Source organism: Microplitis mediator, chromosome 6 (genome assembly GCF_029852145.1).
Source record: "Microplitis mediator isolate UGA2020A chromosome 6, iyMicMedi2.1, whole genome shotgun sequence".
NCBI lineage: Eukaryota > Metazoa > Arthropoda > Insecta > Hymenoptera > Braconidae > Microplitis > Microplitis mediator.
In genome coordinates, this window is record NC_079974.1 from 6,037,396 (window position 1) to 6,109,484 (window position 72,089).

A 72,089-nucleotide genomic window follows, 5' to 3' on the forward strand; every position below is an offset into this window, starting at 1 on the left:
CAACTAACATCGAGAGATTGGTAGCAGCCCGAAGCAAATCATCACTTAAAAATTCCAAGGACTGCTAAAATTAAAATTGGAGGTAAATTATAATTAATTCAGGCCGCTGATTAATTTTATTAATCTGGCAAATTAATTATAATATATTACTTAATATCTTTCCGTTGATCTCGCGTAAAGAAACGGATAGTTCAGGCTCTCTAGCCGTTCAATCTTGCGTTCTCGAAAGTTCCATCGCGTCTCACTTTGTCATCATTAAGTGTTCGAACTCTATAGTAATTATTCAAGGCTTCACGGCCAGAATAAAATAAAGTTATCGCGTAAATAATCCGGTCATTAAAACTATTAATTTATTAATTTATTCCAGGCTCTCCAGCCGTAATAAATTAATTTATTAATTTATTCTAAGATTAATACAGGCTGGAATTTATTCCGTCAGCCGCATTAATTTTAAGATTCATAAATTTAATCGATTTACTCTATTAACGTCAATAAAATCGGGAACCACGTGACGCCAATTCACCGGTCGAAAATTCTAGTCAACCCGAAATCAAATTCTAGTCATTATGTGATTATTAAATTAATTTTAAGTTAATTAAAATATCTAAAAATTACATAAAAGATACTAGAGTTTGGATAAATTAGATTGTGAGTAAAAAGTTGATAACGGATTATTTTGAGAGTAAAATAGATTTATTGTGAAAATTATCAGTGATACATTTAGAAATTGAAAATAATAAATGAATAAAAATTGTGGCAAATTAATTATAAAAATTTCATAAAGGAAAATTAATTAGTGAAAATTTAAAAGTGGAAAAAATTAATTAATTTATAAATTACATTAAACAAAAATTAATTAATTGATTAAAAAGACAGTAAATTATAGGAAAAAAAAATTTATATTGCGTATTGAAAATTATGAATTGTTGAAAAATTTGAGTGAGAAAATTACTGAGAAAAGTAAAGTTGAGTAAAGTAAATTTAATGTTAAGGAAAATCTGTGATTTGGTCCGGTGGACAGTTTAGTAATAATTATACATCCAGGGGATGATTTTAAAGTAAATTTTAGTTATACATCCAGGGGATGATATTATAATAATTTTAGTTAATGTCCAGGGGACGGTGTTTTAACGTGGGTGTGTGTGTGTGTAGGAAAAACGTCCAGGGGACGATATTAGTTTGTCATAAGGAAAACCGTCCAGGGGACGAGATTATTAGTTTGTCATAAGGAAAACCGTCCAGGGGACGAGATAATTAGTTTGTCATAAGGAAATTAGTTTGTCATAAGAATATAGTTTGTCATAAGATAATTAATTGTTATAAAAGGGTTAAATAAATCATAAGCAAGGTGCTTAAAATTATTAAAATTAAAATTAAAGTTTTAACCAAATTTATTTCAGCCTGTTCACTATTCCTCTCCTCTCTTACAAAATATAAAATTTACAAACGACCCTGAGTTTCTAATTAAAATACAATTAACATCCGGTTCTGGAAGGCCGAGTCCATCTTCCAGTGGCGCCCTAATATTCGACTATAATACTTAGGTGCGAACAGACTTGGCAAGCTAAACACTCTGTCATACAATATATAGTTTATTGAAATACAATGTTTGCTGTTAAGTTGTCAATATAAGACTGACTGACTTTTGTCACTCATCTATAAAACAAGAGACGAAGGCATTTGTTTTCTAGCTATTCAAATATTTTAAAGATCAGTTTCACATTCGTTACAATATATATATATATATATATATATATATATATAAATATTGCCTTTGCTAGTTATGCGTCTGGCGAGTGTCCCCACCACGCTCTGCGCTCTACCACCACTTCGTGCTGCGGGGCGCAATAGTTGCACCATACTACTCATAACTGATGCCGCGAAATGCCCTGAATGCATATTGGTCTTTTGGGTTGGCCGTGGGCCTGTACGTAGAGGAGCCTCAGTCGACGTGGTGGCTTACCAACGCCAGGGATTAAATACACAATAACCATATAGTTTCTTTTTAAGGTGTAAGCAATGGAGGATCATGTGAGGCAGCTGTCACCGGATCATGCCAACTTCTTCGGAGAGATGGTTTACCAACTGCAACCAACCTTCGACCTGGCGATCCAGCAGGAAAGCGAGGAATATACGGAGCTAGTCATGATGCAACAGGGGATTACAGTCTATATGCCATATCCACGCGCCGAGACAATCATCTCCATCTATGCGCAAGCCAAGAAGACTTACCATGAGGGCCGCCACACGTATCAACGGGTAATGAGAATCTACAACGTATGGAAAACCAAGGAGACGCAGTTCGCTGAGATGCTCAGGGATATCCAATTCACATCAATAGACATGGACGCCTACACGACGATCTGTGCCGCTACTCAGGAGATGGTAAACGAGCTGGGTCATGACTTCAGTATACGAAAGTACATGTCCAGCCGAATCATGTTGATATGGTATCTCCACCAGATCGTGGTGGTACTCTTCACTCGAAAGTCATCGCTGCCACATCGCCGATTGTATGTCAACCCAGTCTGGGCTCTACGGTGCCGCGAAATCACGGGACGTTGTTACATGGCTGATTCAACCAGGGCGGATTATATACACAGGCACACCCAAAGTTTTCTACAAGATCGACATACCATCTACCAATTGCTATCCGACCAAGATCCGAATAACCTAGTGTCCCTCTTGTTCACTTATCTAGAAGAGAGACAAGCCGCCAGCAACATTCGGGCAGACGTACGGCAGTATTTACTACGCGCCAATAGTTTTAGGTACAACTTTGCACTGGCAGATTGTATAGACATCGCGGACTGTAGCGGTGGCTCTTCCGTCCTGGCCCTTGATTCCTATGATAAACCAAATCCTCTTCTTAAGGCGACTTTTCGCCGATAAAAATCCTAAATCACATTGTGCGACGCGTGACCTCCCCCCCCCCCTGATTCCTCTGCTGTCCAAAAGTTTTTTTTTCTCCTCTTTTCATCGTTCACCTGTTGATCTTTTAAATGTTGTTCTTTTATTTACATACTGAAACCTTTTTCCTTGGCCATTTCCAATCGCCTGGAAAATGAACAAAGAAAAAGGGATCTATGGAAGACCACATAGTTAACACCAGAAATGGTAAGGTTGTGGTGGGAGTAATCGTTAAATTCTCTTTCGAGGACCCTCTGCAAGCAAATTAAGTTGTTGAGGCTCCTCCAAAGAGAAAGAAAATCTTAAAGGTACATGTGAGGTTAGTACCTCACTTTCTTTCTTCTTCCTAGATACATATTATTCTATATGCCATATTAGAGGTAATTCTTTATGAAAAAAAAAGAATATTTATTTTTATTATAACTTTTACTGTGTGTTACGGTTTCGGGACATAGTTTTAAGTTCTTTTATTATTTTAAAAAGGGGATACATATATCTACAAAAATATATATAAATATGAAAAACACAAGAAAAAAAATTTCTATTATAATAAGAACTTTACTACATATTATGATTTTAAGGTAATCGTTATAAATGTCACGATCGGAGTGAGTGAAGGCGACGGGCGAAAAGGTTATTTTATTTATTATTTAATATCGGAATACCGAATTATCTCGTTCTATAACTCAGCCAAGGAGTTCGATTGAACCGTCACGTGGTTAGTGTGAGAACTTATGAGTGATTGGTTACCGATCATTAAATTATAAGTTATAATATGAAATTATTTTATTCTGTCATCCAACCAAGGAATTGGCGTCACGTGGCTGATATAAGAATGTTTTAATTTCTTATCGTTTTATAACTTATTTGTCTATTCGTACTGAGCGGATGTACTATAGACCGTCCCGTTCAATGACCTGCGTGGCGTTAGGGTAGGTCCGGGATTTTTGAGCGAGAGGGATATTGGGTCGGTGAATATGGGCCCTCGAGAAGACTGTGTTCTTTCTCTGTCTTACTTTAGGTTTACTATGACTTAATTTACTAGCACTTGAATGCTGGAGAAAAAGGAAAGTAAATGAAAAGACGAATGTATAAAAAGAGAATCATGTGTAGTATATTGACAGGTTAAATCTTACATGTGAATATTATAATTTTAGACTTACCCAAAAGGGTTGATATACCTGCACACACACTCACTCCAAATTCACCAGTTTGAATTTGTGTACACAGGAGGTTACAATATTTATGACAGTTTTTAACTGAGATTCACAGGCTGAATCTTTTCACACGAACGCACTGCACCCTGAACCGAAAGGCCGGCTTTGCTGTCGAGTGAATTTATGATATATATAAATATATATATATTTTCTTTTAGGAATTTATTAAAGGATTAACTATTCCCGAACAAGGACTCCGATTGCCTAGGCGGTGGACGTCACGTGAGGGAGTTTAGTTTATTCTAATGCGAACTTAAAAGATTTTATCTTCGGTATCCAACCTAGGAGTCCAAATGCCTAGGTGAAGGACCTCACGAGGAAAGGTTTTAAAAATAAAATTTTAAGTCGCGAAATTAAAATCTAAAATAAAAGAATCGAAACTCGGTTATCGGTCTAGGACCTCTGATTGCCTCGGCGTAGAGCGTTACGAAAGCGAATTTTGAAGTCGACTCAGCGAGTCTTACTCGCGGACGGATCCGACAAAGTTTTTAATTACAGAAGTAAAGAAAATTGAATTCCGATTATCGATCTAGGACCCCCGGTTGCCTCGGCCGTGGAGCGTCACGAGAGCGAACGTTGGAATCTTACTCGCGGATAGATCCGACAAGGGTTTTAGTTGCGGCGGTAATGACTGAATTTGAGTATTTTTCCTGGGTTTATAGATGAAAAGGTTTGAAAGAAAAGTAGGACCGAAGATGAAATAAAGAATGGGTTAAAGAAAGAGGAAAAATTATATATAAGGGTTTGATTTTTGGGCAGCTGAGAATGACATATTTATTGCGGGAGTTCTTGGTATTTTATAGTAAACAGGATGTGAAATAGAAAAATAAGTCCGCGGTGGGCTGTTCGAAAATAACTTTTATAAAATATATGATGACATTTGCTGAGAAATATAATTAAAAATTTGAGAGAAAAGTTCTTCTATGGTGGTAAAGGTGGAAGTGAGGATCCGCGGGAAATCGTGGGATTTTAAAAACGACATCTCTTTGACAAATATATGATGACTTTTATGGTCAACATATTTTTGTACTCTAGAAAAATATAATTCAAAAAAATAAAATTGAGAGGAAAAATTTGGGTGATAGAAAAAGGGAATAAATAGGTTCTGCGGGGGACCCTGTAATTTTTAAAGACAACGTCTCTCTGACGAATTTATGACGACTCTTGCTACCAATATTTTAGACGGTTCTGAAAAATGTAATTAAAATTTGTACATTAGAAAAGAACTGTAAGGATCCGCTTAACAGCGGGACCTATTGGTAGCAGATGTTTTAACTGGAAAAGTCGTAAAAATTTGAGTCGAGCTAAAACAAGGAAATGCTTTGACATATTTATTAAGACTTTTACGATGACGAGGGACTCACGGTCGCGGAAGACCCAGAGAAATTCTCGCGTGGGACATCTGGAAAACATTGAATCAGCAGGTTCTTCGTAAGGGACCGGTCATAGCGGTGCAGCTGTTCTATTTGCTTGTCTCTTTTAATTTTGTAACTTGACCGTTCATACTTGTACACTTGTCTGTGGAAATTCAGAGCAAACCCAGAATATGTCAGTACCCATATACGGGCAGCATATATATATATATATATATATATATATATATATATATATATGTGTATATATATATATACATATATATGTGTATATATATATATACATATATATATATATATATATAAATATATACATAGATGTACATGTTCTTACTTACTTTCTTAGCATATAATAACATAAAAATGTATCAGGCTTACTTACCTACCTCCCCGTTACATTTAATAATATTAATAAATAATTATAACTTTTAGTGATAAAAGTTCAAGAATTAAAAAAATCTGTTTATAGATTTAGATGGCGATTATTTATTTGCTTTTCCAAACATTTTGCAAAATATTTATTTGTGTAGGATTGCTGATACTCTTTCGCTCAGCTCAAATATTGGCTCCATATCACCCTCAAATATATGAGGTCTATTGTACGCCGTAGATGAAATTTTGTTGCGCGTGTACTGTTGAATGCGCACTTCATGTATTTTTTCCAGCTCCACGTACAAGGGCTCCAACACGATTGGTAGATTACAATGTGTTAATTTTTTTACGTGATCCATCTTCTCAAGCCCTTCGATGGGTGAATAATCTTCGTAATAAAGATCCAATATAATTTCGTAAACATTTTTAAGAACCTGTTTATATAAAATCTCTGCTTAGTTTTCAAATTTCAAAATATTATTTAAAACGTTAAAATGATGCTTACTTCTCTCTCGAGGTTCAACAGCGTGAGTATAAAATACCGTAACCCAATAAACACAGGCATTTTAGGTTTTTCGCTTTATAATTTTAGTATAAATTTTACTATAAAAATTTAGCGTCCTCGTGATCTGAACACTTGAATTGTACTAAGTACCGTATTGTTAATCTGCTAAGAATACTAGCGAAGAAGCTCTGATTACATGCACCAGCAGATTTAGATCTCATTAGAAGTATGTCTTACAGCTTGTTTGTTAAATTAAAAGTAGACGTTTAAAATTAAAAAATATTCAAAATTTCAATTTTATTTCAATCTTTTTTAAATTAAATTAAATATATTTATTATTTTTAAGGTAAAATTCGGAAATATTGAATAATTTTCAGGTGTTTTGAAGTATTTAAATTATTCAATGCATCTCAGAGGTAAAAAGAATTTATCCGTGTGCCGATAAGTTAGTATTTTTTAAATGAAGGCTAATTAGCATAATACATTATCAACTGTATGACAGGCGAGTGCTAGCTGATAATAGAGGTATCGCAGCTATTGTTTTGCTGCTGCGGGAATACAACAATATTTGTAGAGTTATATATATATATATATATATATATATATATATATATATATATATATATATATATATATATATATATATTTATGTATATATAGCTACAGCGTGAAACCACTTTTAAGTATTATAATTAGAATTATAATTCAAAATAACTTACCGTAGATTATAAAATATATATATGTATATTATTCAAATACTAAAAATTTTCAATTGAAATAATTTATTTTCTAAAATAATATAAAATCATTATTTTAATTATTAATTTAAAGTTATTTACCTGCATTACTTAAATACTATAAATTTTCATTTGAAAGCGTTTTAGACATATTTTAAATATCTTATTTCCTAAAACAATATAAAGTTATTAAATATTCTAAAATAATATATTTATATAAGGTTAAGATCTGTTTATTTAAACTTATAATGATAAAATTTTACATATATGTTTTAACAATGCAAATATTTTATATAACCAATGTTATGACCGTTTGTATACATAATTTTAAATTTCTAGTAAAATTTTAACCCGTAACGTTGATAATAATGTCCTTAGTGAAAAATAATATTAATTCGAACACAACTAACTCCATATAATCAGCGGTAAACCAGAATTGGTGCGTTATGTAAAAGACAGATCACTACGCGCATGGGCAGCCTATACAGAAACAAGACTTGAAAAATGGTGGCAATTGTCGCGGGAATGTTTAATAAGATTATTACGGCGTCTTGTGATGTTTTCATCATGTCGTTTATTAGCAAGAGCGTACAAAAGAGGGCTGCTAACTACCAATACAGTCGTTTTAGGTACAGTTGTGTCGACAATTCTTTAAACTCAAAAAGCGGACGCTAATTGTTTACAAGATTTGTTGACGGACTACGGTAAGTGTACACACACCTCTTATGATAAATTTAATTTCTTAATTTACCAAGTATGTAAAAATTCTATTTTTACGATACAGTCGTGACGAGTTATTGCACTTAGACAATAGCTATAATAGCAATATCGAAACCGATGACGTGAGTTTTTAATTTTTGTGAAATATATTAATGTGGTTAAGTATTTTAATTTGTTTGAATATTTGAATTTGTTTTATATTTTTATCGCATAGGATGTTACGCAAACAGCTGCACCGTAGATTGGTTATCACCCAGGTTGCGAAACGATAAGAATAGATCATTTTACAGGGGTTCAGCGTGAGCGTAATTTGTCTACTAGCTCTGACGATTCGTACGTCTCGTTTCCAACAGATAATGAAGATTCGGACGATCCTGGTAAATTTGATTCTTAAGAGGAAGAATCACTGATGACTGAAAGATCTCAGCAATATTAGGATAACTGTATTACTGCCGAAGATGAAGAAAAAGAAGAAGCAGAAAAAGAAGAAGAAGAAGAAGAAGATAATCCGCAATTCACATTCATTTCTGATGATGACGATCACGGTGATGAGTCAAGACGTTTTATACAACGTAAACTTTTAGGTATTTCACACAACGCTAAACAGCGTACCTTTTATACAGCGTCAGCGGCTTAATAATTATAATAGAATTTGGGATACTTTGCTACCAGTTAAAAAGTAAGATAAATTTTGTAACCTGTAAGTTTTAAATATTTAAAAATTATATTTTCAGGTGTACAATCAGGAGGTATGACAACAAGATCAAAAGCAAAAAAGGAACACGCTTCTTTGCCGTCAACATCAAACAAAACACAGATGGTTACATTAACGTACAACCCCCAGGTCAAAGATTTGTAGTCGAGCGGCAAATAGTTAAAAAATATAGACAGTTTCAAGCTAAAGGTAAAGAGACTACAATCAGAATCCTTCCGCCTACTGCAGAATCTAATCATATGCAATGGGTTAAAGGTGCTTTAAGCGATATTCTCACGTATATTACAGCGTCGTGCAAGCCTTATGATCACGTAGGTTTTACTATTAATTACGAAAGACTCACAGCTGGGGCTATTTGAGCTAAATTTACAAGAGCAAACAGTATTACAGTGAATGATTTATGGCGTTTATTAAGCAACGTTGCTCAAAGTGTCGGCGGTCTGACTACTGACGATAGACTTATTATCACATCAGCTGTTGTCTCAGGTATTGAGGGTCGCGGGAAAGTAGTTTTGACTCATGAAACAATTTTTAAACGATCAATAATAACTATTAACAATAAGGATAATTTATGTTTGCCGCGGTCGTTAGTTATTGCAACGATGTATATTGGAAAAGGTGAGATTCGTTCAGGTTCTTTACAGCGTAAGTGGAAAAATATAATAGACAACAGGAGAGATACACAACAAAAAGAAGCTTTTAAATTATTACAAGCGTAAAGGTATAGCTATAGTTGTGTATGAATTTTTAACATTTGGAAGAGGAGCTCAACCACTTTTTGACGGGCGTTGTATGGTTCAAGAAACGTTTGGGTCGGTTTCTCATTTAATATATTTATTATATTATCAAGATACTAACCATTATCAACCCATAACAAATTTAGCGGGTGCTTTAGGTAGTCGTTCATTTTGCGATCAATGTAATAAAGGTTACGAGTCTAGTCGTGAGCATAGATGTTCTAAAAAATGTCAGCGTTGTAATACCTCACCTGTATGTAAATATGTAGCTAAAAAAACGTGCATTTTATGTAATCGCTGGTTTTCGAATAATGAATGTTATAGGAATCATTTAAAATTAGCTTCAGCTAATTTACGTGGAAAAAATAAGGCTCTTACGGTGTGTGATGCTTTGAAATTATGTATGGTATGTTGTAGATACATATATCATAATCTAGAACATAAGTGTAACTTAAATTACTGTCAGATATGTTGCTGCGAGAGACCACTTAATCATTATTGTTTTATGGCCCCTCTTAAACAAAAAGAGCTTCCAAAAGTTTTATTTTTGTTTTATGATTTTGGAACGCGTCAAAATAAACATTTAAAAGGTGATAAGTCTACAAAAATACACGTACCTAATTTGTGCGTTGTTCAAAAAACATGTCTCTATTGCTGGGCTAGTAAGAACGTCTCCGAAAATTGCGCTGAATGCGGCCAACGCGAATATATTTTTGAAGAAAAACCTGTCAAAAAATTTATTGATTTGGCTTTACAAAATAATTCTAAATTCTCGAAAGTAATATGCATTGCTCACAACGCTAGTAGTTTCGATGCACAATTCGTTTTAAAATGTATGATTGAGCAAAAGAAAACACGATTACCTGATCTAATATTAAACGGTACAAAAATAATTGTAATGCGCGTAGGTAAAACGGTATTTTTAGATAGTCTTAATTATTTGCATATGCCTTTGAGAGAGCTTCCAAAAGCGTTTGGATTTGCTGATGAAGCATCAAAAGGTTATTTTCCGTACTTATTCAACACTCCCTCTAATAAAAATTATATAGGCTTTATACCTAATGTAAAATATTTTTCACCCGATACTATGTTCACTAAAGAACGTGAGCAATTTATGGAATGGTATAATAAGAAAGTACAAGAAGGTTATATTTTTAATTTTCAAAACGAAATTAAATTTTATTGTCAAAATGATGTAATTGTTCTAAGAAGAGCCTGTATGTTATTTCGTGAAATGTTTATAAAATGTGGTAAAGTATGCCCCTTTTCGGAATGTACCACTATAGCATCAGCTTGCTCAAAAATTTACAGACGCAATTTTCTTAAGCTTGACACGATAGGCATTTTGCCGGCTAGTGGTACTTATCGCTGGTCATCAAATCAATCACGCAAAGCAATTCAATGGCTTATTTTCAAAGAACGAGTACATGGTTTAAGAATTACACATGCTGCACGTGGTGAAGAATATCGTTTGCCTTCAGGAATACTCGTTGACGGTTATTTTAAAAACAATAGAACCGGTAAAGAACATGTACTACAATTTCACGGTTGTTACTGGCATGGTTGCCCTAAATGTTACAGAGTAAACCGTGATAGAATACTCAATATAGGTGATAGTATGGATGTGAGGTATGACTGTACTATAGCCACGTCAGAAAAAATCCGCAGATTAGGGTATAGTCTTACTAAAGAGTGAGTGTGTGATTTCAATTTATTTTTATCTAGAAATCCTGAGGTTGCAGCTAAATTACGCGATCACCCCTTACTTTGTACCGAACCGTTAAACCCTACAGATGCTTTTTTTGGAGGTCATACAGAAAGCTTTGTTACGTTATACGATATAAAAAACCATGAAAAAATCAAATATGTAGATGTACGTTCACTGTATCCTTATATTTGTAAAACTGGTAAATTCCCGATAGGTCATCCCGAAATTTTTATAGGCGATGAATGCCTGTCTTTGATAGGTGAAGATAATAATTTAACGCTTGTGGAAGGGCTGGTAAAATGTACTGTTCTTCCACCACTAAAGCTTTACCATCCGGTATTACCATGTAGAGTTCATGATAAATTACTCTGTGCTCTATGTCGTTCTTGCGCTCAAGAATTAAGACAGGCAGACTGCAACCACACACCTACAGACAGCGCTTTAACAGGTACATGGGTGGTAGATGAGGTTAGGAAAGCCATTGAAAAAGGTTACATTATCATGAAAGTATTTGAAATTTGGCAGTATAAAATAGCGCAGTATGACCCTAAAACAGGATCTCAAGGGATATTTACGGAAGATATCAATACTTTTTTAAAAATTAAAACTGAAGCAAGCGGTTACCCAAAAGATTGTAAAACCGACGAGGAAAAAGATACATATATTGAAGATTATGAGCGTACTGAAGGTATAAAATTAGATAAAGAAAAAATTGAATTTAACGCAGGGTTACGAGCTGTAGCCAAACTTAGTGTAAATTCTCTTTGGGGAAAATTTGGTCAGCGTGAAAATTTAACGCAAACGGAAATTGTTACAACACGAGCGCGTTTAATGGAAATGTTGACTGATAGCCAAATTGAAATATGTGGTTTTTTACCAGTTAACGATAATACATTATATATAAATTTTGTTAATAGTAAGGATGCTATAAAACCTTCCCGCACAACAAATGTTGTCATCGCAGCGTACACAACGGCCCAGGCACGTCTTAAATTATACAATTACTTAGAAAACTTAGGTACTTGAGCCCTATATTGCGATACCGATTCCTGTATTTACGTATCTGTAGAAGGAAAATATGAACCACCTACAGGAAAATTTTTAGAAGAATTAGCTGATGAATTAGAAGGTTACGGGCTAGGAAGTTATATTGCATCTTTTGTAACAGGCGGCCCGAAATTTTATGCTTATACAATCCGTAAACCTGATAATACAATTGCAGAGGTATGTAAAGTAAAAGGTATAACTTTAAATTTTTCTAATAGTCTTAAAATTAATTATAATACAGTTAGAGCCCTTGTAACTGGTGAAAAAGCAGAGCCTGTTATAATAAAATTTGATGCTATACGCAGAACATGTTTTCATGCCATTGTAACGAAAACAACATTTCCGCAATATAAAAAAAGACGTCTAGAAATAAATATTCTACATTACCGTTTAAGTACAGAGTTTATTAATTGTATTTAAATTGACACTGTAATAGATTATAATAAATGTATAAATAAACATGCTTCTTTTATGTTTTATTTTCCCCCTCTTTCATATAGCAACGTAAGTAATTTTGATTTATTTATTCATTTATTTAAGTTTATTTTCATCAGTTCTCCGAGAACAGTTCACCTAAACGTTAAAACTAAATATAAATGGATATTATAATAGATATTCAGGGTTTCTTCGATAATTATGGAAATTTTTTACCTAAAGAAGTAGCACTAGTAGATTTAGAATCTTCTATACAAAGTCATTGGTTAATCAAAGCCCCATTTCCTTATAATAAATTATTATTCTCAGCGCGCCAAAAAAATAACTGGCTTACAACAAAAAACACGGCTTATAGTGGTTAGACGGTTTTATTACCATCTCAAATTTGACACTTATTGTTAAATTTTATTCTGAAAAAGCCCGGTGTGTATATGTACGTGGTGATATAAAACTGAAATATCTTGAAAAATTACTACAAAAGGAAGTTATTAATTTAGAAGAAGAAGATATTGACAACACCCCTAATAAATTTGATGATTTGAGAACGACAAACACTTTGTGCACGTTACACGGTGCGTTAAAAATTAACAACCCTGGTCAAAATTTGAGATGTGCTTTAAACAACGCTTTTTGTCTACAAAAGTGGATTTTAAAAGAACGTTCAAATTCTTGTGAATTTTTAAATTTTTACATGTCTCTTAAATAACAACTGATAATATACACAGCTGTTGGCTGCATTTTACGCGGGGTCAGCATTTAAAAAGACAAGCCGATTAAAACTACGACGAGTCTCAGTTTCAAACGGTAGTTCAAGCGTGTCATAATAATGTGTTACACAAAATTTAAAGAGTGTGATGAGATTCGTGCAGAACCGGAAGAAGAAGATCCCGGAAATGAAATTAATGTGACTGAACACGATTTGGATACCTTTAGAACATATTGGCCTCACGATCCTTTATTCAGACTTCTACCGACGCGCTCAAATGTTGAAAGTATCGTATGGTTAAGTGCTGTTACTCGTGCTGTAAGAAATGCACCAACTTTTCTTGATGTAAGTTTAATTCTACATTATTATTATCATTATTGTTATTATAAAACTAATGTGTATATATTCTAATTATTATTTCAGTTTTTTTTGGGTATGCCCCGTGACATCTTCGAGCTAGCTATGCGGTCAGCACCAGAGCTGATTCAGCAACCTCTCACGCAACGATGAAACTTGATCCACAATAACACGAGTGAAAACGCCTCTAAGATAGCTGAAGACAAAACAGAATAATGTTAAAATACATAAGATTTACTAAGTCATCTATTAAATTTGTATTCAAGTATTTTTAACTTTACGAAATATGAATTCATGTGTTTTCTTATTATGTTAACATTACACACTTTTAATAAATAAATAAATAAATAAATTACCTATAAGTTATGATTACATTGTTTCGTTTCTGTGTAAATATATAAGATATACATCGCTCGTTAAATTTAGTTCATACAATGGATCCGCGGTGGAAACACCCTTGGACGTCAATTATTTGCGGTCCCACAGGCTGTGGTAAGACAGTATTTGTAAAAAGGTTCATTAAATATTTGCCTCAGATAAGTGATACGAGTTTCTCGAGAATAATATTTTATTACGCTGAATGGCAGACTCCCTATACGGAATATTCGAATTATAAAAATATTGAGTTTCGTGAAGGCTTACCGAATCAAATACAAACGAGAACATAAATCTTTCTGGTTCTTCTTTTGGTACTGTTCCTAAAACGTCAGAATCTAGTATAGACTCGGCTACAACGACTGTACATCATACTTCATATGATGATGGTATTGATAATTCAATTATAGATAGCATCCCGAAAAAATTCAAGAATAAAGCCCGTTCGTTGTTAAAACGTCTAAAAAATTTACCTAGCTCAACGATAACGTGGGATAGCCATGGGGTGGTAACACTTCATGGCAAAAAAATAGCCGGTTCAAATATAACGGATCTTCTGAACGACGCAATGAGAAGGAGAAAATCTGTCAAAGCTATAGAAAGGCGTCGATTCGCTCAAGTGTTACAAGCCTCAAATATCCCTCGTGAATATATAGGCAACCAAAATTTCTTTAATAGTACAGTATCAACTTCTACACCTACAAGCTCACGAGTTAATATAAGTTGTAACATGAGAAAAAATTCGACATCAACCCGAGGTTTGAAATTAATTAAATAAAATAAATAGTTATCCGGTGAGCCAATCTGGTGACACCTATGAGCAAAAATTTTGACTTCGACCGTGCAAGCGATCCAACGCATGGATTGTCACGAGAGATCCGGGATAGACGCCGAACTAAATGGCCACGTTTATTTTTATTTGAACAATTCGACTCGACTAAACGAACAATTTCGCTTCCGACGTATGATCGAGTTGCATTACGACATGTAAGATCAATCCGAGTTTGATCAACGAACAATTAATCGCGACCAATAATTCCGACCGACAATAACCGATTAAGTGAACAAGTAGTGAACAAGCCGAAGCATCGGCGCGAATCTGAACAAAGTGTACGAGTGCAATATTTAATAAATAAGTGCAGTGCGTACGTAATGATAATTAATTAAATAAATAATTACGGGTAAAAATTATACGATCGTGCAATTTAACGTGTTACCGAAATAAAATATTATTTTATATTTTATTTTATTTCTTCGAGCAATTCTGAGAACTACGGATTATCCGTGTCTCATTCGCAACAGCAGTCTTGTCACCTCGCCGTGTAAGAATACTCTGACGTCACTCGTCAAGTATTTCTTTAATACTTCCGCTGTATGTGTGTCTCCGGACAATAAAATTATATTATTTTAATTTCGTAAATCGACTGTGTTTCTCCGAGCAATGAACTAATTGTGTTTTCGATCAACTACGATTTTTTTTTCGATAATATTGTTTATGTCGAGTCAAGCCGACAACGGCATTTATATTTTTTTGTAACCGATAATTTTATTTGTGAAACCGATCAAAGATTTGTTTAATTAAATACGACTGATTATTTGTTGAATTCTGATCAATTATTTATCGTAATCTTAAGTGCCTGACCTTTCCCCGATCCGCCACCCTGAGTCGACATTTTTAATAATTGTTTATTTGGTGATTGTTACATCACCTGGCGCCCAACTAATAATTTTGAGCAAGGTTGCCAAAAATCGTAAGTGTATTCGGACTTCACTCCGGTAGATCCCCGGTGGTGAAAAACCCGTCACAAAGTATACCAGTTATTCGCGAGGAACTTGCTTCTTCAGATGAGTTTATGACCAGTGATGACGAGGGGGCTAGAACAACTCAAAAGGGTAAAGGTTCTATAAAATCAAAAACTAAAAAATTATCATGGACGAAGTTCAGACCAATGAAATGTTAAAATCCATATATTATAACCCTTCACACGAGGCCAGTTTTTCGGGTGCTAGAAATCGTTTAAAATTAACCGATAAAAGTGATTCAAAGTTATCAAAAGACATGATTGTAAACTGGCTTAATAAACAAGAAACTTTTACAAAGCATCGATTAAATAGAAAATATTTTATCAGACGTACTTACAACGTAGAAGTAATTGATAATGTATGGGAAACCGATTTGGTAGACTTGAGAAGTATATCAACGTACAACGACGGGTATAAATACATTTTAATGGTAATTGACATTTTGAGTAAATTTGCGTGAGCTGAGCCACTATATAATAGAACTAGTGAGTCTGTGACACAAGGTCTTTATTAAAAAAATACTACTACGTAGTAGAAAATGATTACCACGTTTTATACAATCGGATAGCGGGAAAGAATTTCTTGGCGCATCTTTTCAAGAATTTTTGAAGAAAAACGAAATACAATTTAGAACTGTGCGAAATCCTGATGTAAAGGCAGCTGTCGTTGAACGTTTAAATAGAACGATCAAGGAGCCCAGACAGCATTAAAGTCAGAATGACTGCTTTACGACGTATTTTTGAAGGAGTCTTCAAGAAGTCTTATAATGACTTCTTAAAGGTGTCATTTTTAAGAACTCTAAATTAAGAGTTCTTGAAGACTTCATAAATAAGACGTCAGTTTTGTGACGTCTAAATGTATTCTTTTTTTAACTTTTTCGAAGTCAAAATGAAGTCAAAATTAGGAACTCCTTAAGACATCATGGTAAGTTCATTCTGAAGTCTTATTTGCGGAGTCAGAAAAAAGAACATTTTGAGAACTCTTTGAGAACTTTTAAAGATGTCTTACTGAGTTCGCTAGGTGGCGCATTCGACATCTTGAGAACTTCTGAAAGACTTCTTTAACGTGTTTTTAAGACGTCCAAATCATAAATAGGAACTCATTCAGAACTCATCAAGACGTCATTTTGCTATCTGGGAGAGAATGTGGCGGTATTTTACGTATAGACGGTCAAAAAGATATATAGATGTATTGCAGAAAATTATCAATGCTTACAATCATACACAGCATAGCGGAATAAAAATGGCCCCTGTAAATGTCAATGAAGATAATTATACTACAGCAATTGATAACCTTAAGAAACGCTATGAAAATAATAAACGTTATAGACTTATGAAAAAACGTAAACCTAAATACAGCGTTGGCGACATGGTACGTATCAGTAAGACTAAAGCAGCGTTTGTGAAAGGATACGAAAGTGGTTGGAGTAACGAGATTTTTTAAATTTCTAAAATTTCAATGTTCCGTCAACCAGTGGTTTATTTATTATATGATTTACAAAACGAGCCCATTGACAGTGTGTTTTATGAGGAAGAATTATCTTTAGTTAAATAAAAATGGCTTTAATTAGAGATAATTTTTATATTGTATTACCTAGTAAAAGTAGTATGAAATATTTTCCCAATAACACGCCTACACATTTTATAACACAGTTACCTCAAGCGCTGGAATTAACCGGAGAATGGGAAGTTGCGTTAGTAGAAATACAAACTCCTACGACAATATTACATATACCAAAAGGATCTACTGCAATTGTCATGGGTACAGCCAACATACCTCTAAATACTGAAGAAGGAAAAAGTATTATTGAAGAAAGTGTAGCTGATATTTACTATGTTCATGTGCTTTACGGGCAATATCAAAATATTAGCTCGTTAGTGCAATGTATGAATACACTTTCTGCATTATCTGAGCATATAAATTTTGTACATGACGCTGGTGGCTATATATCAGTTCATAAAATATGTGATTGCGTAGCTATACATACACTGAAGTTAAATGAAATACTTGAAAACATACTAGGATTTGGCATAGACTATTCACCTAGACCTATCTCAGAAAAGGACGAATGCAAAGGGGCAACCCCTGCATCGTTAGCTAATGCAGTGCCTGGAAAAATATTAGTGTATAGCGATATTTGTGAAGGTTATATAACAGGTGACGTCCAATCACCTCTGCTACGTGTCGTACCTGTTGATACCGATCATTACCTCTACGGTTCAACTAAAATAAAGACTTTTTCACCGGGCCGTTATATACCCTTATTAGGTAGAACCATGAACACTATCGAAATTGATATAAGAGACGAGTTTGGGAATCCTATTCCATTTGAATACGGTACGCTGACCGTGACATTACATTTCAGAAGAAGAATTTAAGTATAACAAAATGGCCGAGTTTGAAATAATACAGTACGGTGACGGAACTCGTGATTATAACGGCATAAGTCAAGTTTACATAGGCTCACCAAATCAAAGAGGCCATAGTATCGGTAGCTTCCTTGGCGGCTTGTTTAGACGTGTATTACCATTTTTAAAAAGCGGTGCAAAAGCTCTTGGCAAGGAAGCTTTTAAATCAGGTATAAATATTGCTACAGATGTTTTGGATCACAACGTACCAGTCAAAGAGGCGTTAAGTGCCAGAGCACGTGAATCAGGTAATAATTTAAAATGAAAAGGTCAGCAAAAAATCGACAGTCTTATGAGCGGTTCAGGCTACGTTCCTGGTCAGTTGGCGATTGCTAGTGGTATGAATAACACCATTGGTTTAGCAGGAAGGCATTCTAATAAGAGAATACGAATGATAAAAAAAGCAGTTCGGAAAAAAAATAAACGCAAACCAATCAAAAAGAAAAATAATAAGAAAAATAAGAAAAAGAAAAAGCTACGTACAGTGAATGATATTTTTTCTTAAAATATTATTTCCAAAATGTCGTTTTTACACGTGCACTCTTGTGAATGTGCTAAAACAGCGCTTGAATTATTCTCATTGCCTTCTACTCAAACAACAATCGAAAGCTCACAATGGGTCCATTATAAACCAATTTCATCGTTGACTGATAACTCACCTATAGAATTTGTTGTACAAGGGCAAGGTGATGAATATATTGATCTTGCTCATACTATGATAAGTTTGCGAGTAAGTATTACACGTAAAACTCCTGTCGCTGCTAGTGCTAAGCCACCTAAAGTAGGTCCTATCAACAATTTTATGCATTCAATATTTAATCAAGTAGACGTGCTGTTTAACCAGAAGCCCGTATCAACGCCCAATAATTTATATGCCTATAGAGCGTGTATAGAAACCCTCCTAAACTATGGCTTGGATGCTACAAAATCACACTGAAGTACAGTTGGATAGTGTTGTGATACTCCAGGTGAAATGGATAGTGTTGATGATGATAAGCTAGGATTGAAGAAACGTCGTGATTTATTAACATGTGAAAAATCAGCCGATTTTATAGGACATTTGCATTGCGACATGTTTAATCAAGAAAGATTTCTTATAAATGGTGTAGAAATGCGTTTACGTCTCACACGTGCTCGAGAAGCTTTTTGTCTCATGGAGGCATCGCCTAACGGTTGTAATTTCGTTATTACTGAAGCTAGTTTAATAGTAAGAAGAGCTTAAATATCACCTGGTATTCTGTTAGCACATGCACGTATGCTGGCAAAAACTACAGTGAAATATCCGTTAACACGCGCTGAAGTAAAAGCTGTATCGATACCTGCAGGTGTGCATGGTGAAACTATTGACAACGTTATTTTAGGTCAGATACCTAGACGTTTAATCATAGGGTTTGTTGATAATAAAGCCTTTAACAGCGATCGTATAATGAATCCCTTCAATTTTCAACATTTTGGTATAAACTATTTATGGCTATGTGTAGACGGCCGGCAAGTTCCGTCAAAACCATTACAACCTGATTTTTCAAATAGTAAGCTGTATGTAGATGCTTATCACACATTATTTTCGGGTACAGGAATTCATTTTTTAAATGAAGGAAATACAATAGATCGATTCGATTATCCTAATGGGTTTTGTTTATACACTTTTGACTTAACGCCTGATTTATCAGCTAATAGTAACAGCCATTGGAATCTGATTCGTCATGGTACTGTACGCATAGAGGTTAGGTTTGTTAAAGGTTTAGAATCAAGCGTAAACTTTATAGTGTATGCTGAATATGAGAGTGTATTCGAAAAAGACGCTTCCAGGCAAGTTACTATAGATTTTGCCGGCTAAGCACAATTAAATATTTAGTTGAAATGAAAAACAAAATACTTCAGTAACTGTGAAGCTGTCTTATAGTGAAGAACATTGTGGCTCTTGTAATATATATTCAAGGTTTTATTAACAACGCACGAGAATTTTTACCTAAAGAAATCGGTGTTACTTCTCTAACTAATGGTGATACGGCCCACTGGATTTTAGCTCCTGAATTTTCATTTACGCTATTGTCAGAAGAACGGCAGGTTGAAAATAATGATTTAACAAGAAATCATGGTCTTGAATGGTATGACCGTGAGGCAATGATAAAATACGTACACATACAGCTCCGCTTTTTTTGTCAATGTGCTATGAAAATTTTTACAAAAGGAAAACTGCAAAAAACATACTTAAAGGGTCTACTTTGTCGTCCTGTCATAAATATAGAAGATTTACCAAACAGCCCTCGAGTAGCAGCCTTACACCACCCACGGTTAACTTGTGCTCTACACTAGGGTGGGTTGAAAAAAAACTTTTTTTTTTCTTAGCATGGGGTAGAATTTGTACCTTATAAAAAACAAAAATTTTTCAAGAAAAAAAAAATTTTTTACTCAACATTTTGAGGTGGCCCACTCGATTTTAAAATAAATAATTAATCAACCGGGGTAGTTCCAATGAAAAATTTTTTTTTTTGCCCAAAATCGTGGAAAACATCTAATAATTATCGAATATGATTTTTTTTTATTTTATTTTCATTTTAATTCAAAAGAAAATGCTTTTCATTTATTGACTTTATACTTAAATTACAAAAATAATAGGAAAAAAATTTTTTCAACTTCTGACTTTCAATAAGCTTTCGAGGGGACACCCTACAGATTCTAGAACACCATTTTGATATTTTTTACTACCACCCGTTCTCAAGTTATTTATAAGAGAAAAATTATAACGGTGGGCCCTGGCTACTGCGTGTCCAGATAGCCAAGAACCACTGTTAAGTTATAATTCCCGGACTTTATTATTAATAAATTTAATTAGCGAATTGCGTCGATTATCGCTGGTTCTGAAACTCGGGAACTTGAAATTCTCAGGGTGAGTCGGCTCGTCCTGAGCCGGACACGCGGCTGAAAATAAACTTGACTCTTAAGGACTCTGGTGATAGTTTATAATTAATACTCAAATAATGTAAATTATGTAATTTATTTAACCAAACCCTTTATATACAAATTTTCCCCTTAGTTTTATATATATGCGTAATCATTACAATTTTATTTAAAGAATTTATCGGGCGATATGCGCGGGAATAAATATCGTGGAAAATGAGAAATATTGGCGGGAATTACCGCGTTGAAGAGAGAGGCTTTGTACATAGGTATTATAAAATAGAGATATATATAGTCGAACAAATGTCGGGACTTACTGCAGGAATCGGCCTACGCTCCATCCTCCTAGTCTCCGGGTGATCCACGTGGGGTTGACAAGAATCTGGTTCACGCAGCAATTCGCCTCCTGAGAAGTATGAACGACCCAAAACACCGCAAACTTGGTTTTATTTTTAACCACACAACACAAGTGGCACAAGATCACTGGATAAGTCGAAACGTATTGAAAGAAATAAAATAATTTTCACAAAGTGGAAAAGAGCGACTAATCAGTAAGCGCACTGGAACTCAAGTGTCGTCTTAAAATTAATTGTCTCGGGTCAGCACCTCGTGTTGACCCCTCCCAATTATGCGCAGTGACCAATTTCCGCATATCTGCTGCACTAAGACTACCGCCAAGACTCAGCCGAACTCGCAAACGAGAAAATTATATGGGAGCGAGAGAGAGAACAAAAAGAAGCGAGAGAGCCTCACTCTCACGTCTTAAAATCGCTGCTGCACGGTTACACTCCCCGTCACCAGACTTGAGATTGGGGCTCGGAAGCTGAAAAGGACTAATTAAAGAAATTTTGACAATTAAATTAGATGGTAGTGAAAAGTTTATTAATAAGTTTTGGTAAGATAAACAAATTCACTCTTCCGCAACTCGTGCGGGTTCAACAGGGTCAACGACCACTTCCTCATCTATAATCAACAGATCGGAGTCGTCCGACTGGCTGTCTGCCTCCTCTTCGTCTTCCGCTAAAGGGTCCTTCTCCGACCCTGGTTCGGGTAGAACCAATTCCTCCTCAGGTCCGACTAGGACAACCTCAGGTGCAGCTGTTGTGGGCACATAGGAAGCCAATTCCTCAGCCTCCGCTGAGGTCAACATCTCTTCCCCCATGAGGTCCCAACGGGTGCGTTTGAGCGCTTGGGTGACCTCGGGTGACGATACAGGGCGCGCCGGTGGTACGTAAAATGGCTGTATAAACCGAGTTGTTGATGGACGGCCTTCTGACTTCTCCACAGCCCGAGCCAGAGTGCAACGCTTCTGCCAGCGTGCCGTGAAATCTGGTCGTGCAGTGGGTGCGACCACCGAGTGGCAGGGTACTGGTCCTCTTACAGGTGCGGGTGCCTCGCCGACTTCCGGACGTGGTGGACGTGGCCTGTATGATGGTGGAAGGGGCAGTCCCAAGCGTATCTTCTCAGCTATGTATGCATTTTTCCGTTCGCGACGCATGACGGTGCGACAATGCGTTTCGTCTCGGAAAACTCCTGGCTCTCGGGCCATTCTTTCCTGGACCCGACGGTCCCGTACGTCTCTCTGAAACAAATTAAACGGTTTTCATCAGCCTCTGACTGCGCCTGGGCAATTTTAAATCAGGTACATAATGATTGCCCAAAATTTTCCCAGTATCTGATTTTAACTCAACAACTAAAGGGCTGATGATTCTATTGACAATGGCTGGCCCCAAGAATTTGTTAGCCAAACTAGACGAATATTTATCAATTTTCTTACTTAATTTTCTGTTTGGGTAATATACCGAATCACCCACTTGTAATTTAGGTGGCTCTTTAAGTCCCTTATCATGATATACGGCTTGTTTCTCACTTTCTACTATCATAATAGCTTCAATTTTGTGTCGTAACTGATCAAGACGATTTACTCGATCGCGCCATGAATTATCATCTGAATCTAAGTCATCTATTTCTAGTTCGGTTATTTTACCCGACAGCCGTGGTTCTTTACCATGAACCAAATAATATGGCGACATATGTAATGAAGCATGGTAACTACTATTGTAGGCGAGCTGGAACTCACCTAAGTGCTCATCTCACGACGTCTGATCTTTCGAAATAAATGCCCGTATCATTGGTTTCAGAGTACGGTTAATTCTTTCAACCGGGTTACTTTGCGGGTGCGCGATCGCTGTAGGTACAGATTTTATTCCCGTTTCTTTCAAATAATCTTTAATTTCATGATTAATAAATTCTTTCCCATTATCGGTGATTAAAAATAGAGGGTATCCCCGACGTGAAAAAACGCGACGAAAACTTTTCTTTACATTTAATCCAGTCTGTTTACGAAGTCTAAAGACCTCAATAAATCGCGTATATAGGTCTTGTACAATTAACACATATTGATAGCCGGTTTTAGATCGCGGAAATGGGCCAGTCACATCAGCTGCAACTATGGCCCAGGGTTCAATTGGTTGTCGCGTGCGCATCGGCGCTTGAGACGAGGTCTGTTTATATTTGACCTTTTTACACGTCTCACAATTATCTACATACTCGCCTACATCGCGATACATACCAGGCCAATAATAACGTGTACGTATCCGATGGTACATTTTGTCGCGACCCAAGTGTCCCGCGTCTGGCACATCATGGTTTGCTTTCAAAATATCGGGAATCTCGTTTTCAGTTAAAACCAATTTCCACGCGTCTTGATCATCTATACATTCTTTTAGATAATCGGGTTTATAATATTCTAATTTATCCTCATTATTTATTCGCCAATCAACAAAATTTTCCGGGTATTTTCTAACATTTGCTTTCTTTACGTCGTACCACGAGCGGACTTGAATATGTACAAAATCTACACCTTTACTTTTAATTTCATCGAGGACTTCGGACCACTCCACGGGCTCCTGGTCCTCGTATAAGCGCGATAAGGCATCCGGGCCTTCGTTCTCGGTCCCACGACGGTGTTCAATCGTGATCTGGTGGGCCAAAAGTTCCATTGCCCAACGGGCAAGCCTACCGTTCGGGTTTTTTAAGGTATGGAGCCATTTTAACGAAGCGTGGTCAGTAACCACAACAAACGAAAATCCCTCTAGATAACATCTTAATTTTCTTACGGCCCATACAACCGCCAAACACTCTTTCTCGGTTGTGGTATAGCGTGTTTCGGCACCTCGCAACGGTCTACTTAAACATATAATAAGAAACTCTTTCCCGGTATCTGGTTCTTTTTGAACCAAGAACGCGCCTAGACCCGTATCACTCGCATCGGTGTATAAATAATACGGAAGATTTGGCTGAGGTACAGCCAACGGTTTCGCGTTAACAAGAGCTTGTTTAAGATCTTGGAAAGCCTTTTCTTCCTCATCTCCCCACTTCCACTCAGTATTCACGCTACATAATTTATTTAGAGGTCCTTGGACCTTCGCAACGTTTTGTAAATGCCTGTGGTACCAGTTAATTAATCCGCAAAAACTGCGTACCTGTTTTCTAGTCGTTGGACGCGGGAAATTCGCGATAGGTGCTATTTTTTCAGGGTCAGGTCGTAGACCCTCTCTATCTACTATAAAACCAAGAAATCTCACCTCAGACCTCGCGAATTTACATTTACTTGGATTTATTAATAATCCAGCCTCGCGAAATATTTCAAAGACAAGAGTCAAGATAGCTTAATGTTCGCTATAGGTCTCGCTTATTATTACCCAGTCATCCAGATACGCGAAAACTTTATCTATCGAAGACCTCGGTAAATTTCTTTTGTGTACTCTATCTACAAAACGTTCACGGAGCTTATCCATCGCTTTTTGAAAAGTTGATGGTGCACCCGCGAGCCCATAAGGCATACGAACCCATTCAAATTGCCCCCTACCCTCTACGAAGAAGGCAGTGTAGGGAATGGACTCCGGTGCCATTAAAACTTGATGGAACGCCTCCTTGAGGTCCATCGTAGTTATATATTTCGCATCATGTAAAGCACTTAGAATACGTAGCATATTTGGAAGAGGGTGAGCGGGTAAAATAGTATATTTGTTGATTGGTCGATAATCGACGCAAAAACGCCAATCACCGGAGGCTTTGGTCACCATGACCGGAGAACACGACCAGAAACTGTTACTGGGCCTTATATAACCCTTCTCGAGCAGCTCGTCTATTTGTTTATTTAATTCCGCCGATATAACAGGACTACGCCGATACGGACGGATTTGTATGGGTTTTATTCCCGGCTGCAAAGTAATCGTATGCTGCACGAGGTCAGTTAGACCTTGGTTCGGTAACTCCGCGAATTTTGACATTTCCGATTTTAAAAATTCATCAAAATCTTTTTGTTGATCAGAAGTTAGTGATTGACAACGGGTTTTATTATCATTACAATTAATTAATTGAAAAGGATGACTTTCATCAGTGCCTTTAAATTTCCAAGTTTTATTTGCACAATCGATTAATAAGCCAAATTGAAGAGCGAAGTCCATACCCAGGACTACTGAATAGCTCAGGTCCTCGAGGACACTCAGATATTGCTCTTCGGCTATTGTACTGATTTGAATAATGAAAGGAGCCCCACTGATAGTTTTGCATTCGGTGTGGTTCGCGAGAAGAACTCCCCGTAGGTTCGTATCGTCTGATTGTAATTGACCAGAGCTTAGCTCACGTATTTGGTCATAAACTCGCCGATTGATATAGGACCTTTCACTTCCCGTGTCAATTATACCGTTTACTTGCACCCCGAATATCCAAATAGACACAGGTATTCGTGCTGTAATTTTAGGTGGCGCTGGACCAGTACCGGAATAAAATTTGGTCCGAGATGCAATACGATTGGCGACACGTGAGGGTAATATTTTATCTTTAAATATTTCTGGTAAATACGACGCGCGTGGGGGTGAAAGACAAGATGGTGGAGAGTCAGTTAACGCGGGATCTTCAGGTTCAAAACCTGGGTCCAATTCTCCCTCCCACGTCTCTTCGGTCTCCTCATTATTTTCGAGTGGCTCCAATCCACATAAATATGGCACCCCAGGAACATTAACGGAACCTGGTTCCTCAGATTCATCAGAACCAATTGACTCAATGAAATCACTAACTTCAAAATTTTCCAAAAGATTTAGAGGAACTTCATAAGAATTATCCCGATTAAAATTTTCATAAATATCTTCGATTAAATTATTAGAATCTGGTAAATTAACCGTGGGCTGTGCTTCTTCCCTCAAGCCTTCCCATCGGTTAATTTCGTCAGTATTTAAAACCAATAAATTATTTAAAATAGGGCAATCTTTATTTAAAACGGACAAATTATTAAAAACCGATAACCCGTTTACGTTATCGTATATTTTGCAAAATTCCGAGAAAGTGTCTCCCTCGACACACCTATCCTCTACTCTATCACCACTACTAATATCATCCTCATTCTCGAAGCTAATTAAATCATCTACTTCTTGATCAGAATTATTTTCGACCGTAACTGGGTCGCGTAGGTCGATTAAATCGACCTCAGTCTCAAATTTATTATCTTTAAATATATCGGAGCCAATACAATTTAAATTTTGACTTTCCAATATAATATCGCCTACTTGCTCACCACTGGTTAGAACAACTGGACCGACAGTACTCAATTCTAAGACGCCGTCAGGTCTAGTTGAATTTACATTTACCAAATTTCTATTATAAACTTCATTTACCGGACCGACAGTACTCAATTCTAAGACGCCGTCAGGTCTAGTTAAATTTACATTTATCGAATATTTATTAGAAATTTCTTTCATCGGGCCGACAGTACTCAATTCTAAGACGCCGTCTGGTCCCAAAGTTTTATTTACGACATTTTCATAATTACTAGTTTCCACCGGACCGACAGTACTCACTAAGACGCCGTCAGGTTCCGAGTTTTTATTTACTAAACTTTCATAATATAAATTTTCGACCGAACCGACAGTACTCACTAAGACGCCGTCAGGTTCAGAAATTTTATTTAAAGTATTTACAGAATTTCTTTTAAATTTATTTGGTTTGTTTAACCAGATTTGGTGCGCGCGATAATTACTAGGGCTCCGATTTCCCCTTTTTCTTCGTTTAACCGATTTTCTGGATTTCGCGCCCTTTCTCCTCGGGGAATAGGAGGGCGAGATTAGTTTTTTGACGACTGAGGGTAACTGGCATCGCCAGCACTAGTCGACTGAACTTCGACGCAATTAGAGTGATTATTATTACGATTATTATTTACATTATTATCGCCTTGAGAATGAGAAATTTCCCGATTATTCTCATGAAACTGATTACCGCTTTCATTACAGTTTTCATTTACTCTAAAATTACCCGGGATAAAATTCGGGTTTGATCTGTTAGCGTTATTAAAATTAGATTGCCCACGATTTTGATTAAAATTATTTCTATTTACATACGAATTATTATTATAATTATTTCTATTTACATTTGAATTATTATTATAATTATTTCTATTTACATTTGGATTATTATTATAATTATTTCTATTATTATAATTTGTTTGGGCAGGACCATTCGACCGACGAGAATTAAAATTTTGGTTAAACCCATTGTTGAGTGGGCCACCGTTTGCTTGAAAGCAGTTTTGCTTAATATGACCTGCTCTAAGGCAAAAATTGCAGACATCAACTCTAATGTTATTACACTGCTCAAATGTGGGACCATTTTGTCCACAATTGTGACAGAAATCTTGGTCTAAATTTCGACCAGCAGTCGCTTCACTATACGAGCGCGGTGTGATATTAAAACTACCGTTATTACTCGCGTTATTCGAATTTCGCGCTCTATTATTTTGAGGACGATAGGATGAAAAATTTTGTTGGGGAGGTTGTACCGTTGCTGCTGACGCACAAACGATAAATTGACCGTCCTCACTCTCACGAATTTCTTCAATAATGAGTGGTTGTTTTCCGTTCATCATATCAACCAAAATAGAGTTACGCGGTGACGTATGTACTGCTGAGAAACGCGATTTTTCTTTTGTTTTGGAGTTCGACTTTTCGGATGACTCAAACGTGCGTTTATTCTCCTCTAATAATACGGCAGCTTCGTGTAATACCGATAACAGGTCATCATAATTATTTACTAGCCTAGAAAATACCAACGTTGATAAGCTTCTAGGTAGATGGTTACGTATACACGTCACCTGTTCTGATTCGGGAGGAGGGTTACGCATTTCACCGTATTTTTGTTGTACTCGGAATACAAAGTCGGTTGAAGATTCACCGGCTTCTGGTCTTAACTGACCAATTTTCATTAAGAGTTGCGTATCTGTTTTATGAGAGCCAAATTCTCGTAAAAATTCCCGCTTAAAATGGCCATAATCTGTCCAATGCCTACTGTAAGTATCGTACCATTTATTGACTTTACCGACGAAAAGACAACCAAGAATTTTTATTAAATCCGTTATTAACCAACCCTCGCGAAACGCCATGGCTTCAAATGAAGCCAGAAAACTATTGGCGGATAAATCGCCTTGCGGGTATCGTACAGGCCAAGATCTCACGATTTCTCTTATATCCCGCCATTTACGTAACAAGACCGCCGCGACATCTGGTAATGTTAAATTATTCGCTCTGGGTTGCTCGAAAAACCCTTGGCATCTCTCACTGCCATTATGATTCAAATATCTATTATTGTAACCACCGGTTGCTAAGTTTTCCCCCAATATATCGAAATTATCATCACCGTTATTCCCGTAATTATTCATCGGGTGATAATAGTAGATAGGCAGAGCTGGTTCTGGCCCATTATGGACACGAACCCCTGATCTGTTGTACCGACGGATGGTAAGTTATCGATTGGCGGATGGTAAGTTATCGACTGTTGGTTATCGATTGTCGATAATGTATCGACTGTTGGTTATCTGCGGCCTTTTTGACATCATTTTGAAGCTAATTGACATCATTTGAGCTTATCTGGGGCCTTTTTGAAGCTAATTGACGTTATTTGGCGGTCTTTTTTACCGTCTGAGCTCATTTTTGAGCTCGTGTCCGCCATTTTGAGCTCATGATAAATGGCGCCTCGTGTATATTTTGAGCGGGAAATTTTTTGAAAAAATGTGTACAATTTTTATTAATGTACAATTTACGTAAAATTATGTACAATTTCCATTAATAACTAGAGTGGGTTCTCGGCTTGCCTATCAGGTTACAGGTTTTGACATCGTGTTTGTGTGTCACCCCAGAGCTGACACTAGCGTAGCCTACCCTGATTAATACAATATGTACACGTAAATGTATGATTTAAAGTTTTATATATTGAAATTGGGGTATGTAAGGGTACATGCGAGAAGCATGCAAGAGCACGCCATCTAGTGGTGTCGCCCCCCCTCTTTTTATCTGATGATGACGTCATCCAACAGGTTTGAACTTGTTTTTTCCTTTGTTCTTTTTAACTGCGCAATAGAATGTTCTAGATGATGACGTCATCTGACAAGTTTGAACTTGTTTTTTCCTTTGTTCTTTTTAACTGCGCAATAGAATGTTCTAGATGATGACGTCATCTAACAGGTTTGAACTTGTTTTCGGCTTAGAGTGGGGTTACTGAGCTGAGCGCTGAGCTCGCAGCAGCAGTCAGTCTACATCGAGAAACGTTCTAGTTAACAGCTTGTGCAAATGGATAATAAATTCAGTGAAAGTGAAAGAATTTTTCTCTTACATAACCGGCCGTACACTGATAATCTTGACGATATTATTGAATCATTATTTGGTGACATACCTCCTGAGGATATTGGGAAATTTATCAATGACGTAATTGCATTTGACAAAAACATTGAAATTATTGAAAGTGCGCGAGAAGTATCGTGTCCAGGCTGTGCTGAAAAAAGAAAGTTAGCGAAGAACCTATTTGAAATTAGTGAAAAAACGGAAAAACTACAATTACGTATACTTAGGAAATCATAAAAAATGGGTCCTCACGGTTCAAAGTATGTAAGAATTATTATTTCAAAATTATTATTTTTTTTAATAACTTGACTATAAATATTTAATTGTTAATTTTTACAGACTTCATGTATGCACTGATGAGTGTACCCACGATGCCCAAATCGAGTTTGAGGATACAAGCAGCGAAAGTGATATTTTTGATGACTACGGTGACAACGACAACGACGCTATCCCAGATTCCTATTATTATAGAAACGCGAATGAGGAAAAAAACAAAGGATTGGCTATCCGAAGAAAAGAAATCAACTTACAACTGTCTCATTGGAAAGAATTATTATTGAACTTTAATGATCGCAAAGATTACGAAGAAGCGTGTCATAAAATCACATTCTTATTAACTAAGTCATTGTTTAAAGCTAACAAACCGCAATAATGGAACTAATAATCGATTTTGTGGGTTTTGAGATGCCTGATGGCAGATTTGTGATAAAAGAACTTTGTGCTAGTAATATTTGTGTTAACGTCAATCCATATAAACGTGTGCAATGTGAACATTAGTTATTCGAACCACCTTTAGATCAGATTGATGTTGCAGTAATGCAAAAAAGTGTTGATCATTGTGGACTTCAACATTCAATTTCATGGACATCTGGTGTGCAACCATATGAATCATTGAAAGAAAATCTAGATATTTTGGTGAAAAATGCACGTTACTTTTACGTTCAAGGTGAACGAAAGAAAAAATGGCTTGATGATCTAATTGACTCTGTTGTACCTATAATTGATATGGAAAAACTAAGACATTTTTCTCTATTTGATGCTTATGATTTTCCAAAAACATCGCTGTCCATACCATGTTCATCATAAGAAAAAGTTTTATTCTTCATGTGCTTATCAAAATGTTCAATTTTTCAAGAAGTGGTTTTGGACTTGTTATGGAAACCAACCAACCTATGAAAAGTCGGTTTAGATCTTCAATCAGTTGGGGAACTTACTGTGTATGGATAATCAAGATATCGCATGTCTTGATGTTGCATTTTTCATTGAAAATGCAACCCAACAAATCGATTTCGCTTGGCACAAACTACCGGAACGATTACAAAATAATGAAAAATTGATTGGATATCAAAGGTGTCGAGATCATTCTCTTTTCTATCATGATATCCCTGATAGCCTTGCATATCCATTCAGAAAAGATTGCTGCAATTGTACTTTTTAGGTTAAGAAAAATATCTATAGTTTATTCTATATTTGAGGTTATGTAAGACTGAAAAATGTATATTTTTAGGTTAAGAAAAATATCTATAGTTTATTATATATTTGAGGTTATGTAAAACTGAAAAAATGTATATTTTTAGGTTAAGAAAAATATCTATAGTTTATTATGTATTTGAGGTTATGTGAAATAAAAAAGTATTTAAGGTTATGTGTAAAATATTAACTTAAAAACTACATTAAATATTTAGTTTGCTGGATCGGGATGGTGAAAGAAATAAAAATTCACTTATTCGGTGTATTGTCCATATTTAATATAAATAAATCACAGATAATAGCGTAGAGTACAAGAGTCGATCACGAGTTCATATTAGAGCACTTATTGAACATTATTCGATTGCATTTGAGTTTAATTGAGTTTTATATAAATTGCATGGCACCGTACACATGAACATTATTTATATACATATAGAGCGTAGTTGAAGATCGAGTTTGTTGAGTTTAATGAATACGAGTTTATAAATTTACACGGCACCATACACGTGAATTAATTTACACAAAAGAGCGCAATAAAGAATAAATTATTAACAATTAATGATTTACAACTATCATCAATAGTTCGAGTATACATTTTTGTCACAATTAAATTTAATTCGCGACACAGAGTACGAGTAAGAAGAGCAAAAATATAAGAAGCGTAACGAGCCGAGTCTGAACGTATAATAATTACTTTGCAGTCACAAATAAAATTTGATATTGATTTTTGAGATTAAGTATGACTGGATGACTGAATGATGACATCAGTCACACCAGTTGACATCGAGTACGAGTAAATATTAAGCGATGAGTAATAAAGTAAATTGTAAATTGAATACTTATTTGTGGCTGCAAAGTCACATGATGGCGAGTATGTGAATAGATATAGCCCGCACGTTAGTTTAACACGCGGTCACCACAGCAATGAGCACAGAGTTTATATATGAAAAAACAGATATAATTGAAGAATATAGATGATAACAAATACATGGTGAATCAGCGAGTTACAATAAGAATGATGTACTTGATAATGTAGAGTAATTAACACGATGAAATTGAATTACAATAAAAACTGGTAGCACGTGGTGTTCTATCACAAGTGTTGTAGAATAATGCCAGTTGCCGCGTAACTGGCTATCGAGTTGAAATTCCGAGTATCAGAGGGCGCGTCGATAGCAGCACCTCTGGTATAGTAGAGCGTAGAGTTGTCAAGTGTTCTGGCGCGAACATTTGAAATTTACGCAACATTATGTGAGACTTAAATGTATATTTTAGGTTAAGAAAAAAAATACTATAGTTTCGTATGTATTTGAGGTTATGTAAAATATTTAAGGTTATGTAAGACTTAAATGTATATTTTAGGTTAAAAATAATAAAAACAATATATGTCAATATAAAAAAGTTTATTTATTTATAAATGTAAGTTTTTTAATTAATACAGGTTCAATAATTATATTTAATTTATTAATTCTTTGTTCAAATCGTTCTTGATCTCTTGCTGCTTGTTCCCATTCGCTTCTTCTTGCTTGTTCATGTGCAAAATCTCCATACAAACATATAATGTATGGTTGGCGTTGGATTAAAAATGAATAGTCTTCATATTAGTTTTCGTACGATGCTGCTTATGGGATTATACTCGACTATGCGATCATGTATAATGAGACAATAAGCTGATGTCTGCGCAGGAAATTAATTAGCAGATTCAAATTCCAGGCGAATGTCCACTGGTCCAGATTTAATTGATTCGTTTTGTTTCAAGCAATCGATAACATACAGTGGTGCTTGTTCCAAAAATTTTTTCTTTGTCAGCAGTGGCTCAGGTTCTTTGTTGTAGTATGAAATTTGGAAATTTATATACATATCATACAACAGAGCATATTGATTGTTTGCAATGTTGAGGTTTAAATTCCCACAAGGATAACTCTGAGAGTTTAAAAATAATTTTATATCTCTGATGTTGCAGTGATCAAACACGCTGGCATTTTTAGTTGCGTCATTTTTTCTTGCTGTTTGAAATCCAAGAATGACAAAACGTGGTTTCTCGAGCTGCGTAGAAGTTTTGACAGCCCAAATGTGCTTCGAAGTATTTGGTAATAGAGGATACTCGTACAGCTTCCAAGCACGGAAACTGATTGAGATAGCTGGATCACTTGTAATATAATTCAAAGCTTCAATTTTTTGTTTATCAGCCATAGTCACATATGGTACAATCCACTCGATTTTTTGCAGTGTAATTTTAACAGCTTCAGCATGAGCTCCAGCAGCAGGTGTGGCCACAATGTATGCATTCAAATCAGAATTTGATCTTATCAAAATTAATTCATGTCTTGCATTGATGACAATTTTATGGTAATCTTCAGTAAAACCAAGCAGGAGACTCAATGGTATAGATATATCAAAGAAACCATTGTCATTGTGTAATTTGTTTACAGCTTCATCCATAATCCAGCCTGAATTTTCAAGTATATTTTCTTGAGCAGGACTTAGTGATGTGTATCCTTTCATGAGACTTGTGATACCAACATTTTTGCTACGATCAATCTCAACACCATTGAGTTCGTAACGTATTTCTTCAAACATATGACAAACTGTCATGTTGACCATGTGAGTCGTTGCACTCACAGCTGTACCATCGGACTTTGTAAATTTTCCATACACATGTAATGTACTTTTACTTGGAAGTAGACACAAATCTTGATGTTGAACTGCAATTCTTATTTCATCGCTGTTGTTGAATGTTGATGAAGCATATGGGAGATGAGCATGCGCTTCATAGTGCGCAATTGACTCATCAAAAATGATTTGTCGTTGGATATTTAAGATTTCCGCTGCCATGGTCGTGTACACGTTAAACAGCAAAAATAAATTTTTATTTTCTTAATTTTCCACGTAATTTTAGTCCTAGGCTCTGTAGAAACTGAGTGTTCTGATGTGTTAACACTTTGTGAGGTACTCGGTGACTGGTGTTGCTTGACCATGTTGCTGTCTTTTTATACCCAGCACCACTTTTTGTCTCATACACGATACCCATTATTTTATAGTCTTTATATGCAGTCTTATAGTTATCGTTTCACCTCTGAAATTAGCCAGTTTTCCGTCTTGATCTACAATTCTCAGTCTGAGATTTTGTATTGCTTGTACGGCGATCGGTAGATAAATGACGTGTGATGGCAATTCAACAATCTTATATCCTGGTGGTACACTTGGGAAAAATTCATGAATAGTGTGAACTTTGTGTTCATTTATGTAAGCACCAGACGTGATGTTACACTCAACTCTCAGAGCATTGAGTTTTAATATCTTCACTGGTAAATCTGATGAGTGAGTTTTATGTGGCATCAGCTTCCGATTTGTAAATCCCAATAGCCGACCAATAGAATCTTGAGGTGTAAAATTTATAAATTGATCGCATTTAATTTCACTTCTCAATTCATTATTATTGGCTCTGATGCTGATGCTGAGTCTTCGTAATTTCTTTTGAATATATTTTTCAATGTCAGTTATCTCGTAACTTCCTGTTGGTATCGTCAAGACTCTCTCTTCAATAGTTTCATATTTTTCAGCTTCTATATTCTTTTCCGTCACTGAGATATTGTCATCAAACTTTGTAATTATTGCAGCATTTCTCTTAGCTCTTTTTTTCTTGACTATTTTTTTCTCATCAACATTATTATCAACATTATTTGTATCAATTTTTTCAATATCAATATTATCCACAGGATAAGAGACATAGAATTTATTAGCACCCACATCAATATTTGGTATCGAATTAAATGTTAATAACTCTACAAGTCCCAGAACATAATTTTTAGCTGATGATAATTCAATTGGAGGGAAGTAGTTAGCCTCCAACTCGGATGAAGATCCTGTCAGTGTTAATGTGAATGACTCAGCCATGACTGATGTGCTGTACACAAAGTCACATCAATTTATAGTTGTCCAGTAAGAAATTTGAGACACAAGTGTCCGCATATAATTGTATCAAAATCCTGATATCTTTTGTGATTATATTTCACGCTACCAACATCGAGATATTCCATAAGATCTTGTGGTGGTTGTAAATTACCAAAACTGTCAAAATAAATAACTTTATCATTATTTTTCTTGTATGCAACCCAGTGAGTACCAGGTCCATGTTTATCATCAAGATTAATAATAGCTGATTCATTTTTTCTCGGTCCAGTTTCAGGTAAATCATTTCTCATAAAAACACCACGAAAGTTTGGAATTTTTAGAGCTTTAGCATACTTCAGTAAGTCGATGTTTGTGAGTGCTCGATGTGGTAGCTCTACTTGTTTTTTGACTTGCATCCTCTGCCTACTGGATATGGTCTCAAGTATAAGCCCATACCACGCCTGTAAGGCTTCAAGTATAAGCCTTTTCCCATGGATATTTGTTCCATTTGCAAATTATGACGTTTGCTCTCATTCAATCGATTTTTAGCAGCACTCGCATCATTTACAGCTTTCGCTATACTAGCAGCGCCTCCAGCTAAAGCTCCTGTTGCACTCAAGCCGGCAAAAAGTGGTATTAAAAATGGTAGTATACCACCAACTTTAGATGGAACTGGTAAAATTCGAGGCAGCCTGATATTTTTTTTCCCACCAGATTTTTTAACTGCCTGACGAGCACCCTTCAATGCTGTTTTGATTGGATCACCACCAGAAGTCATGGACTTTTTGGCAGCTGTGACAACTTGTCTTAGTGCTACTTGCTTTTTTACACTAGTCTTTCTCTTGCTAGCCTTTCTCTTGCCAGTTTTTTTCTTGTTGGTCTTCCTCTTACTGGGCTTTCTCTTGCCAGCTGCTCTTTTCTTCAACCCCATACCGAATCTTTTTTTCATCTTCATGATTTTATTTACACTCCACGCAGCAGCTTTTTCACCAATACCAGCGTCTTTTGCTTGATAACGTTGCCACGCCTTCTCAGCAAGTATTTGATCAGCTTCGTGACGTGCTTCCAAATTTTCACGATTATATGAGTATGCGATATTGTGTTCTTTACACGCAGTGTCCAGAGGATTAATTCCAGGATAACCACGAGCTAATCTCTTGGCTAGCTTTGTGCCTGGTCCACAGTACTGGTATCCAGGTATATGTAGTTCAAATGGCAGCTTATTAATTATACTGTTTACAAAACCTCTACCACTAGTATTCACACATCTGCTCTCCATAGTAGCAGCATCATGACTGACTGAAAATCCTATAAAACCTAGTACTTATAGTTCACTGAGTGAGTTGTTGTTGTGACCGGAAACTGTCAACATGGAGTTTAAAAGTCAAGAGGCCAAGTTGCCAGTAATAAATTTTGATCAAATTGTTCAAGGTACAGGAGTGAAAAAAGTTAAAAGACACGGAGCTTTATTGCCAAACAGTGTACGTGCTATATTTTGTGGTCCATCAAATTGTGGAAAAACAAATGCTCTGCTGTCACTCATCATACACCCTAATGGTTTGAGATTTGATAATATTTATCTCTACTCAAAATCTCTAAATCAACCGAAATACAAATTTTTAGAATCACTACTTAAACCAATAGAAGGTATTGAATTTTTTATATTCAACGAGCACGAAGAAGTACTGAAACCTGAAGATGCAAAACCAAACTCATTGATGATATTTGATGATGTTGCTTGTGAAAAACAAGATCATATCAGAGCATATTTTTGCATGGGTCGACACAAAGATGTTGACAGTTTTTATCTCTGTCAGACTTACACACGTATCCCTAAACATTTGATACGTGACAATGCAAATTTTATAGTTCTCTTTCGTCAAGATGAGATGAACTTGAAACATGTGTATGATGATCATGTAAATACCGACATGTCATACAATTTATTCAAAGACTTGTGTTCAGCATGTTGGAATGATGATGGTGGTAAATATGGGTTTGTAGTGATTGACAAAGACAGTGAGCTAAATAGTGGAAGATACAGAAAAGGATTTGATTGTTTTATTAGTATAAATTAACTTGTACTTGACGAACAACAATCAGAGATTAAGTGAACTCTGACGCATCAGCATGAAGACTGAGGAACTTTCAAAGCAACGAGATGTCTTACATCAGATATCTCAGGCTAGTGATGCTATCCGACGGAAGCACAGAATGCTCAAGTTGGGTAAAGACACAGCTGAGAAAACAATGGGTGAAATGTTCAAGCCTATTGTTACACCTCTACAAAGTCTAGTCGAATCATCAAAACATAAAATCAAACAAGAAGTCAAGTCTGAAGTTGAAGAAGAAAATAATTCAACTGTGAATAATAATAATACAGAACTTGATGATGCAAGTAAATATAACAGTATCATCTCTGAAGATAGAAGCGGGACTCTGGAAGAAACACAAATATCTCCTGCTGCATCAAGTACCCCTGCTAAGTCAGCTAGCAGTGAAATAAAGTCTTATTTATCTAAAGTGTATAAAAAAAGTAGAGATATAGATCTGAGATATGGTGTCCGTCGATGTTACAATGATTTTTACATTGGTGATTCTGAAATAACTTTTGATGATACTGTGATTAATATAAAAAATAAAAATTACTCAGTGACTCCTGGTTTATTGGAATTATTATTTAAAAAATCTCCGGATGATTCGAAAGTCACACAGAATGATAAAAATAAATATCTTGAAATTATAAAGATGACAAATGCTCATAGAAAAAATTATAAGCCAGATAGTAGTTTTTATGAAGACTCGACAATCAAGTACAATAATTATATTGCTGATTTTATTGCTAAAAATGCAAATTTATCAAGAGGTAAAGGATTACCTGATTTTATGATTGCGAAAAAGAAAAAAGCACGTATGGATTATGTTTACTGGGATGATCCAAATGAACTAGTCGACCGTCTTCGTTTACTCATGGCATCTCAAGCAGCTGGGAATCCAAGTCACACCAATGAAATCATATCAATTATTGAAGAGCTACGAGAAGCAGGAATTATTTATTAGCAGCCACTGCATCAAATTTATGTCATTTACACGCCAACTGTTGAAGTGAAAAGAGCAAAAATGAGTATCGATATTTTTGGTCGGTCACTACCAACTGGTGCTGCAATCAGTGGACCACCAGGACCACCTGGACGAGGATTTTAGATAACTGTTGATGGACAGTATGATGTTGAGAGCAAGAGACTGTGTCATGTTGGTAAACCAGCTGAAGACAGTGATGCAGCAACTGTCAAATTTACACGTGATCTTGTTCACAAAGAGCTGTCGCTACTGTATGATAGTATGAGGAATGATCAGTCAGAGATCATTTCACACTTGCACTCTCAAGTGGTAACACTGGATTCTACTGTGACGCTTTTAAGAAAAGAAAATCAAGAATTAAAAGGTATACTGAAACGTATAAAGTCACGAAAGGAATTAATTAATAGAAATACACAGCGAATAAAAGAACTGGAAGCTAAAATTTTTGTTGACAATGGAGGACAAAAAATCAGTAATAGCGTATGAGCTGCACAGACCAGCACGCAGAAATTATTTACGTCGTCATGTTGACATACGAGCACTTGATGAAACTTGGCAAGCTGACTTAGTTGAAATGATTCCTTATGCATCAGTTAATAAAGGAAACAAATACCTGCTAACTGTCATAGATATTTTTTCAAGGTATGCTTGGGCTGTACCGATTAAAAGTAAAAGTGGTAGTGATGTCACTAGTGCAATGAAATCTATATTTCAACAAGGACGTGTACCAAAAAATCTGCATGTTGACCAAGGCAAAGAATTTTACAATAAAGAATTTCAAGAACTGATGAAACGTAAAAACATCAACATGTACTCAACATTCAGCAACTTGAAGGCATCAATATGTGAACGTTTTAATCGAACACTTAAGAATAACATGTGGCGTCAATTCACTGCTCGTGGTACCTATAAATGGATTGATATATTGGAAGATTTGATACACAAATATAATACTAGAAAACATCGTACTATTCAACTGGAACCTATTGATGTAACTGCTAAAAATGAGAAGCAGATATTTGAAAAAATATACAAACCTCTTCAAGCTCAGCGGCAAGCACGAAAAAATAAATTCAAAGTTGGAGACAAAGTTCGAATCAGCAAGTACAAACATGTATTTGAAAAAGGCTACACACCCAACTGGACCACTGAAATTTTTACAATCAAGACAGTGCAGAATACAAATCCAACAACATACAAACTTGTAGACTATCAAGATAAGCCAATTGAAGGTGGATTTTATGTTGAAGAACTCAGCAAAGTCAAGCATCCAGATGTCTATCTAATAGAAAAAATTATAAAAAAACGTGGAAATAAATTATATGTAAAGTGGCTCGGCTTCGACAGCTCTCACAACACCTGGATTGATAAATCAGACCCGTAAAAAAACTTATTATGTAATCTTATATTCTAATAAATAAAAACAAAATTTTTAATTGTATATATACATTTTTTTATTTTCAAACCTTAAAACTATTTTTACAAAAACTTAGAAATAATTTTCATTTACATAAGTTTTCTTTTTTTATTTACATAAGTTTTCTTTTTTTACAACTATTTACATAAGTTTTTTAATTTACAACTATTCACTTTAATTTTCTTTTTTTAATTATTATTTTATCATCATCATCATCATCATCATCTACATTTTTTTTATAGCCCCATGGTAGGGTGTCATGGCTACTGTCAATGAGCTGGCGCTTATCATCAGCCCAACTTAATGCAATTTTATTTTGTACAATCGTTTTTACATTACGTTTTTTCGATTTTATTGAATATTGTTTTTTTGTTAAAGTCACATGATTATTTAAACATTCAATAAAATCATCAAACGTGATTGTCCTCAAAGTAGGACCCTTGACTCCCTTTGCACGTTTTTTAGCTTTTTTGTTTTTATATGTTTTAAATGCATATAATTTAGCCCTGAGTCCAGTGAATTCAGTCATGATTTCACCATTATTTTCATCCTTCATTAGACCCAGGACTTTTTTATTAGCTAATGGCATATTATATACATTATCTTCAGGGTAGTCAGAGGTGTCGAACTTTGAGATATCACGCTTGATGATTTTGTAGATATCCGGTACAGTAAAATGATAGATGAGACTGTCTGTGTCTGTGTACATTAATTTCGACTCGTCGTTTTTAAAGTTCTTTTTTACATAATTATAATGAAAATCATAAATAAAAGTTTTAGATAAATCTAAAATACAAAAGCCTACATAGATAGGTTTATTGAAGCAGACTTTAACTTTTTTCATCTCAATAATTACCATATCTTTATCAAACATGGTAAGACTATGGAAATTTGGCTTACATATCAATTCTTTGACTCCATATCTACCCTCCCATTCGGTTTTTAACTGTACATCTTTATGCTTTCTTACATTTTCCATGGTCTTACCAAATACAGCGTTGTTCATTAGTTTATAAAAATTTTTTTCAAATTCATTCTTTGCTAATTTTCTACAGTCAGTATTTTTATCTATATATGATTTTAGCCATGGTGATTGTTTGAACTTTAGTACTCTGTGAACTTTCGTTAATTTTAATCCTAATTCTAGACATTGTTTTAAATTTTTATAATGTATTATATAATTATTTTTATCATACAGAGTAGTTGATAATTTCGAGTGCTTGGATCCTGGCGGTACAAAGTGCTCAGGACACAAGGGCAAGTCCTTGTGAAGCTCATGTAAGTCTTCAGGATACTCTAAGTCTACTTCTAATATATATCCTACACTTTCATCATTATCATTTAAAAATTTATTTACATCATCATCTACATTTTCTACCCACTCAAATGAACCTGCGGGCAGTGACATACTCATAGCTGCGCCGTATAAATTATTTACATCATAGTACATCAAGTATGATTCAGCTTTGCTTGGATCAAAGTCTTCACCCATGTACCGATTATTAGCAGCAGCATATCGGTTTGTACACTGAGATACCCCACCTCTGATACCTTTCTCGATAAAAAGAACTATTTCAGGATCAGTTAAAAGCTGAAGTTCCACACCAGTATATTTTAACATAGCATCATTAGACAGACCAGGAGCAGTATAGTAGTGTAATGGATCTAAGCTGTAAGTTTCAAAGCAGCTACGTCTAAAATTTTCAAAGACATCTGCTAGAAGAAGTACATCAGTTTTAAGATATAAATCTGAGTACTCTCCTAGTGTTTTAATGTTGAATTTATTCCAGACTAGCTGAGCAAAGAAATAATCCTCATCAGAGATACTTTCATTTGTTAATTTTGAAAAAAATGATACTTGATTAGGCAATTGCTTGTCATTAAGTTTATCAATGCTGGAAATATATTCATAAGGAAATATACCTTTGCGTGTAACTAATTTAGGTAATTGTTGACAATAGCGACTCCACGCATTTCCTAAAGTTCCAAGTGCTCACACATCAAAGATCTATAATTAAACTTTTTCCACGTGTTCTGCTACACGGCGGAAAGAATTTTCTGTATGTATTTATGTCTTTATCACAAGATATCTATCCGAACCTTGTAACTAAAGTGTGCAAAATTGATAAAAAAATGACATAAATTATGCTAATTTTCCAAAATAAATTTAATAAATTTCTAATAAATACAAATAATTAATTTTATTAATACCGTAAGATGGACGGTGGCGATAGAAAGGTCTAACTAAGAGTTGAAATATTTTTTGAGCTCTTGTATAGTGGAAAATTGACATATTTCTGTTATTTCAATACACTAACGGTGTACAACAGCTCACCTAGCACTTGGTTGCAAGTAGTTTGGACGGTATCCGCCTTCCTTTGCTAGTATAGTGTCTGACTGAAGCCCGCAACACTGTTTTACGCCGGCCCGTACTAGTAAGAGATGTAGTCTAAGGCAAGAGTGCGTTAACATAGCCTTACTGACGAGTCCGTTAACGTACTTAGGACGAAACTACAGAAATTATGGCAAATAGGCATATAGCTTAAGTTTTAGTGGTTGACTTAAGAGTCAATACATAGAATAATAAGAGAAATATGTCAAATAGTGCAGTGTAGCACGGAACAGAAAAATTTCAAACAAAAACTGGATATCAAGCTAATTTTATACCTTTGGTATACACGTACAATTTAGTAATGCTTAAATAACACCTAAATAAGCAAGTACATCTTTAATCCGCCGACAAACGCCAGAGAATGAAACAAGTCTCTTGGCAATTTGAATATTTTTGGATTTTTGCTTGATAAAAACAGGTGGAGCCGCGATTCTAAACAGTTACCCTAATTTAAATTCATCCGGGTCGGGATAGTGATGTTTCGTTATAAGCTTTTTATCATCACCAAGATTTGAAGCTAATTTTTCAAGGCTGGATGCCATAAATCTGAATGAGTCTATGAAACGTAATGTTACTGAAGTATTTTCTATTGATTTTGTGAATGATATATATTTTTCTTTATTAATTGGTAGCAGAGTTACATCACCTTTAATTAATGTGGCTAAACTTTTAATTAAAAAATGTGAATCATAGCCTGATAAATTGTGAAAGACTATGGGAATAACATGTGACTTGGGATAATTAACATTACAAGATATATGTGCTGGACCGCGATAATTACCAGTGAAATGACAGTGATCATAACACTTGTCGGTATTTGTTGTAATTATTTTTTCACAAATATGACAAACAGTTGCCTGATCATGTGTCTCTTGCTGTTGTTTGGTGAGTGGTTTCATCGGTATAGGATTTTTTAAATATCTTTCGTATTCAATAGCTAATTTTTCCAACTTTAAAATAAACCACCCAATACAAAATTTTGAACGATTTAATTCGAATTTAGATAATTTATTATCATAACTGCAATGTTGATAGAATGCTACACTGTGTGGAACATATTTATTCAAATTTCCCGCGTGCATTTGAAACTTCTTCGAGAGTTGTTGCCGCTCGCGGCTCCTCTGCCCTCTCTCCATGCATCCCTGTTGCTCGCGGCGGCTCCTCTGCTGCTCGCGGTGGGAATTTCAAACATAATTCTCCAAACGTCAGTGTGATGTCGCTCACATAGCTACACTTGCGCAAAATGATGTTTGAAATTCCCGCCTATATTACTTTCATTGGAAATACACACACACACACACACACACACACACACACACACACACACACACACACACACACACACACACACACACACACACACACACACACACACACACACAGGTAGCTTGAAGCATCAAACGCACATGCGTAAACAAACATTCAAATTTCCTACACACTTCTAAATTTTATTTTGTCTATCTTTTTTTTTAATAATTACATTTTATATAATACAAATTTATTGTTTAAAGATATACGATTTACATCTATAATGTATGCATGGAGAATACATAACAATTAAAAACATATTTTTTATATTAGAAGTTTTAATTTTATTATTGGATAAAAAGAAAAAATACATAAATTTCAAACCATGATACGAAGTATTTTTTAACTATAATAAGTTTTTTACATAAGAAATAGATTCACGATCGAGTAACAAATTCAAATTTATTGTATTTAGATCCATGAAATAAAAGATGAAGATTTTCTTGTGATACCATATCAAAAAGAGTTTTTAATTTATCTTCATGAGCTATCAATTCGTTGTTTGTTCTTGCAGGAAAGTAAATTGTGAATTCATCATCCAAGTTGGCAATTACTTTAGGTCCATATTGCGTTGAAATTTTTTTAATTTCAGTTATTTTATATGTCTTGTCAGCTTCCAGTTCCTGAAGTTTTTTAACAGGCAAAATGTAGGCCAAGGTGTTGATCTCATTAATTTTTGATAGATCCATCTTGAAAACTAGTAATTGAATTAATTAAATTTTCAGTCAATAATACATAATTTGAATGACATGAAAATTTAATACTTACTTGATATTGAAACACACGATAAGTAATAATTAAGAAATGAATAGAATAATCGCTGTAATGGAATAATTCGATAATAAACCACAAGCTTTTTTTACAAACTGTTAACCAGAACGTTTCTCGATGTAGACTGACTGATGTGAGCTCTCGAGCTCAGCGCTCAGCTCAGTACCCTCCACTATAGCTCAAAAACCGGTTTAGACTTGTCGGATGACGTCATCTACTACGCAGTAGCAAAAAAAAGAGGGGAGAGAAACTACACCACTAGATGGCGTGCTTTTACATCCTTCTCGCAAGTGCTTGTACTACACCTAGTTTGAATATATCAAACATTGGTCAAAAAGTAAATTGGCTCCGTAATGACGCTCAAGGCTGATAGACTGAGAAAGTATCAGCCTTGAGCGCCATCATGGTGTCATTTTGTTTTCAAAAAAATTTCTCACACAAAATATACACGAGGCGCCTTGTATCATGAGCTCAAAATGGCGGACACGAGCTCAAAAATGAGCTCAGACGGTAAAAAAGACCGCCAAATAACGTCAATTAGCTTCAAAAAGGCCCCAGATAAGCTCAAATGATGTCAATTAGCTTCAAAATGATGTCAAAAAAGCCGCAGATAACCAACAGTCGATACATTATCGACAATCGATAACCAACAGTCGATAACTTACCATCCGCCAATCGATAACTTACCATCCGTCGGTACAACAGATCAGGGGTTCGTGTTTATAATGGGCCAGAACCAGCTCTGTCTATCTATTGATAATTATTATTTCTTAGTCCGCAATAATTATTATCGTTTGCATTATTGATTTGTGATCCGATCGGGTAATTATTGTTGTTAAAATTATTATCGACATTAATATTATTGTTCAAATTATTGTTTCCAATCGGGTCATTATTCGAATTCGCGTTCGGATCGATATTTGAATTATTATTTATATTATTATTTATTCCTGCTAAGTTTCTGTGAACATTAATGGTTCCACTGGTACCAGGTTGTTCGTACGCCGGGAGGGCTGAAGACGTCATAGCCCTAGTGTCTTGTGTCAAGTGTCCTGTACCACACTCCCCGTCGCCAAAACTGTGAGTTACGGTGCGAACAATTTGTGTGTTAAGTTGTACAGGCACTTGTAAAGTATTTTCCCGCTGCGAGTTTAAAGTAAGGGACAAATTTTGAATGCAACTTATTATTTGAGCTAAAGCAACAAGAGTTGCTCCTTGTTCAGTCTGTGCGGGAACTGGAACGGTGCCAGGGTAAGAAACGGATCCCGCATTAGGCTGAATCGATGGAAGTTGTACCGGTGGGGGGTTTTCTAAAATTACCCCGTCCACAGACGCTTGCGAAGTAATATTATTTATTCTTTGGTTTAATTGCGGATTCGGATTAATTGCCGGCAAATTATTCGTTCTGACCAACCCCGATGTGGTGGTAATTGTTGTCGGTGTATTTGTTACTGTAACCGGTGTAGTCGTTACGATCGATGTGGTCATCGTGGTGACCATTGACGTGGTACTTGGTACCGTCACTAAATTATTTCCTAAACTACGCCTAACTGGTGGTCTGTTCTGTAGTGGCGTACCTGCAGTGACCACCAGGCTTGGTATATTGGGTACCGAGGGAGGGGGAACCGACATTGTCGAGTTCGCGGACGAAACGGTAGTACTGGACGTTATCGTACTCGTTGTCGCAGGTGGTGAGTGTACTACCCTGGATTGGTTACTCTGGTTCGATGAACCAACCCCGTCAAATATTACTTCCCGCTATCCTGCCTATTCTGTTGTTTAGAATTTTGGCGCGTCAATGGTCGCGTGTTACTCATTTTTCAAAACAACTTAATTCTCAATTACTTATTTTACTCGATGGCTATTATCAGCTTACGAGCCCAAATAGACTTAAATTTAAACAAATAATGCCGAAGCACAATTATCAAATATAAATAAATAAACGAATAGTCTCTACTTCCGGATTAAAATTTTATTTTATCTAAACCGATGACTAATATTTAATCCCTAAATGACAGCTTTAGTTTTGTTTGTTCTCAAGAAAAATTATTATTTTACCGGAATTAACTTCCGGAGAACGTTTAGCCGATTACTTGGATAATTATTATCAATACTACGATGACAGTATTGTTTTTATTTTAATTACTTATTTTATACTAAATCTAATTATTTTTTTAGAATAAACTTCCGAAACAAATATCTTAACGACTGTTCTTGACCGGTAATTACTAATTTTAATTTATTATACTAGAGTAATTTATTTATGGTGACTCATATACCGAATAAATTCAAATTACCGGTTACTCGAAAGAATGGTTTATTCTAAACCAGTATAAACTAGATAAGTACTGATTTATTTATTTAAGATTTTATTTTGAAAATTATTTCCAGCAGAATTTTATTTCTGGTAAAGATTTTATTTTGAAAATTATTTCCAGCAAAATTTTATTTCTGGTAAAGATTTTATTTTGACTGACACTGTCACCAAAGAAATTTTATTTACTCTATTATTTTACAAAAGAAATACTTTATTTTATTTTATTTTACTTTATTTTATTTTATTTTATTTTATTTTCTCAACCAGTATTTATCGTTTGTTTACTGATGACGCGTGCAGCCAATGCGTAAGCCGGCGAGTATCGCTTCGTCTAACCGGCGCTACGGGAATTTATCGATTTTTTCTCGCACGCGATAAACTTAAATTTTTATTTCTCCCATTATTTATTATAATTTTAATTGAAATTAATTTATAATTTACTCAAATTTTTGGGCAACCAATGCAGTTAAAACACAATTTCTGGTTGTAAAAATTTTCTCTCTTCAACGGTTATAGGGAAATATAAAAAATTCGAAATTTATTTGTAATTTTTATAATTATTGATTGGTATTATCTAACTATCACCAGGTCTTAAATTAGGACGAGGAACACGAGTTGGGCGCCAAATATAACGGTGGGCCCTGGCTACTGCGTGTCCAGATAGCCAAGAACCACTGTTAAGTTATAATTCCCGGACTTTATTATTAATAAATTTAATTAGCGAATTGCGTCGATTATCGCTGGTTCTGAAACTCGGGAACTTGAAATTCTCGGGGTGAGTCGGCTCGTCCTGAGCCGGACACGTGGCTGAAAATAAACTTAACTCTAAAGGACTCTGGTGATAGTTTATAATTAATACTCAAATAATGTAAATTATGTAATTTATTTAACCAAACCCTTTATATACAAATTTTCCCCTTAGTTATATATATATGCGTAATCATTACAATTTTATTTAAAGAATTTATCGGGTGATATGCGCGGGAATAAATATCGTGGAAAATGAGAAATATTGGCGGGAATTACCGCGTTGAAGAGAGAGGCTTTGTACATAGGTATTATAAAATAGAGATATATATAGTCGAACAAATGTCGGGACTTACTGCAGGAATCGGCCTACGCTCCATCCTCCTAGTCTCCGGGTGATCCACGTGGGGTTGACAAGAATCTGGTTCACGCAGCAATTCGCCTCCTGAGAAGTATGAACGACCCAAAACACCGCAAACTTGGTTTTATTTTTAACCACACAACACAAGTGGCACAAGATCACTGGATAAGTCGAAACGTATTGAAAGAAATAAAATAATTTTCACAAAGTGGAAAAGAGCGACTAATCAGTAAGCGCACTGGAACTCAAGTGTCGTCTTAAAATTAATTGTCTCGGGTCAGCACCTCGTGTTGACCCCTCCCAATTATGCGCAGTGACCAATTTCCGCATATCTGCTGCACTAAGACTACCGCCAAGACTCAGCCGAACTCGCAAACGAGAAAATTATATGGGAGCGAGAGAGAGAACAAAAAGAAGCGAGAGAGCCTCACTCTCACGTCTTAAAATCGCTGCTGCACGGTTACAAAATTAATTAGTAGCTCTGAAAATGTTTAACCGAAAATTTTATGAAAATTTGTAATAAAATTGTAGAGTTTCGAATATTTTTTTATTTATAACTAATCAGTAACCACAAAATTAATTTATGAACAATATCAACACAATATTAGCAATAATAAAAATTCAATAATATTCAATTGAAAGTACAAATAAAGAAAATGAAATAACTGGATTAATAAATTAAGAAACACATGTATATCGTTTTAAATAGCAATCACAATACACCGGAACACTTGTCAATGTTGTTGTTATTGTCATCAGTTATCGTGAACTTAACTTGATAATCTTTTTTCGTCTCGAATTTTGGTAATTCTTCGCGTGACTGTAACGTTGTCCTGATGAAGCCATTCCGTGAAGTTGAACTGCAAACTTTTGATGACGCCTCAGTAACTAACTTAATTGACCTTTCTACAGATTGGTTATGACAAGGATATCCCAAAATATTAAATTCCAAGCCGTTTTCGATGATCTCTCTCAAGTTATGCTCATTCAAATCTTTTATTAGAGGTGGTTCAGTAATTTCAATCTTCGCCTAATCAATCATATCCACATAATCTTTTGCATTCATGTCCAAAGAAAGAACATTAAAAGAACGCACTTCCGTTGAAGAAATATTTTTTTGTCTTGTTTGCAAGATCAAATTTACAGCTTTTTCTCGAATTATTCGTCTCTCATCTCCCAACATAGCTAATAAAAGATTCTCAGAATGTGCGAAGTACGCATTTCGATGAATAACAATATCAATTTTTTTTTTTAATTGTTGTTCTAAGTATCTTGATCGATGAATTACGTCGAATAAATGTTTTGAACCATAAATACAGGAAGAATGTAGCTTGATTGAAAACCAAGTGGGCACATATACTCTAATGATAAATGTAGCCAAAGATTTTAGATTTTTTGTTGGTTTTTCTTTCGAAACATATAGATGTAATATTCGATTTGCAGTAGTCAACCATCTAGAGTGACACATATTTCCAGGATAACAACGAGATAAATCTGAAGATATTTTTCCGTTTGATAGTCCCACAGACATTTCATATAGGTATTTTTGATCTTTACTTATATCTTTAATGTCTAATGAAGGAAAATCAAATTCAATTCTTTCAAATTTAGTCACAGATTTTTTTTCACACGTTTTTAGTTCTTTACCTATAGGTCCAGTCCACTGATTAGGCCCTGATGTAACGCCATCTAGATGCAGAATAAGATGTCGAAGTGGCAGTTCATTAAAATGAAATTGACAAATAAACCAATTAACCGGCCATCCCAAATCTCTTTCAATCTGAGCAATAATTCCATTTTTAGCACCAGTGTTCACATTTGCTCCATCACTTCCTACAGCTCGTAATTTCGAATAATTTACATTTTGTTTCAAATAATTAACGATACTATTTTTAATGTCTTCTGCAGAGCCAGATAGAAGAGTTACATGACCAAAATAAGTAGAATGAGGCTCCGAAATTAATACTATTTGTTCTTCAAGCGATGCTTTTCTGTAAAATTTCATACCGATTTTTTCATTAATTATTGTGTTATCTTTACGACCATCGAAATATAAACCTGTTAAAGCTTCATGTTTTATCATTTTGTTTTGCAACACACTGCGACTTTTTTCACGTTCTCTTCTGATTTTACATTTATCGATAATTTTATTAGAATTATTTTTATCAATTATTTTGAAATCTTCAAGAAGCGAATTTGCCAAAATTGCGCCGTATCGATCAGAGATACCTGTTCGATCACAAGCTTTAGCAAAATTTGGCAATTCTAGTCTCATTTGTTTAGCACGTTTTTGATCCGTGAAAGATTCATCGGAAGAATCATCTACGTCGGTAGAAGAAATAGATAGTGAATTTGATAAGGTACTAATTTGCCGAACACCTAATTGATTCGAATATTCAGTTGATGTAGAAGGGATCGAAATTATTTCAGTATCATCAGGATTACACTCATCCAGTTTTCTTTTTCTTGAAGATGACGGGAATATATCAATAAAATTTAATGCTCTAGCGCCTCTTTGGTCTTTTAAAAAGTTATATGTAGAATTGGGTAATTTAATGTCACAAACGCATTTCACTAAAGACAAACATTTACACTTTGAAATATCAAGGAGATTTTTTTTTGCATGAAATAAATACTCACTCTTTTCATTTTCGTATCCAATAGTCTTACGGGATTTTAGAGGCTTTTTTATGTTTTTATATTTCTCGACAGAAACTTTCATTAATGACAAAATTCTCGGATCTGAAATAATCGGTATTGGAACTCCCGCCCATATAACTTTCAAATATTCGAGAACGATTCTCAGAATTTCTCCAGTGTTTGGTTCTTTCGACGAAGAACAACGTAGATCGGATTGAATGCATAAAAAATGTTCAAAAAAATCTTCATAAGTTGGTAAACATGTGGGCTTAAATTTTTGAGGAACACCAAAAATGGGACAGACGGAGATCTTTGTTGTCTCTGACATAATTTAGCAAAATTTGAGTCAGAAATAAATTTTATTTGAACAGGAAATGTTGTTGTTCAGTAGGAGAAACACTTAAAATTACCAATTGTAAAACTGTTGAACACAAAACTGAGAAGATTTTTTCAACACTCACTTGTAATGATATTATTACTCATTAGATAAAATTCACTAAAAAAAGTACAGATAATAAAATTATAAATAATTTTTAATATTGGGAATTACATTTATCAGTATTTGAATTAAACCTAACTTTGAAAAAAAAAAATCAGACGCCATCTATGAAGAAAACAATAAATTACAAGAAACTCAATTTTCTTGCTATCAATAACTTGAGAACGGGTGGTAGTAAAAAATATCAAAATGGAGTTCCAGAATCTGTAGGGTGTCCCCTCGAAAGCTAATTGAAAGTCAGAAGTTGAAAAAATTTTTTCCCTATTATTTTTGTAATTTAAGTATAAAGTCAATAAATGAAAAGCATTTTCTTTTGAATTAAAATGAAAATAAAGTAAAAAAAAATCATATTCGACAATTGTTGTAATAATAATTAAATAAAGACATGCCAGGACTGGTTGGTGGTTGAGATGTTTGAAAAATACGCATATTTAAAAATAAAACAATATTTTTATTGGTCACAGCACAAAATATCACTGGGTTGCAAATTAAATAGTTTATTTAATTTATAAATACTGTTAAATGTCTGAGCTCATGAATACGTGAATAATTGAATACAAATTATTGAGTTGAGCTCGAGTAAATAATGAATTAAAATTAATCAAGTTGAGTTTAATTGAACACTGAGTTGAATGCAAAAATGTCATGATAATAAGTAACATGATGTCAGAGGTTACTGAGCGAAGTGAATTATTGAACACGTAAGTACTATTATTAATAGCACTGAATACATAAATAATTTTGTTATTGAGTTTTAATAGTAATGATCACATAATTGAATTGAATTTAATGAGCTCATGATAAATTACACTGATTTTAATTTATCTGGTGAACACGTGGTAGCATGATAGCAGAGGCTACTGAGCGAAAAATAACTTTTAGTTTAATTAAAAAATTGAGCATAATATTAATCAAATAAATAACAAAACTGAGTCTTTTGGTTTGATGAACACTTGAATTAATTTATAAGGTAGAAATTAAGCACCTGTACGATTCTCCGTTGAAAATAACCTCCTCAGGAACAGGTTGTAGAACACTGGATTTCTTGATGTTATTTATTAATTATTTTATGAGCTCTGGAGCTCGCGATTATAAAAATAATTATATTTTTATATAAAGTTATGAACCCTTAATGTAGTTTCTTGATTACTTTTAATTAGTTACTCGAGATGAGCGCAATTTTAATAGATTATATAAAAAACGTGGTGTCACTTGAAATTATATAAACGAATAGATAATGGCGTCGGTCTTCTTGCCACGAGGCAGGAAAAATCGATGCGCATGCGTCGCACAGCGCAAGTCAAGTTTGAATAGATAGACACTAGGCCCCAGTAGGTGCTGCCTCTATTTGCCGGAAGTTCAACTACATTCAAATTTGAATGTAGTTGTGATTACGCAACAACAATTATTAGATGTTTTCCACGATTTTGGGCAAAAAAAAAATTTTTTCGTTGGAACTACCCCGTTTGATTAATTATTTATTTTAAAATCGAGTGGGCCACCTCAAAATGTTAAGTAAAAATTTTTTTTTTTTCTTGAAAAATTTTTGTTTTTTATAAGATACAAATTCTACCCCCATGCTAAGAAAAAAAAAAAAGTTTTTTTTCAACCCACCTTACTCTACACAGTGTATTAGAGGCTAGACGAAATAGAAGTTTAGCATATAAACAATGTGCTTTATCGTGTGCAGATTTAATAAAACAGTGGTTAAATAGACAGGCGCGTAAACAAGATTCTTCAATACCTACTCATCATACAGCTGAGGCTGCTAAAAACAACGATAGTACAATAACTTGTCCTTGGAAGTGTCAGGCGTGTAATGAACACGGTGCAAATATTGAGAGCTATACAGTTTATACCATACCACACGATTGGAGTATATTCAGCGGACAGAATCCCGAAAATTTAAACGAGGCCGATAGCCTTTGTTGTTAATACAGATGGCCACAATAAGCAAGGACAGCACTGGGTCGCCATGTACATCGATAGACATGGAAATGGATGGTACTTTGACAGCTATGGATTACCACCACTCATTACTCAACACCTTAAACGCCTCAAACACAATTGCCGATGGATCAAATATAACGACAAGCAGTTGCAACAGGAAAATTCTCAAGTATGCGGTCAATATTGTATCATGTTTTTTGCATTTTATGTCTACTGATCCTTCAATTGACAGGTTTATATCTATCTTTGACGAACGATGTGACAGAAATGATGAAATTGTAAACGAATATTATAAATCATTTATGAATTTAAATCGAAACACATACTGTTATAATTTTGTACCCCGCGGCATAGCTGTTAATAATAATATCCAATCATGTATTTAGACATAAAGATAGCAATATAATATTTTTAAATATTCTATGTAATTTGGTAATCAATTATATAATAAAATAAAGACGTATCTATAATGTACCTATGTGTTTTGGTAATCTATATAATATAAAATACAATACTATAAATAAAATAATATATATTGTCGTTTTTTCATGAACCCTTACTCATTTATTTAAGTCATTTAAGTTATTTATAGTATTTTAATTATTTCTATTAATATTATTTAACGGTAAGGTAAGTGAGACGTACATATGTTAACATCTAATACTTGACCACGTAAGCATTTTAACACAAAAACTAGACGCTAATTTCTGCGATATAACTTCGTTCTCTGCCTTTAGCCTCCAGTCTCAATACGAATAGGGCGCCAGGTAATTTTTATCACTGGAATCACCAAACCAGTAAATCATGAAATTTTCGATGATTTTTGATCTGTGGAATTATCACCAAAACCACGCATAAACAAAACTAAAACTAAAACTTAACAAAATGCTCAGAACTTATTAGCAAAACAAAACGGAGACTGGAAAACTAAAAACAGAGTTACGGTATGCCATGGTGTCGTTCAGTGTGTAGGTTTATGGAGAGAGGGAGTGGTCCGGGTTACATCATTCCCAAAGTCATGTAGATTCATTTTGAATTTGCAACTTTTATTTAACAACAATAATCTCAAAACTCTATTTAACAATAAATAAAATACGGTAGTTCAGTACAAATAATGTTTTGTCTCTATAACGAATGCTGAATATAATAAAATTAATTTTAACGGAAGGTGAATTGACATCTCAATGATACGTATCGATATTTTATAAATAAATCAATTAATTAATTAGAACTAAATGATAATTAGATAATATTTGGTAAACTAGAACGATAATTACAAATTCGATACTCTAGAACATTCTCTTTAGCAAAATCGTAAAACTAACGTGCATGGGTCTCATTTCGATGTTAATTAGACACTAATTGGTTTAACAATCAAACATATTTCTTATAATTCTTTTATAAAATAATATTAACAATGGAACATGATCGTGACTCTAAAAATGTAACATTATTCTCATAATTCTCTCAGATATTGAATCTCTTTTTAATTAAAACAGGAGCATAATACCTCAAGACTTTTGACTCGAACTCGATTAATTATTTATAATAATTATTTCATACCTGATGTCTGGTGAATAAATATCAAGTAACGTCTTACACTGTTTTTAAATAATACTTCTGTAGCAATAATCTTAATCTGTATCTTTCCGCAATGCCTTGAACTGTAGCGCCATTACTGCACACGTCTACTCGCTTCAAGCGACTAGAGTCGAATACTCACGTCCGTACTCCTCGAAGGTCTCCCTTCGACTCGTCTTTCTCAATTCTCAATTCTAAAACCCCAAACTCAATCCTATCGTTATCAATAACTGACCTCTATATTCTAAATTCTTAAATCCAACTCAATCTTTACTATAACGGTAACTGGAGGTTCAAGTCCTCACCAAACGTACTCACTAAACCCATTCTGAGTATGGATATCCTTGGCAGTTGCTCTCCTGGAACAGACTTCAGCTGGGATCATAAAACTTATAAACTAAGTGACCTATGACTTCCTCAGCGGTACAAGTGGTCATGACTTGTCCTCTGAGGCCTGTCAGACTAATAATTTAAAAATGACCAAACGGCTTCCACAACAGCAACGGTCACAAAATTACTGTTGAGGCCTGCCAAACCAAAACTCCAAAACTGATCTCATTCTGCATCCGTCAAATTCCTTATATACTGGAGCACTAGCATCTCAGCTAGACCTCTGCAATCAACCAAGAAGTCTGAGAGGGATAGAACTAGGTTCTATCATCAAATGATACCGGGTGACTAATTTAGGTCCCGCTCCACGGTAACACTGACTCGTCCACATACTCAAAATACTAAAAATCAAAAACTCAAACAATCATTTTCCCAAACTTTAATCTCAAACCATATCCCATACTAATTTTCATAATTTTGATTATAATTCTTATTTTCTTTATCCAAAAATCCATAACTGTCGCCAGACGTTACTCCATATTTAATTCTTAAACTGTAACTTAATCAAAAATCTGTATAAAAATCGTAAATTACTGTAAGCTAAATTATAAGTCTTGAGTTACCATGCTCGTAAATACAATAAAATTCGTTGGTGTTTGTGACGTTCACTTTGATTTGACCCCCATACGAAAAATAACGTCACAGCATATATATTTATATGTAAATATATATATTGTAACATGAGAAAAATTCGTCATCGACCCGTGGTTTTAAATTATTTGAAATAATAAAAAATTATCCGGTGAGCGAAGTCTAGTGACATCTAGAATCGAAAATTTCGACTTCGACCGAGCAAGCGATCCAACGCATGGATTGTCAGGAGAGATTCGGGATAGACTCCGAACTGAACGGCCACGTTTATTTTTATTTGGACAATTCGACTCGACTAAACGAACAATTTTGATTCCGACGTATGATCGATTTGCATTACTACATTTAATATCAATCCGAGTTTGATCAACGAACAATTAATTACGACAAGTAATTTCGACTGGCAATAACCGCTCAAGTGAACAAGTAGTGAACAAGCCGAAGCATCGGCGCGAATCTGAACAAAGTGTACGAGTGCAATATTTAATAAATAAGTGCATTGCGTGCGTAATAATAATTAATTAAATAAATAATTACGGGTAAAAATTATACGATCGTGCAATTTAACGTGTTACCGAAATAAAATATTATTTTATATTTTATTTTATTCCTTCGAGCAATTCTGAGAACTACGGATTATCCGTGTCTCATTCGCAACAGCAGTCTTGTCACCTCGCCGTTCAAGAATACTCTGACGTCACTCGTCAAGTATTTCTTTGATACTTCCGCTGTATGTGTGTCTCCGGACAATAAAATTATATTATTTTAATTTCGTAAACCGACTGTGTTTCTCCGAGCAATGAACTAATTGTGTTTTCAGTCAACCACGATTTTTTTTTGATAATTTTGTTTATATCGAGTCAAGCCGACAACGGCATTAATATTTTTTTGTAACCGATACTTTATTTGTGATACCGATCAATTTATTATTCTGTGTTCAATATACGATTAATTATTTTTGTTTAATTCTGATCCATTATTTATCGTAATCTTAAGTGCCTGACCTTTCCCCGATCCGCCACCCTGAGCCGATTTTGATAATTGTTTTTTTTTTGGTGATTATAAAATCACCTGGCGCCCAACTAATAATTTTGAACAAGGTTGCCAAAAATCGTAAGTGTATTCGGACTTCACTCCGGTAGATCCCCGGTGGTGAAAAACCCGTTACAATATATATATATTTACACTCTTCTGTACTGTCCGCAACGACCGGCGGACTCGAGGGTGTCCCCACCATGCTCTGCGCTCTACCACCACTTTGTGGTGGGGGGCGCTATAGTTGCACCATACTACTGTTATGTAATGAACTGATTGGTAGCAACACATACAGATGGTATCTATAATTTGCGATTTTTGAGATAATGATTGGGTGGAGAGAGGGCGCCACTGCGACACTGTCAACATCGTACTCGTTACTAAATAAGTTTTAAAATTATTTAAGTATTCCAAAACAAAGTGATTCAATAAAAAAATATAAAAAATTTAAAACCAGTGCATAAACTACTTCGAACAATATATAAAACATAGTGCAACAACAACAAACTTTATTAAAAAGTGTATTAAATCGTTCCGTCAAATGACACTAGAAATTCGCTATGATACCAAGAACATATCATTATTCAAGTGCAAAATATTAGTGTAGCATGTGTACGACAAAACTGGAACCTGAATTACATTAAAACATTGCGTAAACCAAAAGCATCAGAAACTTTAACCTCAAAAGTGCTAAGTAATCATAATAATATCTCCGTTTCTAAATCATCGATCAAAGCATCTATCAGCGCCATCTATTACGATCCACCAGAACTTTCTTGCCGGGTCCTAGTCCGACGCACACTCTGATATCTCGCATCATTTAGGGCATCGCTTAATACGCTTAGACAACTCAATCACCACTAAGCCAAGAAGTGCTTACCTGTTCCCATAGAGGGCGCTAAGCTAAGCGAATTATAACCAAATATGGATGAAATAAAAAATATGCTTATTAGCATGCAGCAAGATATAAAGCGGCAAAAGCAAGACATGCTAGAGATGAAAGAAGATATTAAAGGCACAATAATCAACAGCCTCAACGAGACGTTTAACAACTTAGAACTGAAAAATGAGCTTTTGGAGAAAAAAATAGAAGAACAATCAAATAAAATTAATAACCTAGAAAGAAAGTGCAGGCGCAAAAATCTGATCTTTTTTGGCGTAGAAGAGACAAAAAAGTCGTACGATGAACTGGAAAAAATGGTAATAAATATAATAAATACATACATAAAAATTTCATGCGACACTTACAATATAGAAGCTGTTAGAAGGTTGGGGAAAAAAGGACGAAAAAGTTCGACCAATAGTAATAACATTCAACACTTTAGGTTTTAAATTAAAAATACAAAAAAATAAACATAACCTTCAAAATACTTCCTATTACTCAAAAGAAGACTACCCAATCGAAGTTTTAATTAAGCGCAAAGAGCTACAAATCCAACTATAGAAAGGAAAAGATGCAGGAAACACCGCTTTTATAAAATACGATAAAATTATTATACTGAGCAACAAAAAATCCCCACAGAAACAGTCAAGCAAAAGAAACCTATCAGTGTCCCCGGAGATCGTCCATCCTAAAAACCAAAATGTTCAACAAAATAATAAACAACCACCTAAGAAAAATAAAGGGGACATGAAGAACTATATAATACAAAAGCCTAAACTAATTCTCGCTCAGCCAGTATCAACTCAACGCCAATCGAAGACATCAGACCACAGCACAGCATAGCAATCAAAATCGGACCCTCTTCCAACCCCTAATCTCCCAGTACGGCCGGTCACCGCGGGAGAGTTCGACCAAAACCCCCCAATAACAATTATCAAAACGAAAAAGACCGTCTACATTTGCACCCTCAACGTAAGATCATTATCTTCTAATCAAAAATATATTGAGCTCAAAGCCGCACTAGACAATATTAAGCATGATATAATAGGTTTGAGCGAAGTTCGCCGCCTAGGAGAAAAAACATTCGAAGACGACGAATACATCTTTTACCACATTGGCCAAACAAAAGGACTATATGGAGTAGGTTTTCTAGTAAGGAAGAAACACAAAGATAACATCATAAAATTTACTGGAATATCTGAAAGAGTGTGCGTACTGGAAATCAAAATGGAAAACCTGTGTTTTGCAGTAATTCAAGCGCACTCTCCCACTGAAAATTCATCACAGGAAGAAATAGACAGTTTTTACGAGGACCTAGCGAAAGCCCATGATTCCACATCTACTGGGTACGTTTTCTCTATAGGCGATTTTAATGCTCAAATCGGAATTCCAAAAAAGTACGAACGTTCCGCCACAGGAGAGTATGGTTACGGCATCAGAAGCGGTCGAGGCACGAGACTAATTCAATACGCGCAAGAGTACAACCTAAAAATTATAAATACAATGTTTAAACTAAAACCAAAAAGCCGCTGGACATGGATCTCTCTAGATAAAAACACAAGAAATGAAATCGATTATATCATGACCACGAAGCACCACATGATCTCTAAATATGAAGTACTACCATCTTTCTCCTTTGGGTCGGACCACAGACTAATAAGAGCAACAATACATCTAAACTCAACAAAGAAAAGTAGGCGCAATTTCTCTAACACATCCACTAAGTTAAAAACTCTAGCGGAGCAGGAAATGTACCTGACAAACCTCTACAGCTTTATACCAGAACTTATAGAGAATCAAAACAACTACAATGTGGAGGAATACTACCAAAAAATCATGCACTACATCAAGATAAGTCTAAAAAGCATTAAAGGAACTCATAAGAACAAAATCCTATCCACGAAAGCGCTAGAACTCATGAAAGAAAGAAGCGAACTACAAAATAAGCCAAAATTAAGCGTAACTGACAAAGAAAAACCAAAATCTTTGTATAAACTTACCAATAAAGAAATAAAAAGGTGCTATGTTACCTACAGAACAACAACTATACTAAGACACCTCGATAATACTAGATCTGCCAAAAAAGCTTACAAAGAGTTAAATCAAGCCAAAACATGGGTTCCTTTTCTCAAGTCTGGCAACAACAAATGCAAATCTCGCACAGAAATCATAAATGCTGCTACTAACTTCTACGCTAATCTATATCGACAATCAGACACACAAAGTCAAAACATGGTTTCCTATAGCTACACAGATATCTCTCCAACACACCAGTTTACAGAAAATGAAATATGGTAACAAATAATGAGACTTAAACCAGAAAAAAGCCCTGGACCTGATGGAATCACCAACGAATGTATCAAGGTTGCGAAGACTCTACTACTGACACCAATCAATATCCTATGGAACAAAATACTTGATGAAGAAGCGGTGCCACATCAATGGATGACATCGGAAATTATACTACTATATAAAAAAGGTGACCCAGCTGATATAGGCAATTACCGCCCTATAAGCCTAATGCCTTGCTTTTATAAACTTTTTGCCTCCTGTCTACTTGAAAGGATAGCCCCAGTCATCGATGCTCACCAACCGATCGAACAAGCTGGTTTCAGAAGCGGTTTCAGTACGATGGATCATATCCAAGTGGTTGACCAGGTGATAGAAAAATATTTAGAATTTAATAAACCCCTGTATTTAGCTTTCATCGACTACAAAAAAGCTTTTGATTCAATTTCACACGAGTGCATCTGGGGATCGCTGAAAGCACTAAGCACAAATGAAAAGTATATCAATATCCTAAAAAATATTTACTCTAACAGCACAAGTAGAGTCAAACTGGATAGAGTAGGCGAAGTAATCAACATAAAGAGAGGTGTCCGGCAAGGAGACCCGATCTCACCAAAATTATTCATAGCCGTTTTACAACACGCAATGGGAGAGCTGCCATGGTCCAATCAAGGTATTAATATAAATAGGAATCTTTTAAGTCATCTAAGATTTGCCGATGACATAATTTTACTTTCGGAAACCCCTCACCAATTAAACACAATGGTAAATGAATTAAACCAGGCTAGTATAAAAACTGGTTTGGAAATGAATCTGGACAAAACTAAAATTATGTCTAACCGCAGTGCAACGCCGATCTTAACAAATAACACACCTTTCGAGTTTGTCAATAACTACATTTACTTAGGAAAACAAATCTCTTTTAGTAAGGAAAGAAACACTGAGGAACTTAACCGAAAAGTGACGATTACCTGGAACAAGTTCTGGCACCATAAGGAAATATTAAAATCGCAACTTCCGCTACCGACCAAGAAAATAGTCATGGATACAGGACTTCTACCGTGCCTCACCTATGGATGCCAAACTTGGACCTTCGATCTCAAAACCAGGAACAAAATTCAGACTACCCAGAGAAGAATGGAAAGAAGTTGCCTAGGTATAAAACTGAAGGATAAGGTAAAGAACGTTGACATTCGAAAGAAGACAAAAGTATGTGATGCCCTAACTTTTGCAATGAAGGCTAAATGGACGTGGGCGGGTCACGTGGCCCGTTACAAGGACGACAGATGGACTCTACGGTCAGTAAAGTGGTCTGGGCCAAAAGGCACCAGATCAAGAGGTAGACCAAGGGCCAGATGGGCAGACGAAATTGCAGCGTGCGCGGGCGGAAGTTGGCTGGACAGAGCTAATGATAGAGAAAGATGGCATTCCTTGGGGGAGGCTTTTACCCGAACGGGGTCCATGCATTGATTAATTAAGTACTTGAAATTGAAGCAAACAATAATGAAATTAATAACAAAATAGAATTTATAATTAGAAATCAAATTCATCTAGCAATAAGTGAATTAAATGTAATTGAACTTTTGTAGGTTATTAAGTTACCAATTGTTACAGTTTGTTATGTACTATGCATGGAATTAATTTAAATAAAGCTTTATTATTATTATCTTAAGTGCCTGACCTTTCCCCGATCCGCCACCCTGAGCCGATTTTGATAATTGTTTTTTTTTTGGTGATTATAAAATCACCTGGCGCCCAACTAATAATTTTGAACAAGGTTGCCAAAAATCGTAAGTGTATTCGGACTTCACTCCGGTAGATCCCCGGTGGTGAAAAACCCGTTACAATATATATATATTTACACTCTTCTGTACTGTCCGCAACGACCGGTGGACTCGAGGGTGTCCCCACCATGCTCTGCGCTCTACCACCACTTTGTGGTGGGGGGCGCTATAGTTGCACCATACTACTGTTATGTAATGAACTGATTGGTAACAACGCATACAGATGGTGTCTATAATTTGCGATTTTTGAGATAATGAGTGGGTGGAGGTAGTACTCCAGTCCTGGTTTGCTACGGTAGTTGTTGTTAGCCCAAACTCCCTGGCGCAAATCTTACACAATTTTCCTCTCTCGCTGGCCCACGGAACACCTGATTTGCAGGCTAGGTGATTGAGTGGATACCAGACGCCGCGCTCTAGGGCCGTTTTGAATGCGGAGGCATCCGGGTAAATTTGCTTGATCAGAGTTACTACTGCTGTACGGAATCGAAAGAGTTTAGCCTGTGACTTGGGTACTTCCCGGAGAATTTCGTAGAAACTATACATCGCTTCGCAGTAAGGACGTAGTTGGGGAGCGACGTCCTTCATACTAATTCGCTGGCGCAATGTTGCCTTCTGGGTTGTTTCAGTCGTATATGCGGTGACTATAGCTCGGGCGGAACTGGTCGAGGGGAATGCCAGTGGGAGATTGGGTCGGAGATTGCATGGAAATTTGGATCGGGAAGGGTTAGATTGTGGCTTCTTGGCAGTTGGTTTTCGAGTTGCGGAAGCTTCTTTAACGGATGATCCCAACGAGGTCGGCAAAAGGGAATTTTTGGGCGGCATTAGTTGGCGTCTCTTTCTCAAGGATTTTAGTCATGGGCTGGGGGAGCTTTCCTCTGCCCCAGCCATAAGAGTTGGTACACGGCTACCCAAGGGAGATGCAGGAAGGGGAGATGCGGGAAGTTCTTCATCTGTTTCTAGTGAGCTAAGCGTTTCCTTCCTCGATCGCATCGCAGCTGCTTTCGGGGGGGGGGGGGGATTTGTACGTAAATTTGAAGTGGTGGCCTCAGAAGGCTTATGAGGAAGGAGGTGATTGAGAGGGGGCGCTGATAGTGACGCGACGCGTTGTAGTTCTTCCGGTAACTGGGTCGTTAGTTGGGTGAGGTATTCCTCAAGTTCTTCTTCTGAGCTGGTCCTGTCTTGTTGAGTGGCTGGTCCGAGTATATACTGAAGGTCAAAGTTGTCTATTATTCCTGAAACAATTAAACATGTAGCTCGTGAGCGGCTTGTCTTAGGTGTGTATAGTAAGTTTGTGGTTGCGGCTCTCTCACGGGTTCAGTGCTTCCCGAACTAGTTTCTGATTCTGGGGCCGTAGGTGCTGTTTTCGGTGAAGTACCTTCCACAGCGAGTTTTCGGGTCCCCAAGTGGATGAGTAGGTGGGTTATGGAGCTCCATACTACCCCGACTAAATGGATGGACCACCCGTATATGGAGTGAAGAGCGTAGCCGTGAATTACTGTGTCGACAGCCAATTTCACAAATCGAATAACTAATAACAACCCGATTACTCCCGCACTGGCAGAACCGAACGTGAGAAAGGACCCCCATATACGCGCCCACACACTTTCAGCGATTTTTTGAAGTGCTTCCTCGTCAAGTAAATTTACAAAATTACCCCCCTGTCGTTGTGTTGGTTGTCCTGTAATCGTGCGGGCCAAAGTGTTCAATACAGTGGGTCTTTTCGCCGGGAACATGATACTGGACCGCAAATTTTTCAAATCTTCATAACTATAAATACCACTAGTTGCAAGTGAGCTCGGATTCACATATGACCAAGTTGTGGTTGTGGCGGGTTTTAAATTATCCGGCGCGTTAATAGCGGTCAGTTTCGAGGTGAACGTATACTAAGAATCTGCTAGAAGTTACATAGATGGAAGAATGGAATTACAATTAATTTGTGTACCAGAGTTTATTAGGATGTGGGTTCAAGGGGTAAGGAAGACACTAGTATCGTTGTCTTTGGACAGGGGAAGTTGTTGGTAGCATTCATTCGTTGTTCGTACTCTTACGTTCACTAGTTACATTTACATTGGTTACATTTAATCAGATAGATGACTTCTCCAGCTACCACGGCCATGTAACCAGGTCCTTACATTAGATGATACGCGAATTCGTCTGGAGTTTGAGTGGCATGCATTAAAGAATTTTTTAAGATTTGGACCTCCACTTATGCTTCAGGATATCGCGATAAAGATGATTCACCTGGGTTCTAATATGGCGTTCGACATATACAAACTTTGAGTTGACGTAAGCCATCAGATCAGCGCTTTTGCTGAGGGCTGCCTTGTTACTTGGAAACACATTGGTGTCCGTATATTTTATAACGAATAGCTGGGGGTGTTCTGTTTGCACGAGCTGGTATCCGGACAGCATTTGACGCCCCTTGCGTAGAAACGCGAACGTAACGTCCCAACTTACCACCGTATACACCACTTCTTTATTCTCCTTGCCATTTTTACCGTCACCCGTTATTTTCGAAGCAGGGCCATCGTACAGAACTTGATACCGATGTGATGGCGTTTTCCCACTCGCACCAGAGTCAGACTTTTAGCTTGCAAATTTTTTTAACGAGGTAGTAGCGATCGTTCCTTCATTCTTTTCGATCCCTCATCACACGGCTCACCCTCCTTGTTTAAAAAATAAAGATAGTTGTTTCTCTGCATGTAAATGTGATCTCGAGTTTCTACCACCCGTCGCGGCATACCCGACCGGTTTCTTTTCAACTCGAGTTCGTCTCTATCCTCCTCGTCCGATTCGTGCTCTTCGGATTTCCCTTCTTCGTCTTCCTCGCCGTCGCACCTACGTTCGTCTTGCCGGCGAAACAGCGTATTCTTCAAATCCTCCTTCGGCGAATTTCACGACAGATTCTGAGGTCAGTGTGACTCGGACACGGGAACGATTTTCTTATTATCTAATTCGGAATTTTTCTTTTTTTCGTTCTCATTTAACCTTTTATTCGTCAAATCGCCACGATTACGTGTTCGTGGGACAATTGGAGTATCGTAGGATGTCGAGGGTTGTGGTTGGTCGGCTAAGTCAGCCTTAAGTTTTGCTGATTGGGCTCGCGTGATTACCAAAATTTGGGGCTCGCGATTGTCCATTGCCATTTCTTCATCCGTTCCGCTATCTTCCGTAGGCGCTGGCGCACCAATAGCGGGTGGATTACGCGATAACGCGTCCACATTAACATTTGTTTTGCCGGCCTTGTAAATGACTTCGAATTGATACTCCTGCAATTTCAACCTCCATCTGGTGAGCCGCGACGTTGGGTCTTTTGCCGTCTGCATCCAAACCAACGGTTTATGATCCGTGACTAATTTAAATGGATGCCCATACAAATAAGGCCGAAATTGGGATACCGAGTGCAATATTGCCAGTGCTTCCTTTTCATACGTACTATATTTTTGCTCATTTTCGTTCAAAACGCGTGATGTGTATTCTACTGGCTTATCCTTTCCGATGGGACCTTGACTTAAGATCCCGGCAATGGCTATACCTGACGCGTCGGTCGTTACCACAAAAAATTGAGTCTGATCAGGGTATTGTAACACCGGCTCTTCGCATAATTTGTCTCGTAGGGTTTCAAATACTACTTGTTGGCTATTGCCCTATTCAAAGATCATGTTCTTTTTTAATAAGTTCGTTAATGGTTTTGCGATTTGAGAGAATCGATGGATGAAACGTCAATAATACCCGGCTAGTCCCAAAAATTGACGTATATTCTTATGTGTGTGAGGACGAGGGAAATTTTTAACCGCGCTTATCGTACCCCTTCAGCCGATACGATAAGACCCAAATAGATGACTTCTCTGCATAGAAATTCGCATTTATCGGGTTGAAATTTTAAATTCACGGCTCTGAGGCCCTTCATTACGCGTTCCAATTTCACGGCATGTTCTTCCAACGACCCCGCGTATATGACGATATCGTCGAGGTAAACGAACACTTCTGCCCCTTGGAGCCCCGATAGAACTATGTTCATTATACGCTGGAAGGTTGCAGGGGCTGTTTTGAGCCCAAAGGGCATTCGCGAAAATTCAAACTGTCCAAACCTAGTCGAGAAAGCGGTCTTATGGCGGTCCGTCGGATCTACTTCCACTTGGTAGCCGGATTTTAAGTCGAGGGTAGAGAAATAAATTGATCCACGTCATTGTTCTAAAATTTCCGTTATTAGCGGAAGTGGTTGTGCGTCACCGATGGTTTTTTCGTTTAGTGGTCGAAAATCAAGTACCATTCGATATTTTTTATTACCCTGCGAATCCGGTTTCTTGGGTACGATCCATACGGCGGTGTTATATGGGGACACCGACGGCACGATAATCCCCTGATCCTTCAACTCCCTCGCTTGTCGATTAATTTCCCCTCTCAACGTCTGAGGGTAACGATACTGTCGCGTAAATACCGGTATATCGTCTGTGGTTCTAATTTTATGAGTCAATACATTTGTACAACCTAGTTGGTCTTCAGGGAGAAAATAACTATCCTGATGTTCTCGAATGTGTTCCATAATACTCTCTCTTTCTTCCCCATTTATGTGACTGTGCCTCAACAGCTGCATTATAGTTTTTATGCGCTCGTTTGTCCGACTCTTATTCTGTTCGTTAGCATTCTTACCGCTCTCATAACTATCGCTTCCGACGGCGCTTTCACCGCAGCCGAATTTTTTCAAATTTTCGTTCTCGAAATTCTTAGTTCTCCCAGCAGCCCTATCACCGTGATTATTACCACTCACAAAATTAATTTTCTCATAATTTTTACCATAATCATTAATTTTCCCAAATTCAATTGTTCCGACGGTACTCTTACCGCGAGTAAAATTTTTTAAGTTATCGTTTTATCCGGCGCGATTCCCGCCGCGAATAAAATTTTCAAAATTATCGTTCTCAAGATTCTCCGCTCTCCCGACGGCCCTTTCAGCGTAATCGTTTTTTTCCGCAAGGTTAATTCTTTCAACAGTATTCCCATTGCCAGAAAGATTTTTTAAATCAACATTTTTTTCGACGCTATTCCCGTCGCAAATAGAATTTTCAAAATTATCATTCTCAAGATTCTCCGCTCTCCCGACGGCTCTTTCACCGTGAGTATTATTTTTGCGATTATTATTAATTTTAACAATGCGACTACCGTAAGTCGTATTTACTACATTATCATAATCATTACCGCTTCCTTCGGAACTATGACCGGCACCCCCGCCATCCATTGCAACCACACGGGCATTTTTATCCCTTCGAGAATTACTCATTTTGACCCTTTTAACAAAATTGGCATAATCGCCATCACAAAGGACGGTATCCTCGTCTTCACCGTTATCAGAATTCTCATCTTTAATAAAGGCGTCAAAATAACTTATCTCCGTATATGGCTCCAATGTGACGACCGGTCCCGACACTTCCACCTCCTCGGAAGTTGTATTAATTATGTACATGTGCGCTCTTCCGTTTCGATTAGTAACAAGCGCATCGCCCAAATAAATTCCCTTTTTAAATCTGAGACTTTTTACATATCCTGTTTCTGCTTCAGGGTTAGCAACGCGAACGTAAAATCCCGTGTTGGTACGAGCAGGTATAACCGCCGTTTCTTCGTGCTCAAAACTTAGTTTACAACCTTGTATTTTCAAACACCCTTGTGAATAGAGTACGTCTATACCATTATCCTTTAAGAATTTGGACCCTAGGATCCCGCTTCTTTTTATGGGGAATTCGTTTGGGACTAGGTGGTAGGTAATAGGTATACCAAAGAACTCAGTTCTTATTGTTCCCAGAGTAAAAACAAACTCTGGTTTAATTCCCGTTAATTTTAATATTTCGCTACGATCAATCCCGGTACCGGGAGTGACCATAGCGCATTTAAGTAAGTTTAGTTCGCATCCCGTTTCAATCATTAAAATAGCCGAGTCTAAAATTTCTGCCGATTTCGTTTTTATAGTAGGGGCTTCGCAATCATGGCTTAGCCTAACTACTGCCACTGGAGCATCTCCAATGGCTCCTCCGTGTCCATATCCTCCGCAGTTACCCGCAGGACCGGACGCTCGGATCTCCCGATCTCCCGCGGCGGGCCCGAACGCAGGGGGCTCGTTAACAAATCGCAACATGGCGGCAGTGCATAGAACTTCCGGTGGTAAAGACTGTGGTCCATTAATTGTTTGAATATAATCTAATATAAAAATAAATATGTGTGTCTTATTATTCTCATTATGATCAGTAGATTTATATTGGATTTAATACCCAGACAGCATTCAAGTCAGAATGACTGCTTTGTGACGTCTTTTTGAAGGCGTCCTCAAGAAGTCTTATAATGGCTTCTCACAGGTGTAATTTTTAAGACCTCTTAATTACGAGTTCTTGAAGACTCCATAAATAAGACGTCAGTTTTGTGACGTCTAAATGTATTCTTTTTTTAACTTCTTTATGAGGTCAAAATTAGGAGTTCTTGAAGACGTCATAGTAAATTTATGCTGAAGTCTTATTTGCGAAGTCAGAAAAAAGAACTCTTTTTAAAGACGTCTTAGTGAGTTCGCTAGGTGGCTCATTCGACATCTTGAGAACTCTTTAAAGACTTCTTCAAGATGTTAATGAGACGTCCAAATCATAAATAGGAACTCATTCAGAACTCATCAAGACGTTATTTAGCTATCTGGGTAATATTGTTAACAAACATTTCTGGTCAATTACATAAAACAAAAGTATACCTTGATAAATACGAGATGTTCGATGAAATCAGCAGTGGTTTTACTCAAAACTTGAGCAGCATGCTTGACGCGCATTTTTTTTATTTTATTTGCATAGATATGTTCATCTGTTAATGTAGGAAGCTGTCGAGAATCTTGAAGTCGGAATTTATCAATTTCGTAAGCTTTTTGAACGTGCTTCCATTGAGCTACTTATATCACTCAATTCTTCTAATCATCAGAGGTAACTTCAAGAGATTTTGTCAGCAAATTATTTCGAGATCCTTTAGTAAGATGCGGTGCATCAAACAACGGGACGTTTTTATGACCAGATATGAGGAACGTATTTTCTGGAAGTAATTAATAATTAACATAAAAAATCTCGAACGTAAACTCCAGTTAGTCTCTTACACGAAAAAAAAAATAGGCGCTGCAACGAGACGCAGTTCTGTGAGAGCAACAGGATTTTATCCTGTTGCTCTCACAGGACCTGTTCTATTGCAGCACCAATTTTTTTTCCGTGTACTTATAATTTAAATGCAAGTAGAAAAGTAGCGAAAATAGTCAGACTATATACCTGTTTTTTTTTTTCACTTTTTAATCGTTTTCGATTGGCCTCAAATATTAAATTTTTTACAGCTCTGACATTACTGGTACCTTGATCGCATACTGTAGCTACGGGAATGAAATTACAGCTAATGAGCTGTTTAGTTACTTTTTTAATTATCCGCGTTAGGTCAGTTGGATCGGTTTGTTTCTCGCAGAAGCCATGGTAAACTGGTAACATCATCTCTCCATCGAATGATCTGATGGCGAACACAAGGACGTGGTCAGCGAATTTCGCCGTTCTTTTATCGTGATAAGCTTCAAAGCCTGCAATTCTATCATTTTTTTTATCGTAGTCTAGATGAGGAGATGTCGCAGCTTCATCCCACATTACAGCGATGACTCTTTTCTGAAGTGGCAAGCGCTGTCCTTCACTTTTCAAGAACCGAATTATAACAGCTGGGATACCAATATCAAAAGATATTTTTTCATAGACTCCTTTTAGCGTTTGCGGGTTCGACATGGTAAAGCCTAAATCAGAAAGAAGCTTATAGGATGATGGACTTCGCTCATAAATAATTAACGACAGTAATTTTTGCGGTGTTGTATATCGTCTCGCCGAAACATAAAATAAAAAATTGCAGTTTGTATACATATAATTTTGCGATTATGAGTATATAATTGTTAAGGAGAAAAACTGACAAATAATCGAAGATTAAAATTAAACTATTTACGGTATCAACCACTTATAACAAAAACTTGAATTTAAAAGCATAAAAGAACCAAGAAAATATTTTCTTACCTTTGGGGTTTTTGCGCTTAATTCTAATTGCATGCTTATGAAGATTTGCTGAACAGTTGACAATGATTTCAATTTTTTAATAGTTATTGTGCTTTGTCGTAATTTTTGATAACGTCGTTTTAATTTTTTATAATCTTTCTTTTGTTTTCTCACCATTTTTAAGAGCTTCAAAACTTCTTCCTTTGCTTTTAAATGAGCATTTGAATGATCAAGCTTATTAATTGCAATATTTAATGGGACTACACTATTTGTACCACGATGATTAGTATTACTCACAGCGAGACTAAGATTTTCACTAACATCTAAGTTCTAAAATATTAAAAAAAATGTTGTATTTTGTTGAAAAATAATATCCGTAAAATACAGTTAAGTGCGAAAAAAAATTTTTTTTTTTTTTATTTTGGTTAATCAGAAATTAAAAATGTTTAGAGAAATTAATTAAGTCATAAATAAATAGATAAATTAATCCATTAATATTTAGACTGTTCGCTTCAATAAATAAAGATTTATATTGAGAGAGAGCTTTCATAGATTTATTTACCTTAAAAAATTAAGAATAACATGCCACATTACCCCATGCTCATCACAAGAAACAATAGAATTAGATTCAGAAATAGCAACAGTATCTAAGATCTTCAACATTTGATTAGGATAAGCATTGTCAAGTAATACTCGCCGTGACATAGTTTCACGGTACATGTCTGAGGAAAAATGTTTATGACAAATGCGATATTTGTAAAGTTCATTAGGTGGAATATTTTCAATCTGATGGGTGCAGACTATTAACGACTTCCACATCAAAGCGCGTATTTCATTCTTTGGAGAATAATGACATGACATCCCAGTACCAGAAGTACACCCAGGAACCACACACATTCAACCCATAGTGCAATTCTTAAAAATTTTATTCCATATCTGATTGCGAATTGATATTTCTTCCAAAAAAATAAAATAAACACAATAATAAGACACAAATTTCGACAGGATAATGAATCACTCTCAATAATAATACATGTTGGTAGAAACCGCTCGCTTCGTTTTTTAAACAACTGAACAACGAACAGCGAATGATTAAAAAAACCGCGAATTTAAATTCTGCATTTGCCATAATTATTAAGTGGTTAAATAACTCTATTAAATATTAACTTATATTTGAATATACATTTATGAATTAATTTTTTTACAATTTATTTACTTACTGCTTTTAGCTTCGAAGATGACGAAAGAAGAAATTCCTGTCGAAGAATATTTTTTAAACAAGTTATTATTAAATAAATAGAGTAAAAAATTAATTTATATAACTGGTAATTGATTTCGTGTTCAATTTGATTGTTATAAAAAACACTTTGGAACAGAATTTTCATTTGTAATATATAAACCGCGATTCGGAAAGTTGAAGAATTCGGATACAAGAAATTATTTATAGTTAATAACATTTGTCAAACTAACTTTTGACGTTTTGTTGCTGAAAATACATAGATAATAATTAATTAATTTTTTTTTTCAATTTCATTATTTTTTTATTATTATTTTATTATAATGCTATAGTTTCATCTTTAAATGAATAAACTATAGCTTTTTTTAGTGGCGCTTCGATCGCATTTCAAATTTTCGATCGAAGCGCCCTCGGTCCTAAAGACCGAGAGTGAAAATAATCGTGTCTTTTTTTTCTACTTGAGACAAGACCCCCTGGGTACACGGTCAGCTCTATGTCTTGCTTGTCGAGTACTGAAGCAATTAGTTGCTGATGAAGGATCTAATTACCCACTTGCAGTAGATACAATTCTCAAAGGCAGTTACGTTGATGACATCTCAGGTGGTACAGAAACTCTCGAGCAATTCAAGAACATTGCTACGCAATTAAAAGACATGTGCCTCTCGGCTTGCTTATCACTTGACAAGTGGAAAAGTAATCATCCTCAATTTTCACCACCAAGTACCTCAAATAAAGAAGTTCAGCCTGTTCATACATTCGAAGATATCACTTCAAAGATACTTGGTATCACATGGCACCCTCACGAAGACATCTTCTCGTTTCAAGGGAACATCTCATTCAAACAAGCCATTACCAAACGCGCTATTCTCTCCGAAGTGGCACAACTCTTTGATCCACTTGGACTTATATCTCCAGTTGTTATCAGAGCAAAAATTTCGATGCAGCAACTCTGGCTGAAAAAGATTGGTTGGGACGACTTACTAATGCCTGAAATAATTCATCAATGGGATAAATTCAGAGACGATCTCAACACACTCTCGACAATCAAGATACCTCGGTGGTTACACTTGTACTCTGAAGCCTATTTAATACAATTTCATGAGTTCTCAGATGCGTCTTAGTTAGCAATGGCAGCAGCAGTCTATCTCAGAGTAACATATTCAGGCAACTCATCAGTCGTCACGCTAGTAAAACATACTCAGAAGACCATTAATCTCAATGATGTGCCAGTATTCTTATGGACTGACTTCTCAGTCACTCTCGCATGGGTAAAAAACAATCCAATGAGATAGAAAGAGTTTGTGGGCAATCGAGTATCGGCCATTCACGATGCTACCCCACATGCTCATTGGAGATTCACATCAGGAAAACTCAACCCAGCTGATTGTACTTCTCGGGGCTTAAGCGCTTCTCAACTCATTGAATACGCATTGTGGTGGACTGGACCACCATGGCTCTCGCAATCTCCAGAATTTTGACCATCAGCGGTAGCACCATCTCTAGAACATGATTTGGAAGAAATACCAGGCATTTCACTTTCAGTAACGTCTCCGCCAGTAGTATGGGATCTCATTGACTTACCTCAAGTCAAATCCTTCAATAAAGGCCTTCTGAAGCTGCTCAGAATCACGGCAATTTGTCAGTGAGCGATTTCAAGATTTAAACGAGTTCCGAAATCTAGTTTAGCCATCTCACCAATTAATCCAGCTGACTTAAAAGCTGCA

At 35.9% G+C, this 72,089-nt stretch overlaps 5 protein-coding genes across 5 annotated transcripts; 2 read left to right on the forward strand and 3 right to left on the reverse strand.

Annotated features, from left to right (window-relative positions):
• Positions 1 to 18,645: 18,645 nt before the first annotated feature.
• On the forward strand, positions 18,646 to 19,062 carry LOC130670424 (uncharacterized protein F54H12.2-like). Its single transcript, XM_057473826.1, has one exon. It carries the CDS (start codon positions 18,646 to 18,648, stop codon positions 19,060 to 19,062), a length of 417 nt encoding a protein of 138 aa, XP_057329809.1.
• A 13,792-nt stretch (positions 19,063 to 32,854) lies between these two features.
• Positions 32,855 to 34,000, reverse strand: LOC130670425 (uncharacterized). The gene has a single exon (XM_057473827.1). The coding sequence runs from the start codon at positions 33,998 to 34,000 to the stop codon at positions 32,855 to 32,857; it is 1,146 nt and encodes a 381-aa protein (XP_057329810.1).
• Positions 34,001 to 39,543: 5,543 nt separating this feature from the next.
• LOC130670426 (uncharacterized) lies at positions 39,544 to 42,848 on the reverse strand. Its single transcript, XM_057473828.1, has 5 exons — positions 42,394 to 42,848; positions 40,754 to 41,452; positions 40,414 to 40,606; positions 39,974 to 40,293; positions 39,544 to 39,550 (listed from the first exon to the last, which is right to left on the reverse strand). Exons 1-5 carry the CDS (start codon positions 42,846 to 42,848, stop codon positions 39,544 to 39,546), a joined length of 1,674 nt encoding a protein of 557 aa, XP_057329811.1.
• A 1,930-nt stretch (positions 42,849 to 44,778) lies between these two features.
• LOC130670427 (probable serine/threonine-protein kinase DDB_G0267686) lies at positions 44,779 to 45,660 on the reverse strand. The gene has a single exon (XM_057473829.1). The coding sequence runs from the start codon at positions 45,658 to 45,660 to the stop codon at positions 44,779 to 44,781; it is 882 nt and encodes a 293-aa protein (XP_057329812.1).
• Positions 45,661 to 58,249: 12,589 nt separating this feature from the next.
• On the forward strand, positions 58,250 to 59,320 carry LOC130670428 (uncharacterized). The gene has a single exon (XM_057473831.1). The coding sequence runs from the start codon at positions 58,250 to 58,252 to the stop codon at positions 59,318 to 59,320; it is 1,071 nt and encodes a 356-aa protein (XP_057329814.1).
• Positions 59,321 to 72,089: the final 12,769 nt, after the last annotated feature.

Coding starts and splice junctions, on each gene's coding strand:
- LOC130670427 (XM_057473829.1), bottom strand. CDS start 45,660: ATGTCGGTTCCCCCTCCCTCGGTACCCAATATACCAAGCCTGGTGGTC.
- LOC130670424 (XM_057473826.1), top strand. CDS start 18,646: ATGTCGTTTTTACACGTGCACTCTTGTGAATGTGCTAAAACAGCGCTT.
- LOC130670426 (XM_057473828.1), bottom strand. CDS start 42,848: ATGAAACCACTCACCAAACAACAGCAAGAGACACATGATCAGGCAACT. Junction 41,453..42,393: donor CCGGATGAATTTAAATTAGG/GTAACTGTTTAG, acceptor ATATATTTCCAG/CATTGATAAACTTAATGACA. Junction 40,294..40,413: donor CCATGTTTGATAAAGATATG/GTAATTATTGAG, acceptor TATGTAAAAAAG/AACTTTAAAAACGACGAGTC.
- LOC130670425 (XM_057473827.1), bottom strand. CDS start 34,000: ATGGCAGCGGAAATCTTAAATATCCAACGACAAATCATTTTTGATGAG.
- LOC130670428 (XM_057473831.1), top strand. CDS start 58,250: ATGGAAAACCTGTGTTTTGCAGTAATTCAAGCGCACTCTCCCACTGAA.